The sequence below is a fragment of the Sus scrofa genome, chromosome 13 (assembly GCF_054392235.1).
Source record: "Sus scrofa isolate SSC_HxYL_T2T_F1_AM1 chromosome 13, Sscrofa_HxYL_maternal_Yorkshire_Landrace_v2.0, whole genome shotgun sequence".
Classification (NCBI taxonomy): Eukaryota; Metazoa; Chordata; class Mammalia; order Artiodactyla; family Suidae; genus Sus; species Sus scrofa.
In genome coordinates, this window is record NC_139395.1 from 204456235 (window position 1) to 204528323 (window position 72089).

General features: G+C 38.7%; 1 long non-coding RNA gene and 1 pseudogene across 3 annotated transcripts; both read right to left on the reverse strand.

Annotated features, from left to right (window-relative positions):
* Positions 1-17297: 17297 nt before the first annotated feature.
* Positions 17298-18864, reverse strand: LOC110256468 (large ribosomal subunit protein uL30 pseudogene; annotated as a pseudogene).
* A 2015-nt stretch (positions 18865-20879) lies between these two features.
* On the reverse strand, positions 20880-47927 carry LOC106505840 (uncharacterized). Of its 3 annotated transcripts, none has more exons than XR_014822536.1 (3): positions 47684-47880; positions 41551-41752; positions 20880-23126 (listed from the first exon to the last, which is right to left on the reverse strand). It is a non-coding gene; the product is annotated as an uncharacterized LOC106505840 (long non-coding RNA). The 3 variants fall into 3 exon arrangements; XR_002338016.2 differs by lacking the exon at positions 20880-23126 and adding an exon at positions 27759-30168 and having other exon boundaries at positions 41551-41643; positions 47684-47927; XR_014822535.1 differs by lacking the exon at positions 20880-23126 and adding an exon at positions 40372-40572.
* Positions 47928-72089: the final 24162 nt, after the last annotated feature.

A 72089-nucleotide genomic window follows, 5' to 3' on the forward strand; every position in this document is an offset into this window, starting at 1 on the left:
CCCAAAAGAAAGACAATTCTTCTGATTTCAGATGTTTCTCCTATAAGCTCAGCTCAATTTTTGAGAGATACATTAGGAGGGAAAAGAAAGACACAGTCACTTTCGGACTTCGGAGTACTTATGATCTTGTCGGGGACAGAGACAATAATAAAAGGATCACCTGAATAAAGCCTAATGAAGGTAAACTCACTGCAGGAGAATAATGCTCTGAGAACATTAGGAGGCAGGTACAGGCAGCAGGAAAACGTCCTATGGCCAGAAGGCGCATGATTGGAACAAGGAGATGCCAAAAGATCTGTGTGGCCACACGAAGAGAAGCCTGATGTGAAATGCGGTTGCAGTGGTACTTCAGTTCCAGAAGTTACAACCTTAACTTATGCAATGAACATAAGAAATTGGTAAATACTTTTCGAAGAGTAATGATATGAGATTTGAAATTCAAAAACACTGGCATGGCTACAATTTGGATAAGAAATGAGAAGTAGATCAAAAAGAATGTAAGGATCTAATCCAGTTACCCAGGTGAAAAACTTTGGCAGCTTTGGATTCAGAGTAGAACTGGTAAGTTGTGACCTTGGGTTGGATTTGGAGAATAAAGGAGAGGGATAAGGGATAACTCTTGAGTTTCTGGCTTTGGAAGGTACAAGTTGAGAACACTGAAAAGGAACAAGGTGTGTATGATGGGAGGCGCAGGTGAACACATTTCAGGACATGCTGACTATGCGATGACTCTGAGACACTAAGACATACAGTGGAGGGAATCAGTCAGGCATTTAACTATTCAGATCTGGAGCTCAGTGGAAAAGTCTGGAATATATACACAAATTTGTGAGTCATGCGCACTCTCTGTGGTAATGAAGGCCTTGCACGAGTGTACGTGGAATTTTCTAGGAAGAGAGCATAAATTGAGAAGAATATAGAGACCAGGATTAAACTTGACCCATTAGAGGACTGTTTGTGCAAAGGGGCCAAAGTTGGAACACCCAGGGAGACCAGAGAAAACCAGGTGACATTCATGGTAAAAATTCAGTGGCTATGGTCAGCATGGCTGAATGCTGCTGAGATCAGGTAGAATGAGGACCAAAGAGGTACCAAGCACAGCGCCAAGTGCATACCAGCCATTCACTGAATGATGCAGGAAGTCAATGCGAGTTGGCTGAACCCTAATGTACTAACTGAGAACCCATTGCTGATTTTCCTGTGGAAAGACAGACAGTGAAGCCCAGAGAAGAGGATCTTATGTTCCCTTCACTGGAAATTCATCCCTTTTCAGTAAGTCCTTCAGGATCTGTCCAGCTCCTCATTCATCCAGATTCTGCTCAAGCACAACCTTATTTAACCACTGTTTACTGAGATTCACTGTCTCAGGCACTTTTGTAAATGCCTAAATGTATAGTATTATTTAAACTTCACAACAACTCCATGCAGAAGAAGGCTTAATTACTACCCTGACTTTACAGATGACAAAAACAAGACAGAGAGAGGGTGAATTTTTTGTGCTGGGTCATCCATCCAGTGAAGCGGCAGAGCAGAGATTCAAACCCAAGCATTCTGGCTACAGAGTTTGTGCTTTAATCATCTCACTATCTCTGCAAATTCTTCCTTAAACACTCCAATCAGACATCAATATCTTCTATGCTCCTGTGGAACCTTATTCATATATCTTTCTTGAAACTTTCTATTTTCATAAATGTCTATATCAGTACTGTCCAATAGAAATCTGATACGAGAAACAAATTTGAGCTACAATTAAAATTTTCTAGTAACCACATTTTAAACAAAAAAAAAGGAAATAATTTTAGTGATATATTTTACTAAGCCCAAGTGTGATGGCTAATTTTATGTGTCCATGTAGATGGGCTATGATGCCCAGTCATTTGCTCAAGCATCAGTCCAGATATTTCTGTGAAATGTTTTTTAGATGTGATTAACATTTTCATCAATAGATTTTAAGTAAAGCAGATTACTCTCCATAACATGGATGGGCCTCATTCAATCAGCTGAAGGTTTTTAAAAGCAAAGACTGAGATTTCCCAAAGAAGAGGAAATTCAACCTCCAGACTGCAACATAGAAACTCTGCTTGGGAGTTCCCTTGTGGCTCAGCAGAAGCGAACCTGACCAGTATCCTTGAGGATGCAGCTTCGATCCATGGCCCTACTCAGTAGGTTAAGGATCAGGCATTGCTGTGAGCTGTGGTGTAGGTCGCCGATGTGGCTCTGATCCCACGTTGCTGTGGCTGTGGTATAGGCCAGCAGCTGCAGCTCCAATTCGCCTGGGAACTTCCTTATGCCACAGATATGGCCTGAAAGAAAGAAAGAGAGAGAGGAAGAAAGAAAGAAAGAGAGAGAGAGAGGAAGAAAGAAAGAAAGAAAGAAAAAAGAAAGAAAGAAAGAAAGAAAGAAAGAAAGAAAGAAAGAAAGAAAGAAAGAAAGAAAGAAAGGAAAGAAAGAAAGAAAGGAAAGAAAGAAAGGAAGGAAGGAAGGAAGGAAGGAAGGAAGGAAGGAAGGAAGGAAGGAGGGAAGGAAGGAAGGAAGGAAGGAAGAAAGAAAGAAAGAAAGAAAACTTTTCCTGTAGTAGTTTTGTAAGGCTTTCATAACAAATACCATCAACTTGGTGTCTTAAACAATAGAAATTAATTTTTTCACAGTTCCACAGGAGGCTGGGAGTCCAAGATCATAGTTGACAGTTTGATTTTTCCTGAAGTTTCTCTCCTTGGCTTGCAGGGAGATTTTTCTCACTGTGTCTTCACATGAACTTTTCTATGAGCTCATGAATTCCTGGTGTCTCTTCCTCTTCTTATAAAGACACAAGTCTGATTAAGGCCCTGCCCATATGACCTCATTTAGCCTTAATTAGCTCTTAAAGGCCATATCTGCATATATGGTTATGTTGTGGGTTGGGCTTCAACATAAAAGTTGTAAGAGGATGGGGAAGGGATGGGAACAATTCAGTCTATTACACTACCTGAGTTTTCAGCCTACCTGAGAGCAGATTTTTAAGATTTTAGATTCACAATTGCAATATCAACTCTTACCCCTGAATCTCCAGACTGCCAGCCTACTGTGCAGATTTCTGGGTTGCCAGCCCCTACAAGCACATGAGCCAATTCCTTAAAATAAATCCCCTCTCTCTCCTGTCTCTCTGTCTCTGTCTCTTTATCTCTGTCTCTCTCTGCTAGAGCAATAGATAGATGGTAGATAGATAATAGAGAGAAAGAGTAGATAAAAGATAGACAAATAAGTATTATGGGTTCCCTTTCTCTGGAAAACCATGACAGATAGGTCACTAGAGTCAAGACATCGTTTCTACAAGTAATCAATATAAAAATTATTAAGATATTTTACATACTTAGTCTTTGAAATCTAGTCTGTATTCCATGCTTATAGTACATCTCCATTTGGACTGTCCACATTTCAAGTGCCCAATAGCCACTTGTAACTATCACACAGTGTTGGTCTAGAACAAAGCAACAAGATGAAGTAGAAAGCAGGATATGTGTGAAGCCACAGACTCTGGTTTGAACTCCACTCTGACCCTGAGGCTCAGTGAACACTTCTAGAATTTCTACTCTCCCAACAGGAGGACCTCTCTGAGCTTAGGTGTTCTCATACATAAATGAGCTATAATAGCTGATGGGTTATAATATAACCTTAGAGAGCTGCTATGAAGGTCCACTGTGAACAGAGTGCCTGGCAAAGCATAGAAGCTCCATAAACATCAGGTACTTTCCTTCCTCTGTTAGCCTTCATATCTATTTTCTTACCTTTCCTCTTTAAGGAAACGGTCTATGTTTGATTCATATTTGTTTCTCCATTCTTGTACATTGGTATATGCTCAATAGATGCTTGTGGAATTAATGCTTGGTCTTTTTTTTTTCTTTTGTCACTTTGGGGCCATACCTGTGGCATATGGAGGTTCCCAGGCTAGGGGCTGAATCGGAGCTGTAGCTGCCAGTCTACACCACAGCCACAGCAGCACCAGATCCGAGCCACATCTGCAGCTTATACCACAGCTCATGGCAATGCCAGATCCTTAACCTACTGAACAGAGCCAGGGATCGAACCTGCAACCTCATGGTTCCTAGTCGGATTTGTTAACCACTGAGCCATGACAAGAACTCCAATGCTTGGTCTTTTGTTACCATGCTTATGTATATCAAATTTTTGATGTGTATTTTCTTTTAATATATGATTCTTAAAAACGCTTTCACAGGACTTGGAAATTGTGGAGCTGTTGACATTGAAACAGAGAGATAATTCAAGTTTGAGTCTGGGATTTGAGGTAAGAACTTATTGAGCTAAAGGAAATGTAGCAGCCTCACAAATAAAACCAAGCAGGTGACACAGACATCTCTGACATAAAAGGAGACCAATTTTTTATGTTCATAACTGCATATAATTTTCCATTACTGAAGATGGATTTGACAAGTGTTAATGAGATGGGATGTATTCTCATTTAAGGAAAAAAAAATAGGAAACACAGTCACACTGAGTCACAGATACATCCAGTCTAGATGAAAACATTTTTCCCCTGCCAGTGAGTACATTAAAGACCTGATTCATTTGCAAAAGTAAAATTTTCTGTTAACTGCCATTTCATGAAGACAGACACCTGATACATTTAGCCAGGGTTCTCTAGAGAAACAGAACAAGTAGGAGGTATATAGATGGAAAAAAGAAATGTATTATAATGAAAAAGCTCACATGATTATGAAGGCTGACAAGCCCCAAGAGCTTCAATTAGCACACTGCAAACCCAGGAGAGTTGATGCTTTAAGAGTCTGAAAGCAGAGGAAAAAACTGATGTCTCAGCTCAAAGGCAATCAGGCAGAAGTTTCCTCTTGTGCAGGAGGTTCAGACTTCCCTTCTATCCAGGCTTTCAACTGATTGGATAAGACCCACCCACATTGTGAAGGGCAGGCTACTTTACTCAGTCTACCAATCAAAGTTAATCTCATCCATAAACACCCTCACTGACATCACCATCATCACCATCATCATCATCATCTCATCATAACAATAAACAATGTTTGACCAAATGTCTGGACACCCCACAACCTAGTTAAGTTGACACATGAAATTAACCCTCACAGCTGGCATAGGTAAAATATGTCATCAAACACGCTGGAATTTAATACGTCACTAAAGCATTCCTTCAGCAAACTGCCCTCCTTCCTCCTGTTCTTCTTCTTCTCAGTACACCATCAACTTTTCCTCATCTTCATGTGAGTAGTGCACCACTCTAGGCCCTGCATTTTACCAGGTCATCTTTCCTACTGTCCCCACAAGAAGTGAGGAAGTCAGGAGAACTCATCAATGTGGTGACAGCCTTGGGGAAGCCATTGCAGCCCAAACTGGCTCAGCCTTGTCAGTTGGAAAACTCAATTTCATCAGTGTCCCAGGCTTGGCATTGTAACTTATACAAACTATATTCAAGAGACTTCTATACAAACAAGGAAGGTGGGGACCCGTTAATTATAATGAAAGGTACAACTGCCAAAGGGCTAACCAACCAAAGCATTCCTTCCCTGTAAAGTTATATCAGAAATCAAATTATAATCCAAATACCACTCAGTGGGTATGACTCCAGAGTAAGTGGGGGTTGATTTAAACAAGATGCTCAATGGCATCAAGCAAAGACTATGTTAATGTTATGATTTCAACAGTCAACGCCAGAAAGGACAAATTTTGGGAATGAATTTTTCTAGCATTTTCTCCCAAAGTGTACATTATAAATTCTTTGTTTTCTACTCTCAGAGACCAGACTGACCAACTCCCTTTATTTTTTAACATATTGCTTTTTTAAAAATAGTCAACAGGTTACAAGTCAAGTCTTACTGGCTTGTAAGCTATTCTGTCTCAGTAAGATGACTTCCATTTTTCTGCTCTTACTATTCTTAAAGTTTTCAAACAGAAGATCACTGTTTGACTTCCTTTTCATGAATATCCATTTAATCCTTATAGAAATTCTGCTGATTTATCTTTTGCCACAAAACGTAAAAATCTATTGCTTTCACGAAATGTAATGGCTTAAAGCAAGAACCCTTTGGCTACTATCACCACTATTCTCAACATATTCTCAATGTTATTTCCAGCTCCGGTTATTACTATAACTGGCATCGGGATGTTGTAATATTTTTTAATGATATTTTGGGACTCCCTTTGGAAGAAATAACTTTTTTTCTTTTTACGGCCGCACCAGTGGCATATAGAATTTCCCAGGCTAGAGGTAAAATCAGATCTGCAGCTGCCAGCCCATACCACAGCCACAGCAAAACAGATCCAAGCCATATCTGCAACCTATGCCACTGCTTGCAGCAATGCCAGATCCTTAACCCAGTGAGTGAGGCCAGGGATCGAACCCACATCCTCATGGAGACTCTGTCATGTTCTAACACATGGAGCCACAACAGGAACTCTGAAAGGAGTAACTTTTATATTTCCTACTAATCAGTATTACATAAGCATATCCCTCCTGTGTTCTAATACCTTAAAAATGTAAAGTATGAATAACTGGTCTGTTAGAGTACTCCTACTTTAATTAAGATGTTAATGATGGTTAAAAACAGGAGGCGACATCCTCTCTTAGATAAAATCATTCTTCAATTCCTTAAGTTAAAAGAGTCAGTAAATCTGAAATGCAAAGATCACAGCAGTATACGTACAAAAGTATTGTTGGTCTAGAAAGAAAAGATTTGAAATTGAGGAATTAATTCATTGACAGGAAAGCACATATTGACCCACGAGACATAATTTTTGGTAGGAAATTCCCTGGGGTGACAGGCAGCCCAGGAAGATTAAGTTTATGCTTAATATAAAGATTTTGTAATCACCTTCACCATATAAAGTGTTTATAATCTTTGGCAAAATTCTCATTCTACAAATAATGTTAAATGAAGAATCCCAAGGCATGGATGCATCTAGCTTTCAACTGATACTAAGCATTGCTACTTTCAGAATCTCTTAAGAGCAGGATCTCTTTAGATCCTGATACTTCTCAGTTACTAGAATGCTGAGACCTCAGGGGACAATTTTTTGTGGTATTCCGCAGAAAATCATGAAATGCTCAACATTGCTTTTAACCTGCTGTGTTTATTCAACAAATATTTGTTGAGTGTTGCTATGTGCCAGGAATGGACAAAGGTTCTAGAGACACAGCAATGAGCAGCAATGACACCTGCCCTAAGGAAACTTGAAGTATGAATAAAGGCTCTCAAGCCTGGAACTGTGTTGAAACTTTCCATGTGGTTCACTCTTCCTTCCTTCCTCTCTCTCTCTCTAGCTAGACTAGCTATCATTATTTTTCTACCATAGCGTAATGGTTAAGAGAACAAATTCTAGAGGTAGAAGTCCTAGAAGAAAAACTGTTTTGAAAGAATGGTAGATACTTGATATATACATAGATGACAGATAGACAGATGTCAGGAGAAACTATAAGCAGTGATCCCATGTAATGCAGAACTTCCACAATTATCATGGTTAAGACACAGATTCATTCTCTATGAGCAATTCTTTAGTTACAACTGCATTGGTTTTTTCCTTAAGAAATGGCTTTCACTATAGTCTTAGACAATAAACCTTAAAACGTTCTATAAGCCATTACATTCAACTATATATTTTTCTTCTCCCTAGTGAACTGTTTGCTGATGAAACACAGTTTCATTTTCACTTTTTCAAAATGATAGTATAAAAAAAAAGAAGTGAAAGTATGAATCATAATATAATCGAGGTTCATAGTGAGCTATCCATTTATAACTCAGAAACCACGGGGTATTTCCAAACTGATGTCATTCACAGAAAGAATGCCATGTGTTGTGGAAGAGTAAGAAAAATTACCTAGGGCAACTGGGGGATTTAGAATGCATGTGGGATATTCCCAGCTAATTTTTAAAATTTTTATTACAAAGATCAAGCTGTATTTCAAATTCTTAAATTGACACTCATGTTGGAAACTACACACTAGATTCTGGGTTATATTTTTTGTTGTTGTTGTTGTGTCTTATTTTTAATTTAATTTTTTTTAAGTTTTATCAAAGTATAGTTGATTTACAATGTTGTGGTAATTTCTGCTCTACAACAAAATCATTCAGTTATACACATACATATATCTATCTTTTTTTCTGATTCTTTTCCTATGTAGATTATCACAAAATATTGGGTAAATTTCCCTGTGGTATACAGCAGTTCCCAATTGGCACTAACTTTTTTTAAATTTTATGGCTTCCTCTGTGGCATATGGAAGATCAAAGGCTAGGGATCAAACTCGTAGTCAGATTCTTAACCCCCTAAGCCACAGCAGGAAACCTGGCACTAATATTTTATTTTAAAATTAATTTTATTATATTTATAATTGTACGACCATCATCATAACCTAATTTTAGAACATTTCCATCACAAAACCCCAAGTACACCCCTCCCCCCCCAAACTATTCACTATTGTAACCATAAGTTTTTCAAAATCTGTGAATCTATTTCTATTCTGCAAATAAGTTCATTTCCATCCTTTTTTTTAGATTCCACATAAAAGTGAATCCACATATAAGTTTGTCTCTCACTGTCAAACTTCAATTAGCAATGATAATTTCTAAGTCCATCTGTGTTTCCACAAATGGCACTATTTCATTCTTTTTTATGGCTGAGTAAAATTCCATCGTATACATGTGCCACACCTTCTTTATCCATTCCTCTGTCAGTGGACATTTAGGTTGCTTCCATGACTTGGCTGTTGTATACAGTGCTGCAATGAACACTGGGGCATATCTTTTCAAGTCATAGTTTTTTCCAGATAGATGCCCAGGAGTGGGATTGCTGAATCATACAATTCTATTTTTAGTTTTTTTAGGGAACCTCCATACTGTTTTCCATAGTAGTTGTACCAATTTACATTCCTACCAACAGTGCAGGAGGATTCCCTTTTCTCTTCACCCTCTCCAGCATTTAGTGTTTGTAGATTTTTTGATGATGGCCATTCTGGATGGTGTAAAGTGGTACCTTATAGTAGTTTTGATTTGTATTTCTCTAATAATTAGTGATGTTGAACATCTTTTCATGTATTTTTTGGCCATCTATATGTCTTCTTTGGAGAAATGTCTATTCAGATCTTCTGCTCATTTTTTGGTGAAGTTGTTTGGTTTTTTGATACTGAGATGCTGGAGGTGTTTTTATATTTTGGAGATTCATCCTTTGTCGGTCACTTCATTTGCAAATATATTCTCCCATTCTGTGAACTGTCTTTTCATTTTGTTTATAGTTTCCTTTGCTGTGCAAGAACTGTTAAGTTTAATTTAGCCCCTTTTGTTTATTTTTGTTTTTATCGTCATTACTCTAGGAGATAGATCTGAGAAGATATTGCTACAGTTTATGTCAGAGAGTGTTGGGCCTATATTTTCCTCTAAGAGTTTATAATATCTGGTCTTACATTTAGGTATTCAATCCATTTTGAGTTTATTTTTGTGTGTGGTATTGGAGAGTATTCTTATTTCATTTTTTTAAATGTAGCAGTCCAGTTTTTCCAGCACTACTTATTAAAGAGACTGTCTTTTCTCCATTGCATAATCTTGCCTTCTTTATCACAGATTTAGTTGACCACAGGTATGCAGGTTTATTTCTGGGCTTTCTATCCTCTGCCAGTGATCTATATTTCTGTTTTCTGCCAATATCACGTTGTTTTCATGACTGCAGCTTTGTAGTATAGTCTGAAGTCAGGGAACCTGAGTCCTCCAGTTCCATTTTTCTGTCTTGGAATTGTTTAATGTTTCCATACAAATTTAAAAAAATTTTGTTCTAGTTCTGTGAAAAATGTCCTTGGTAATTTGATCAGGATTGTGCAGAATCTGTAGATTGCCTTGGGTAGTACAGTCATTTTGATAATACTGATTCTTCCAATCCAAGAGCATGGTATGTCTTTCCATATGTTTGTGTCATCTTTGATTTCTCTTTTTTTTTTTTCTTTCTTTTTTTTTTTTTTTTTGTCTTTTTGCCATTTCTTGGGCTGCTCCAGCAGCATATGGAGGTTCCCAGGCTAGGGGTCAAATTGGAACTGTAGCCGCCGGCCTACACCAGAGCAACAGCAACGCAGGATCCAAGCCACGTCTGCGAACTACACCACAGCTCACTGTAATGCTGGATCCTTAACCTGCTGAGCAAGGCCAGGGATCAAACCCGCAACCTCATGGTTCCTAATCAGATTCATTAACCACTGAGCCACGACAGGAACTCCTCATCTTTGTTTCTTTCATCAGCATCTTATATTTTTCAGAGTACAGGTCTTTTGTCTCTTTAGGTAGGTTTATTCCTAGGTATTTTATTATTTTTGGCATGATGGTAAATAGGATTGTTTCCCAATTTTTTTTCTGGCCTTTCATTGTTAGTATATAGAAATGCAATACATTGCTGTGTATTAATTCTGTATCCTACAACTTTACCAAATTCATTGATGAGCTCTAACAGTTTTATGGTAGTGTCTTTAGGATTTTCTGTGTATAGTATCGTCATCTGCAAACAGTGATAGTTTTACTTCTTCCTGTCCATTTTGGATTCCTTTTATTTCTTTTTCTTCTCTGATTACCATGGCTAGAACTTCCAAAGCTAAGTTGAATAAAAATGGCAACAGCAGACATCCTTGTCTTCTCCTGATCTTAGTGGGAATCTGCCAGCTTTTCACCATTGAAAATGATGTTATCTGTGGCTTTAACAATTATGGCCTTTATTATGCTAAGGTAGATTCCCTCTACGCCCACTTTCTGGAGGGTTTTTATGAGAAATGGATGTGGGATTTTGTCAAAGGCTTGTTCTGCATCTATTGAAAGGATCATATGGTTTTTACTCTTCCGTTTGTTAATGTGGTGTATCACACTGATTGATTTGCAGATGTTGAAAAATCTTTGCATCCCTGGGATAAATCCCACTTGATCATGGTGTATGATCTCTTTAATGTATTGCTGGATTTGGTTTGCTGGTACTTTGTTAAGGATTTGTGCACCTATATTCTTCAGTGATATTGGCCTTTAATTTTCTTTTTTCGTGTGTGGAATTTTTGTCTGGTTTTTGTATCAGGGTGATGGTAGCCTCATAGAGTGAATTTGGGAGTGTTCCTTCCTCTGCCATTTTTTTGGAATAGTTTCAGAAGGATAGGTGTTAACTCTTTACATTTTTAATAGAATTCACCTGTGAACCCATCTGGTCCCAGACTTTTGTTTGTTGGGAGTTTTCAACCACAGTTTCAAGTTTAGTATTTGTGATTCGTTCATCTCTTTGATTTCTGCCTTATTTAGTCTTGGAAAATTGTACCTTTTTAAGAATTTGTTCATTTCTCATAAGTTGTCCATTTTATTGGTATATAGTTGCTTGTAGTAGTCTCTTATGATCCTTTGTATTTCTGTGATGTCCTATGTAATTTCTCCTTTTTCATTTCTGATTTTATTTGAGTACTTTCTTTTTTTATTGATGAGTCTGGCTAAGGGTTTATCAATTTTGTTCATTTTTTTTCAAAGAACCAGCTTTTAGTTTCATTGATATTTTCTATTGTTTTCTTCGTTTCTATTTCATTTTCTTCTGCTCTGATCTTTATTATTTCTTTCCTTCTGCTAACCTGGGGTTTTGTTTGTTCTTCTTTCTCTAGTTGCCTCAGGTGTAAAGTTAGGTTGTTTGAAATTTTTCTTATTTCCTGAGGTAGGCCTGTATTGATGTAACCTTCCCTCTTAGAAATGCTTTTGGAAATGGGATTAAGATGGCAGAGAAGAAGGACAGAAGCTCAACTTCTCTCATGAAAACAACAAAATTACAACCAACTGCTGAATAGCCTTCAACAAAATAGACTGGAAACTATTAAAAAAAAGATATCCTACTCCAAAAGACAAAGAGGAGGTTGCATCAAGATGGTAGGATGGGTGATTATGCAATATAAACAACCCCATACCTGCCAGGTGAGTGGCCCACAGACTGGAAAATAACTCACCCATGGGTGTGAAAGTCAGAGTTCTGAGCCCAATATCAGGTTCCCACACCTGGGAATCTGGCATTGGAAGGAGAAATCCATAGAGCATTTGGTGCTGAGGGCCAGTGAAGCTTGTGCACAGGAGCTCCACAGGACAGGGGGAAATGAAGACTCCACTCCTGAAAGGTGCAAACTGTCTTCTATGTGTACCAAGTCCCAGGACAAAGCAGAGACTCCATGGGAATCTGGGTCAGACTGGCTGCAGTTCTTAGAGGATCTCCTGAGAGAACAGGTGACTGTGCCTCATTGAGGGGGAAGGACATTGAAGGCAACGGTCTCAGGAATAACCATCAGCATAAACTCCTCTAGAGGTGGCTATTTTGGAAAAGTCTGGCCCTTCCTCTCTCTTCTCCTGGAACCCCCATATTGGGGATGTGGGTTCATTTAAAATTCTCCCAGAGTTCTCTTAGACTGTCTTCATTTCTTTTCATTTTTTTTTCCTTTATTCTGTTCCACATCAGTGATTTCAACTAGTCTGTCTTCACCTTGCTTATTTCTTCTTCTGCCTCATCATTCTGCTATTGGTTCCTTGTGAATTTTTTATTTCAGTTATTGTATTTTACATCTCTGCTTGTTTGATCTTTAAATCTTCAATTTCTTTTTTTAATGTTTCTTGTAATTTGTCAATCTTTGCCTCTTGTTTTTTTCTGCAAGATCTTGGATCATCTTTACTATCATTACCTTAAAGTCTTTTTCATAGGAGTTCCCGTCTTGGCTCAGTGGTTAACGAATCCAACTAGGAACCATGAGATTATGGGTTCAATCCCTGGCCTTGCTCATGGGGTTAAGGATCCGGCATTGCTGTGAGCTGTGGTGTAGATTGCAGATGTGGCTCAGATCTCGTGTTGCTGTGTCTGTGGCATAGGCCGGCAGCTACAGCTCCGATTAGACCCCTAGCCTGGAACCTGCATATGCTGTGGGAGCAGCCCTAGAAAAGGCAAAAAGACCAAAAAAAAATAAAAAATTAAAAAATAAAGTCTTTTTCATGGAGATTGGTAATCTCCAGATTACTTAGCTATTTTTCTGAGGCGTTTTGAGTTTTCATCTGGGTCATATTTCTCTGTCTTTTAATTTTGTATAGTCTCCTTTTTGCAGACAATGGGCTTGTAGGCTCTCTTGCTTCTGATCTCTGCCCCCTTGTGGATGAAGTTGGTACAGGGGCTTGTTGCAGTCTTCCTGGTAGGGGGGACTGGTGCCTGCCCACTGATAGGTGGAGCTGATTCTTGTCCCTCTGATAGGTGGGGCTTTGTCTCTGGGTGTGATTAGAGGAACTGTGTGCTTAGGACTTTAGACAGCCTCTTTGCTGATGGGTACGACTGTGTTCCCACCTAGTGTGTTTTTTGGCCTGGAGCTTCTTAGCTCTGGTGGGTGGGGACAGATTTTTCCAAATGATTCATGCCAGTGATCATTCCTGAAACCTCTGCCTCCAATGTCCTTCCCCCACAGCAAGTCACAGCTGCCCCCCTGCTTTCCCAGGAAATACTCTGATACTTGCAGGTAGATCTGACTCAGATTCACATGGAGTCTCTGCTTTGCCCTGGGACCCAGTGCACATGAAACCTGTGTATACCCTCCAAGACCAGAGTCTCTGTTTCCCCCAGTTTTATGGAGCTTCTGTACACAAACCCTGCTGGCCTTCAAAGCCAAATGTTTTAGGGGCTCCTCCTCCTAATGCCAGATCCCCAGGCATGGGAACCTGGCAGGGGCTCAGAATTCTCATTCATGCTGGAGAGCCTCTGCAATATAGTTATCTGTAGGTTGCCCACCCCATGGGTCTGGGATTGCTTATATCCTGAAAGTGCCCCCCCCACGACCATCTCGATATGGCTTCTTCTTTGTCTTTGGGTGTAGGATGTGTTTTTTGGTAGTTTCCAGTCTATTTTGTTGATGGTTATTCAGCAGTTAGTTGTAATTTTGGTGTTTTCATGAGAGAAGGTAGCTTAAGTCCTTCTACTCTGCCATCTTTATTCCCTTTCCTATATGTTTTAGATGTACTCTGAGATTTTACTTCAGAAATTATAATACCAGTATAAATATTTTTTTATTGAAGTATGGGTCATATATATTGTTGCATTACTTTCAGGTTTACAACAAAGTAAATCAGATATATATACATATATATCATATATATATATATCATATATATGTGTATGTATATATATGTTTTTCATATTCTTTTCCATTATAGGTATTACAAGATATTGAATATAGTTCTATGTGCTCCAGTATAATTCCTTTTTATAATTTTAAGTTTTTTCTTTAAAAAGCTGTATAAATACTAAAATGATCATAAAATTCCTTATAGTTCTTTTACTTTAGAAAAAAATGTTATCTCTATAATTATTTGATTTTATTTTATTCCTTTGCAGCAGGAGATAAGTACTAATTTTATTTCTTCCAATTAAACAATTAAAATGCTTTTTTTTTTGCTTTCTACTGCGTTGAATTTTTTAAGAACTTAAATAAGACTAAGGTATGTGTTATATAAATTAGTGATATTCCAGATGGGAAACATTATCCAAAACATACTTTCCTCTGGGTTGTTGACATTTAGCTAGGAAATGTTAAACATTTTGGCTGTTTTAGTTTTGCCATTTTTGCTATGTTGGTTGGTTGGTTGGTTGGTTGGTTATTTTGACCCAGATCCTCATATCCAGTGTGAGGCCAGGCCAGTTGTATCCTTCTTCAATCATTTGAATGGCCCTGGTTCCCCATTAGTTAAATCCATGACATGCGTGATTCCACAGAAGTCATCCCACTCACTTGTCTAAGTAACAGCACTAGTTTGATCCTTGGTTTGGGAGGCTTATCCATGAGCCCAGTGGTTTACCCACAATGTTCAGTCCTGATGCCTGCTGTGAAGTGCTTTACTATCCTTGATCTTTCAGTAGGGCTGCGGGTGAATCTGCCATAGGATGGGTTGACCTCATGTGACTAAGGAACAAGTTTTAAAATGTATCAGAAAATTAAATTCCTCCTCTTTCTAGATGCAGATAAGAAGTCCACATGCATTAAAGACTTGAAGGCTGAAAGCATTCCTCAAAAGTTTTAGAAGAAAATGTAGGAGACCATCTCATAACATTGAAGTGAGGAAAGAGTTCTTAAAATACAAAAATGTTCATCAAGTAGAACACATGTACCACCCTGATCAGGAATTTTTTTTTTTTTTTTTTGTCCATGCCCACAGCATACAGAAGCTCCTGGATCAGGAATCAAAACTGTGCCACAGCAGAGACAATGATGGATCCTTAACCTGCTGAGCCATCAGGGAACTCCTGATGGGGATATTGATAATGGAGGAGGCTATGCATGTGTGCGGGCAGAGACTATACGAGAAATTTATGCAACTTTGCTCACTATTGCTATGAAGCTAAAATTGCTCTTAAAAAAAATAAGTCCATTAAGGAAAAAAAAAAAAGACCAAATCATTAAGTACAAACTAAAAGATGAATAAATTTGATAACATAAACATTTTGAATTTCATTCTTTAGACATCATAAACAAAGGCAAAAGCTAAGCTAGAAACAGAGAAAATATTTACAAGGCACTTGAGAAATAATTATAATCAAGAATACATAAAAATAGCCTATAAGTAAGAAAAAGACAAAAAGCCCAGTAAAGAAATGAATATAAGTCTTCATTTCACAGACAAGAAGCTCTATATGACCAATAAAGATATTTTTAAAATGTTGTAACTTGCTGGTAACAGAAACATGCAAATTAAAACAAGATACCCCTTCATGTCGTCACACTGGAAAAAATTCAAAAGTTTGTTGATGACAAGTAGTGGTAAGGAAGTAGGGGAAACAGGAACTTTCAAATGCTTAATGTTAGTTATCGATGATTAATGAGCTCTGAAGTTTTACAATTCGGAGGGTAGTTTCAATTTGAGAAGAAAAAGATTTAAGAAGTTGAGAGAGCAAATCGTTATCATGTTGAAAGCTTTTTGCAATATCTAGAAAAGTTTGAAGCGTTAGGACCCAGAAAACCAACCTCTAAAATAAAAATTAAAAAAAAAAACCCTCTTTACAGGGACACAAGGATAATTCATTGCTATATTTTTTATAATTCCAAAATGTCTGCCATTGAAGGAATGGATCCTCTTTGTTTCATTGGTCTCAATACCTAGCATCCATTTCCTCATAGAGTCTTACTACTCCCTATTAGTGTAGCTGGAAATCAGGCACTGACCCTAACTTTTTGCTCCCAAAATTCCTCCCTTATCCTCTTCCCTACACTTTCCCATTCCCATGGGAATATCTTTCCAGCTTGGAAAATTCCCATCCCATCATATCTCTGACCCAGACACTTACTTGGTCGATGCCGATAAATTCTCCTTCATTTTGCCTTTTCTGGCAATCTTGCCTGACTTCTCCTTCAGCTACTGGCAATTAATAGCCAGAAACATTATCGTGCCTCACACTTCCTTAGGGTCTACATGAATGAAGAGGAATGGTGAGAGGAAATAATATATATACAGGGAGAAGAAAAAGTACAGATAAATAATTTCAAATATTATCCTACTATATTCTTCTAGCAAATCCTTGGACAGTCAAACCCACACACAAACAGGTGCCTAGGTCTGTGGGTAGAGTGAGAAGGGAAGCATGGATATCTGGAAAATATCTTGACTCATCTGGAAGTTTCTACTCAGACCTGGAATGGATGTACCTTCATCCATCAATAACCTTATGCTGCCCTCATCCTCCTTGCCCTTGGAGCTTGAGCCTGTCCCTGGTAAGGGCAGAACTTCTCCTGAGGCAGGGTATTACTGCATGGTTGCAAATGACTGCCAAGAGGGTTGCCCTCAGCAACTTAAAAAAACAACTGTACAGGAGAAAGGGGTTGTCACTAACTGCAAGCAACTTGGGTGGTCCTGACATTCTTTTCCTCCTCGGTCAACATCTTTCTTCAAATTTCCATGCTTAAAAAGTAAGAGGAAGCCTCCTGCTCCCATTTAGGGAGGATATATGAGGTAGACCGCCATATTGGTGTCCAGCCCTCTTCCCACCCCACATTCATCACCAGGATGGTGTTCTACCTTTTATCTTCTGTTTGCATCTTCCCTTTTCTAATACAATGAATAAATGAATGAATGACAAGGAAGTAATCAGTCCCTCTTATCTCTCTTAGGTAACAGATATGAAGAATTGGGTATTTATCTGGCTCATTTTCCCTTTTATCAATCACATAACCTGGGGTGTTTTTTTTGGGGGGGCGAGGGAGTTGTTCTGCTTTTCAATTTGAAAGCAGTCACTATTCATTAACTGACCAGATTACAAAACTAATCAAGGTAGGCAACTTAGTTCATCCTTCTAATAAGCCCGCTGTCTTGGTCTTTTCTGTTACCAGCATGCCTACCTTCAACAATATGGATGATCTTTTTCTTCATTCTAACTCAGGAGAAGATAATTTGAAGGGCCAGGAGAAGATAATTTGAAGGGCCAGCAGAAGTTGTCAGTTTCTCGGAAGCACTGTTCAACAGTATCGACTTCGTGAATTAGATCCTCCATGCAGATGATTCCAGCTTTAATGAGGGAGTCAGCAATCAATGTGTTAGGGCAATTTTCGTGCAATATGTGGTTCCACAATCCTCAGCATGTTAATTGAAGCTTTATTGATCTTCACCAAGGTACCACTGAAGACAGGACAAGGTGAAAAAGCTGCAACACTTTTCAGAATTTGGGGGTCACACCATGGATACTGATCCTGATGACAATGCCAATATGGGTTCCACAGATACATAGAACATGCCAGCTTTAGGGAGTTCCCATTGAGGCTCAGTGGGCTAAGAACCTGACTAGTATCCATGAGGGAGTATTCAATCCCTCATGCTTAGTGGGTTAAGGATCCAGCGTTGCTGCAAGCTGTGGTGTAGGTCATAGATACAGTTTGGATCTGTTATTGCTATGGCTGTGTCATTGCCAGCCGCTGCAGCTCTGATTCAACCCCTAGTCTGGGAACTTCCATATGCCATAGTTGTGGCCCTTAAAAAAAGAGGAAAAAAGTTGCTGTATATTCTTGCCATCCTAGCCATTGTTGTGTTAATTCTGTACATCTGCCTATGTTCCTTGTAATCATCCTTACCTTAATAAATAAGTTTCTTCCTTGCCTTTCAAAACATCTTTAGGGCAAACTTCTTTTTCAAGCCCCTGATCTTTAGCTCTGCAAAATTCCTTAGCTTTTTCTTAAGAATCTCTGGTATAGCAGGAACCATCATTTTCTTTTGTTCTGAACCCTGCCTTGTTCTAGCTGGGGAAAAAAAAAAAAAAGGACCACATAACCTGTTTTTAGGTTTGATTTTTTTTTACAGCTGATATTATTCACTTTGCTTTATTTAATCTCACTGTATATTGTGAAATAACAATATATCCCCAAATAATATTTTCCAGTGTGATTGTGTGTGCTCACACATGCTCACATGCATGCACATGTGCCATGATTTATTCAATTGCCTACTCATGGACATTCAGATTGCTTATGGTTTTTTGACACTGCAAACCATGCTACAAATAGCATTATGTTCGAAAATATCCCTCATCAGATGCGATTTTCATAACATGAGGTAGAATTCAAGAACTGGAATTGCAGTATAGCATACATTAGTTTTAATTCAAATAATTGCCAGGTTTACTAGACGAAACAGTTGAGAAATTCACAGTCCTACCACCAACGTAAGGGAATGTTCACATCCAGAGGACTAGTCAGCAATGGTCATTATTGCATGTTTAAAATATTTGCGGATCCAACAGGTGAAAAATATGATATCTCATTATTGCTCTAATTCAGCATCCTATGATGGGGCAAAGATGTAAAGCCCAAGCAAAAAGAATTATACCTGAGAATGTGAAATTCTTTGTTACACCCATTGGTTGCTCTGTCTCCACCTGACCCTGGTTTGACACCTGCAGTCCTCCTTACAGAGGTCTGAGAAAGTTGGAAATAGCCAGTGTTTTCCTTAGTAGTGTTTTCTTTCAGCTCAACAGGATTATGTCAACTGTTATTACAAGGAAAAGCCATCGACATACCAGTTTAAAAAGGAAAAGGTGTGTCCAGCAGCTAAAATAAATAAAAGGGCAAAACACACATAGAAACAGTTTAAAAACCCAACTGTTACAATAGCCCTGAGGAAGCTGGTAGGACAAAGCCAGCCTCAAGGCTTATAAATGCAGGGTGCCTCCTGACCCTTTTATGACTTAATTTGGCCACTTAACCATAGAAGAGCCTTGAAAAGTTCTGATAGGGTCATCGATATTAAAGAGGGTTTCAAAAGTGTCTCAACTGTGGTCTTCCTTTGACCCCCCACCCCTTGATACGAATGATTTCAGAACTCTCAGTGACTAACGGAGGAGTGATCAAGCATGAATCACATAACACACTGATGTATCCCGATTTCATTTTACATTGAAACAGAAATTGACGCAATTGTAAAACCCTAATAACGCTTGCTTAACTTTAAAGTCTGCAAGAAAGTATTCTTCAGCCGTAGCAAGTGATTCAACTCCAGTTAAAAACAGTCTTGTCAGTTGATAGGAGCAATAAATAGACTTTACGAGGAGGTGAAAATCATCAAATTCCAAGTCATAGTGACGACAGGGAGAGTACAAAACTGAAGAGAAATGATGCCACAAGGAGAAACCTTGTCACAGTCGCTTAAACAAGAAAAATTCTGGCACAAGATCCTAAGGCAGCTCAGAAATTAAATGTTCTACCTAAAACATATTGTAGTTTCTCGTGGCTCCATGACCAATACTTGCTATATCAGAGATCAGAGCAGAAAATAATGAGCTGCTCCTATGCAAAAATATATATGTGTATATATATATATATATGTGTGTGTGTGTATATATATATATAATACATACAATGAATAATATATATGTAATGGATCAAGATATCCTAATGGGAAATACAGTGTAGAAAGACATTTTTGCTGAATTAACATAAACACATTTCTATTTGCTCCTCACACAGTATTAGACATTTTTGCACATACACCTCAATCTCACCCTAATATTAGACACTTTTAAGTTTACAGGCAGAAGACACTTTTACTCATCTTTATAACACCCCAAATCTAGCACAGTGTCAGTTACAGAGTACTAGCTCTGTAGAGGTTGACTGTAGAAATTGAAATATCATGCAAGATACTTAACCCCTGGAATTTTTTTTTTTTTTTAGGACGGCACCTGGGGCCTATGGAATTTCCTGGGCCAGGGGTTGAATCAGAGCTACAGCTGAGGTCTACCCCACAGCCCCAGCAACACTGGATCCCAGCCGCATCTGCGACCTATGCCTCAGCTTGCAGCAATGTAAGATCCTTAAAGCACTGAGTAAGGCCAGGGATTGAACCTACATCCTCACAGACAATGTATCAGCTTCTTAATCTACTGAGCCACTACAGGAACTCCTGGAAATATTGATATAGTTAATGTCTGGTGCCATATCTGGCTAGGGACTGAATTGTAAACCCCCCCCCAAAAAAAATTCTTATGTTGAAATCCTAACCCCCAATGTGACTGAATTTGGAGGTGAGGTTTTAGGAGGTGATTAAGGTTAGGAGAGATCAGAAGAGGGGAGTCCTGATCCAATAGGATTGGTGGCATTATAAAAAGAGGTGGGGTGGGGGCGGGGAGAGAGCTCCAAGGAAAGGCACTGAGGAAGCTAGGTAAGCACAAATCTTCAAGTCAGGGAAAGAGCTTTCTTGCCAGAACAGAATTGACCACATTTTTATCCTTGACTTCCAGTTTTCACACTGTAAGATAATAAGTTTCGGTCATTTAACTCACTCAGTCTACTGCATTTTGTTCACACAACCAACAACCCAAACTTATGATGCTTTTCATGGGTTTTATGACACTGAAGAAAACCAAACAAAAATGGCTTTTTTTTAAGTCACTGTAATTAGCATCCAAAGAAGAATTTTAACACAGTGTTTAACGTGGATGAATTTAAGAGTGAGCCAAAAGCTTGATAATCCTTTGTAACACAGTAGAAAAGAGGAGAAAATGGAGGTTTGGGATGGAAATGCTATAAAATTCAGTTGTGATGATTGTTGTACAACTGTAAATGTAATAAAATTCATCAAGTAATTTAAAAAAAAGAAGAGAGGGAAGAATTAAAATATGAGCTGTAAATTAATTTTAACACAAAAAGATTTTGTTTATGTGGAAACTTCTATTCAGCCTGCATCTTGTTTGACAGAAAATTCTTTGATTAAGTTTGAGAAGCTTTGATAAGGCCTGAAAATCATTTTGACCTAATGCAAATGATCTATTCATTTCTTAGATTTCATCAAGGATTGGGAACAAATTTCTGAGTGTTACTTTTAAACTGTAACCCCAATGCATTTTCTCAATTACAGAAAGGAAACCCTTCAGTGTTTGGGGGGAAGCATAAGATCTCACAGAAAAGAGCTATTTATTTCTCTTGATATGACATATTTTATGTAGAGTTGGTCATCAGAAATTTGCAAACCAAGACTAGTAAGATAACATTTTGCAACTTCACCCTCACTGTAAATTCTTTGAATGAAAGTTGCCTTGGAGTTCCCATCGTGGCTCAGTGGTTAATGAATCTGACTAGGAACCATGAGGTTGTGGGTTCAATCCCTGGCCTTGCTCTGGGGGTTAAGGATCCAGCGTTGTGGTGAGCTGTGGTGTAGGTTGCAAACGTGGCTTGGATCCTGTGTTGCTGTGGCTGTGGTGTAGGCTCTGATTCGACCCCTAGCCTGGGCACCTCCATGTACCAGGGGATCGGCCAAAGAAATGGCAAAAAGACCAAAAAAAAAAAAAAAAAAAGTTGCCTTTATGAAGTAAAGCAATTAACTGAGAAATGTGACAAATGTGAAATTGTTACATTTACCACTGTGATGCCCCAAATGAATGAATTAGCATAGACTGAGAAATCCAGATCTAAGTTACTTTCTCACTTTACCAGCTTTTAAAGCAGCAAATGGAAGGATGTTTCAAGCCATAAGCACAAGGATGATTGGCAGCAGAACAATGCAAGCAATTGAAGAAGGAGAGTGGTTTAGTTCTTCTGAAGATAACAACTTTTTCCTTTATTTTCTTTTTTCTTTTCCCTCAAAATCTGGATATGCCCCAGGCAGTTGCTGGCCTGAATATGCTGCTAACTTCTAGGGCATCCTGACATATTTGTCATCACCATCTCTCCAACAGCCTTAAGAATATCACCGTGGTATGTGAACTTTTGAAAACTAAAGCTCAAAAAAAAAATGTATTCTCTCATACTTTATATGGCTTTGTATTGAAATATAAGCCTCATGTATTGAATTTATTTGTTCCTGGGGCAAAAGCTCTGAAAATAAAATTCTGAGTTGAGTTTTCATTAATATCATTTTACTCTAAAATATAGGTTCAAATAGACTTTTTCCATACTGTGTAGTATTACTTCAGGCAGAGAGCATTTGTAACCAGGTCAACATCCACTGTTTCTAGGCACCACCAAGGAAATCACTTTGTTATACCTGTATTAGAATAGCACCAGAGTAACAGGACTAAAATGACTCATTGGTTTGGCTGGAGCGCTTGGTGACGCAAGTTATGCCAAACTGAGGACTCAGAAGAGTGATGCTGTTGTGGATATCTCCTTGAGAGACAAAACACAAAAGCATCACCTAGAATGACGTGTTGGACCAAGAGAAAAGAAAATGTGCAAACTTAGGAGGAAAAACCAAAGCCCCTTTTCCCTCTTTGAGAATGCACATGTAAGCTAGTTATCTCCCATAAGACTTAGAAGAAGCAAGAAAGCTGGTCCCCACAATACCGTGTCCTGCGTGATGTAAGTGGATAAAGATAAAATAATTACAAACTGCTGTCTTTCAAGGCTGGAGCCACCAGTGTGAGAATAACAGGAGGACATTTGGAAGAGATACATGGATGGGAAAAGGAAGACTTCCTCCCTACTCTCTGCTTCATCTACAAGCTATTGATATAATGTCGCACCTTTACCCCACCCCCCCACCCCCCCAGCAGCATGTGGAGTTCCCGGGCTGAGGATCGAAACTGCATCCCAGAGTTCCAGAGACACATCCAATTCTGTCGTGCCACAGCAGAAATTCCATGTCCCACCTTCTTTTATTCATTCGGTCATTGCTTATTATTGCTTCCTGTGAATGAGATATTAGAAAAGGATACACCACTGAATAAGCACATAGGATTCCCATCCTCACACAGCTTAAAATTTAATGAGGAGCTAGATTCCACACTCTCTTGCCTTTTCTCCTTTTTTTCCTGCCTCCCTGGTCAGTTCTTCCTTACCTCCTGACACCTAGATTCTGGAGTGTTCTAGAGCTCAGCCTCTGATTGTTTCTCTTTCATCTGCATGTTTCCTTTAGTCTGTCTCATCCAGTGTCATGGCTGGAAGTACTAGCCATGCACTAATGACTCCTAAATTTAAATCCCCCATCGGCATCTCCCTTCTAAATTTCAAGTGCCTGACCAACAAATCCACTTGGAAAACAGTTCAAACAAAAGAACCAAAACCCAACTCCTGATAACCACCCATCTTCCTCCCTCCCTCAAGCTCTACACCTGTCCCTCTCCAGTCCCCCATCAAATACAGTGGCAACTCCATCCTTTCAGTTATCATCCAAGAACTTCAGGCATCTTCCTTAATGTCTTTCCTTCTTTTAAACTCCACACAAAATTTGCCAGCAAATTCTATTTACTCTATCTTCAGAACACATCCAGAATTTGGCTATTTATCAACCCAACCCAAGACACGATTATTTTTAACTGTATTATTGCAATCACCTCCTGTCTTCCCTGTTTTATGTGTTTGTCCAGCTTCCGGGTACTCCCCAAAGTGCAGAAATAGAGATTCTATTAAAATATGATAGAATTCCTCAACCCACCAATCTTTCAGTGGGTCCCCAGGTCACTCAGAATAAAAGCTGAAAGTCTTTACTATGGTATATGGGGACCTATGTGATCTGGCCCACATTACTTCTCTAACCATGGCTCTTCCTACTGTTTCATTCCACCTTAACTCAGTTGGCTTCATCGCTATTCTTTCAACAGAACATGCAAGCCCCTTATTCGGAATATTTTACCTAAATTTCCCTTTGCCTGAAATGTTCTTTCCTCCTAAATCCAAATGATCTCAAGAAGCAGATGAGCACACAATTAAAGATTTAAAATTTGCATTTCTTTTAAAATGTTAGAACTCAGACTACTCATTATTTCGTACTGACCTCAAGTCCAATTTAGTTGTATTAGCAAGAGTCTCTCTATATAAATTCTTTACAGATACTTTAAGTCTTGCTTTAAGTATTTTTCGCCACTTGGATAACCCTAATTCTATCCATCAACACCGTATACTTTCATTTTTGTCAGATCCCAATTTTAACCTAAATCAGTTTAATGTAAATCATAGAAAATACAGCCTGACTAATGGCATCAATTATTCCACAAACGCCAAAGTGGAACTTGAAAAGTTGAACAAAACACAATTTTCTTGCCTTTAAAATTGTCAAGATGTTGGGCTTTGTAAACATATTTTTCTAATACTTCACAAACCCTGCTGATTAAAAAAAAGTATAAAAAGGAATAAAGTCATTATAGAGAAGATAATGTGGTAGAGAAATGGCTTGCCAACAAACAAGAAATATCAACATATTTCTGAACGATCAAAAATGACTGGCACTGGGTTGATGAATAAAATGAGCCAGGAAAGTCTTGAAAAAACTGCTCAGTATCTGCACAGAGAAAAGCCAATCTTATGGTTAAGACATCTTATATCATGGTTTTCTCAAGACAGTCTTTAACTCTAAAAATATTTTGCTAAGTGAAGGTCGTAACCAATTGTATGTTTGCATTCACATGAAACGTCCTGAATAGTAGAACATAGGCATGGAAAATATATCTGTGCTTGTCAGAGGCTTGGGGGAGGAACAAATGGAAAGACACTACTAATGGGTATGGGTTTCTTTTTTCTTTGGCTGCACCTGCAGCATGTGGGAGTTCCTCAGCCAGGGATCAAACCCATCACCACAGCAGTGACTCAGGCCACTGCAGTGACAATGTCAGATCCTTAACCCCTGTGCCACAGGGGAACTCCAGTTATGGGTTTCTTTTGGGGGGTGATGAAATTGTTCTGGAATTGAATAGTGGTGAAGGCTGCAAAATTCTGTGAATATACTAAAAACCATTAAACTGTATATTTATAAGGGTGAATTTTATGGCATGTGAATTATGTCTCAATAAAGGTTTTTATTTAAACAAATGGAAATATTAGCAAGCTTTCAGGAGTTCCCATTGTGGTGTAGCAGAAATGAATCCAGCTAGTATCCATGAGGATATGGGTTCAATCCCAGGCCTCGCTCAGTGGGTTGGGGATGCAACATTACTGTGAGCTCTGGTGTAGGTCACAGACACGGTTTGGATCCCACATTGCTGTAGCTATGGCATAGGCTGGCAGCTGTAGCTCTGATTCGACCCCTAGCCTGGGAACTTCCATATGCCGCAGGTGTAGCCCTAAAAGCAAAAAAAAAAAAAAAAAAATTTTAATTAGTAAGTCTTAAAAGACATTTATATAAATGATTATTAAAAGGCAAGAATTGATAAGAGAGATATGAAAAAAATTATTATCGGAATTCAGAAAAAGGGTCATCACTTTCAACTGGGATTATTATGGGGTCCCATGAAAGATATGGCGATAAAGCTGAACACAGAGAAGGGGGGGTATTGAGGTTTTTTTTTTTTAATGAGAGGACAATGTAAGAAAAGAAAACATCAGTAGGAAAGAAAATGTACAAGCAAAGACCCAGAGGTGGAAAAGAAAGAACAATTATAAAAATCTCATGGGGTTATAAATGAAGTGTAGATGAGATAAGAATGTCAAATTAATTATTTGTAAATTATTCTCTAAAGTAGGGTTGTTCGACCCCAGTACAATTGACATTTTGGACCATTTTTTTTTTCTGTCGTGAGCCATCTTTGTATTGTGGGATGTTTAAGAGCATTCCAGGCACCCTTCTGCCCTATTATGAGCATGAAGTATGTCTTCAGATATTGCCAAATGACCCCCAGTGGGCAAAAGCACCCCCAGCTTACAACTACTCTTTTAACAAAAGAAAGTTATTGACAATTTGAAGTAGATGGTGACATCATAAAAACTAAATTCAGGAGAGATTAAACTGGCAAGATTTTGAATGCTAACCAGGTAGAGTAGACAGGAGAGAAAAGTTAACATGCTTTTTCTGTATTCCTAGTCAAAGATAATAGTGTCCCTAAATATAAAAGAGGTCATGGGCATTGGAAGTGAGAGATTAAATGTAGGTATTTATTTATTTATTTCATTTTTTTTAACCATATACCGCACCCATAGCATATGGAAGTTTCCAGGCTAGGGGTCTAATTGGAGCTGCAGCTGCTGGCCTATGCTGCAGCCACAGCAACACCAGAGCTGAGTCTGCAACCTACACCACAGCAAATGGCAACACCAGATCCTTAATCCACTTAGCAGGGCCAGGGATCAAACCGGCATATTCATGCATACTAGTCAGGTTCATTACCACTGAGCCACAGTGGGAACTCCATAAATGTATTTATTATGGAAGGAGACAGACACTCATTATGGGTATAGACGCAAACAGGCCTATCAACATTTGTTTTGACAAGAGAGAGGCACAACGAGAACAAAAACTAAACTCGAAATGTTGAGCCTAAATGGCAAAGTAGTAGTTGTAACAAAAATGGGAAACAATGACAGAAACAGATTGAAAAGGGAAGACAAGAAGCGCAATTTCTTTGAATAGATTAAATAGAATGTGCTAGAAGAATATTCAGACAGAAATGTCAAGCCAGAAACTGGAAAACTGAGACTGAACTTTAGGGGGAAATTCAAAAGCATAAACATCGATTTAGAAGCCATTTCCATGGAAAGGAGAGTTGAAGCCATGGAATTTGATTACCCAGGAGAAGAGCTCAAAACAGAAAGAAGGAAGCAAACAACCAGAAATAGATGCTCCTGGGACAATTACCTCTAAGTTGATATCACATGTGAAAAAAGAAAAGAGAGTAGTTGGAGGAGAAGTGTAAGAACAAGGTAATAAAATGTCTAAAGAGACACGAAAGTAAGATTTTGGCAAAGAAAGGGCAGGCAGGTGGGTGGGTTAATGGTGCTGATTGAAACAAAACCTTAAAAGAATATGACAACTGAGAAAATGGCCATCAGATTCAAGGAATTGCTGGGGGTTGTGAAGAATGCCACGTAAACATGATGGGGACAGAAAATAAATCTGAACAAATTTAAAAACACATTGGTGCAGATGATGTGGATATTTAAGTTAATTGGTAAAGGGAAAAAAAAGAAATGAGTGACTGTGTTTCTTGGTAGTTAGTCCTATGTGTGAGCAATGGTGAAATCAGAGTGATTGAAAAGGTAAGAAAGATGGATGGAGGCAAAAGAAGTGATACTTAATGGAGCTTGGTTCTGGAAGAGATGGGAAAGCTGGGAATTAAAAGCATAAGTGTTCAATTTTGTAGAGAAGAAATGTATCACTCGAAAACTGGAAACAAAAATAATAAGAGATAATACAGTCTGGTAACAAATGATAAATTGGAAGATGATTCTCTAAACAATGTTTCATATGTAGTTTAATCTAAAAAAAATGTTTGCATAGAGAGGAGCTCTTTTCAACAAAACAGTTGGGCATGATTTTCCACTTCATAGGAAAACACTTGGAAAGAGAAATCTCTTCCACCACTCTCAGAGCCAGGTGTCCACAGACTGAAGCCAGAGTTTATGCTGTACTTTATTATTCTGTTCCAACTAAATTCCCAGAACATCAGCACATGCTCAGTTAAATACGTTATGAAAACACATTGCAAATGCGGAAATGTTATTTTTGGATTATCCATGGATTTTTGTCTATTTATACCCCCAAATTGTCCAATGATGGCAATGATTCATGTTATTATAGTAAAATATCTTCTTAAATAAGTTCTATTATAACTTGCGCTGCAAATACCCAGTGCTTGGCATCAAGAGAAAAGCGAGGGGAGCAGAAATGTTGTGCAACCTGAGTTTTTATTTCTTAAATTCTCCGAGAAGAGCTACTACCTCTCCCATTCCCTTTCATTCAGCTTTCCCTTATGTAACAGACAAGAATGAAATAAGGGAATCCTATATTGTGAGACAATTAATAAAAAATGTCCATGAATCATAATGGTAATTATGTAAATTAGACAAGACTTTAATACTCCAAAGTTATTTTCCATCCACCAAATGAGAGGAAGGAACTAGTATTCTTCTTACTTTGTTAAAATATCAACATTTTCCTACCTCTTCCCCCATGAACCACAAGTCTGTTCTCTATGTCCTTGAGTCTGTTTCTCTCTTGTAAATAGATTCATTTGTGCCATACTTTTGGTAGAGCAAACGGTTTTCTTTTTAGGGCACATGGAAGTTCCCAAGCTAGGGGTCAAATCAGAGCTGCAGCTGTCAGCCTACCACAGCCATAGAAACACAGGATCTGAGCCACATCTGCCACCTACATCAGAGCTTGTGGCAATGCCAGATTCTTAACCCACTGAGCAAAACCAGGAATCAAACCTTCATCCTCATGGTTACTAGTAGGGTTCTTAACCCTCTGAGCCACAACAGAAAGTCCAGTAGATGCAAACTATTACATTTAGAATGGATAAGCAATGAGGTCCTACTGTACAGCACAGGGAACCATATCCAGTACCTTGGGGTAGAACATGATGGAAGATAGTATGAGAAAAAGAATGTACACATATATGTATGATTAGGTCACTATATTATACAGCAGAAATTGATACAACACTATAAATCAACTATATTCTAGTAAAAAAAAAAGGAAGAAAAATTAAATGTTTTCTGTTATTTGCATTATATAAAACTACTACAATCCCCCCACCCCCTGCCGCTGCCAAAATGAAGCTTAATTAGTCCTCACAAATAAGACATTTTCTTCCACCAAAGGATATATTGAAACAAAAAAGAAAAAATCACTGTCTGAGCAAATAGGTGTCTTACAACTGGCAAATATGGATTATTGTTGAAGTTGGATAATAGATAGATGGATTTCTTTGGGCTCTTCACTCTAATTTTGCTATGATTGAATATGTTTATTTATAATTTAATAAGATAAGTGGTAAATAATTCTTACTACAGATGTTCCAAAAGACGAAAACATCATATTCCTACTCTAGAATTGAGGCAGGCACGAGGCAAACCAAATAGTGAAGCCTTTGTATGGTGTGGTAGGCAGAATGGACCTCCAAAGTTTCACACCCTAGCCCCTGGAACCAATAAATACATTACCTCATGATGGTTATTTCACCTTGACTGGCCATGGTGTGTCCAAATTAAACAATATTTCTGTGTCTGTGAGGGTATTCCTGGATGATATTAGCATTTGAATGGATGAGCTCAATAAGGTAGATTCCCCTCTCCAATATGGGTGTGCATCATCCAATCCATTGAGGGCAGGAATGAAACAAAAGGCAGAGGAAAGAGGAATTTGCTCCTTTTTTCTGTCTCACTGATTGAGGCCATAGAACTGGAATTTATACCATCTGCTTCCCTGGTTCTAAGGACTTTGGCAAATGTTAGATACATACATTCATACATACATATATAAATACATACACAGAGATATACATCAATAGAGATAGACATAGATGTATATCTCATTGCTTATTTATCCAGAGAATACTAACTAATATACTTTACCTGGCAAAAGGGACTTTGTAGATATAATTAAGTTTACAGACCTAAGACAGAAAGATTAGCCTGGATTGTCCTATCCGGTTGGATTTAATCACATCACACAAGCCCTTAAGAGCAGAGAAATTTCTCCAGATGGAGGCAGAAGAGAGGCAACAGAACTCAGAGAGATTCAAAGCATGAAGAAGACTCAACTGGAAGTTGCTGGCTTGAAAATGGAGGGTCCACGTGGTGAGGAATTCAGGCTGAGAGAGGCTCCTGGCTGACAGCCAGCAAGGAAACAGAGACCTCAGCCCTGAGCCCAAATAACTGAATTCTGTCAGCAGCCTGGATGAGCTTGGAAACAGCCTCCCTCTCAGAGCCTCCAGATAAGAGTCCAGCTTGCCAACAACTTGATCTCAGCCTGTGAAACCTGGGCCAGAGGAACCAGCTGAGCTCACCAGACGCCTGACCTGCAGAATTGAGATCATAAATTTGTGTTAAGTGGCTAAGTGTGTGATAATTTTAAGGTTGTAATAGGTAACAAATACATCCTACTTAATACAAAAAAAGACCTAACAGCTAATAACATTTTAAAAGACTTGTTTCTAACACAAAAAGGAAGACAATGAGAAATAATTTTATATTTTACTTGTTATATTGGGAAAATATGTAAAAAGAAACTCTTGTAGATAAGTACATTGCATCATGTGTGATGAGCTCCTGATGGATATATAAACTGGTCAAAGCTTTGGGACAGTAATTGGTGATATGTTTAAGAAGTCAAGATAATACATTTAAACTTTGACCTAAAATTCCAAATCTACATTTTAGGAAATAATTCCAATATTTCTTAACATTGATCCAGTAATTCTACCTCTATAAAATAAGAAAATAATTTTAGATGTATTTTATCTAAGAAATATAAAAATGTGAAGGAAAATTAATATATAAAGATGGTGATCATGTACATATGACAGTATATAAGGGAAAATTGGTAACAATATAAAGATCCAGCAAAAGGGGTTGGTTAAGTTAGGGTACACTCACATCATAAAATGTAGATTCAGTTAAAATCATATGGTAATGTGTACTTGTTGACATGGAAAAGTATTTTAAGTGGGAAAAAAATCAGGTAACAAAATAGTAACACATTAAAGTGTCTGAAAGTATATGCATCAGTATTGGGTTCTTTCTGCTGGTCTGCATTTTTTTTTTTTTTTTTTTGACCATGCCCACAAAATGCAGAAGTTCCTGGGCCGGTCATGGGACAATGCCATAGCAGTGACCTGAGCCACAGCAGTGGCAACAACAGATCCTTAACTGCTAGGCCACCAGAGACCTCCCTGGTCTCGTCTTTTGATTTTTCTTTAATGATAACAGATTTTGCAGTAACCTAACAAAGGAAATGTTATTTTTAATAAAGTTTCTATTTCTGTGCGTGTATATCAATTTCCAGAAAGTTATTTACTCAATTAGGACAAAAAGATGATATATATTTCAAGAAAATGACAAAATATTTCTTCCTTTTTTGGAGCAAAAAATGAAGACAAGGAATGTCCTATTCCCCAAATGTTTGTGGCTGTAATATAAAAAATTTATCAGTAGTTTTTATGATTTCAAAAATATACCTATTACTCCTCTACTGTCATTACAGCTTTCCCTCTGTTTAAATTATGCACCAAATTTCATAAGCAGACCTATTCATCTAAATCTAAATGTTACACAGTTTAAGAGTTTTCATTGAACATAGACCAAAACAAAAAATGTTCCCCTGCACCCAATCCCCATTTCTTTCTGTGCTACTAAAAAAAACAAAAAACAAAAACAAAAAAAAACTATATCTGAAAGTTTTGTACCCAAACCTTGGCTAGAGGACAAAAACTAATTCTATTAATTCTGAACATATCAAAAATTGTGGTAAAAAATTGGCTTCAATAGAGAAAGGAAGTGAAAAATTAGTTTTTGGAGATAAGCGCCTATCTGAGACAAATCAGAAATACACTTTTAAAGAGATTTTTCTCAATTTCAACCTTCATTTCTTGTATTGACTGGCATAGGATGACATTTTATTTGAAATATATCGTGTACTGTTGCTAAGTCCCTAGTTTCTATTAAAGCATAAGAAGCAAAAATCGGGGTTGATTCTTAATTTTTTTTGAAATCCATGTCTGTTTAGCCCAGCAGCATGCTGGTGAGTCAATTGGGCACATTTCCAAGGTGATGACTTGAAACCAGTACATGCTACAAATTGGGACTTTTCTTTTTTTTTCCCCCTTGGAGATCTGGGTAAGGCACAGCACTGCACTGCTTCACCTCCTCCCAAATCATTAGGAAGACCTGAAGTAGCTGAGAAAGTATCACAGTTTATGCAGTCACCTGGACCTCTGACTTTTAGTCTGCATAATAGCCTTGGTTGGCTAAGAATCACAGATGTCAGCAACATCCATTGCATCCCATCGAATCTGTAGCACCAAGGAGAATGCAAAACCACTCCTTGACCAGTACTTCTTTTATCCTACACAGACAAGGCGAAGGATGAAAAGATACATCGGGTGGCATGAAGCATCACCTGATCACAGAAATCGGTGGTGCAGACCACGTCCACAGGAATATACTTCAATAGATACAAAAATGTTAAAATACACTTCAGCAACAGACAAAATTGTTATTTGGATACACCAGGGTCTGTCTATATTTATTGCTAATGGGACAAAATTCTTAATATTATCTTATCAAATAACACTGAAAGTTATGAATAGACTGGAAAGCAGGAAAACAGGAAGCAAATAAAAAATAATAGCACTGTCAGACATATCTTTATTTACTTGATCCTAAGCCAATTCAGAATACGGCAATGCTCAATTATTCCAAAAATAATTATATATCTCTCAGCTTTCTTTCTTCATCTCTCCTATTCCCTCATGCTGTGCATGTAAAACTGCCACATGTTATCCTTCAATTTAATATCACATTTAGGAATTATCTATGGATTTTACTATAAGTGGGATGCACCTTGCTATTGCAAGCTGGCAATTATTCAAAATAAATATATATATCAGAGCAAAAAGGCAAAAAGTGTTAGGTTTCTTGAGGGTGGTGTTGATGATCACAAAGTATTCTGGCATAATGAACTGAGCAAAATTTTCTGTTAATAGCAACCCATTAAAAAAAAAAATGTCATGGCCTTATTCACAATATATGAAAGTTCCCCAGCCACAGACTGAATCTGAACCAAAGCTGCAACCTAGACTACAGCTGTGGTTATGCTGGATCCTTTAGCCCACTTTGCCAGGCCAGGGATCAAACTCACACCTCTGCAGCAACACAAGTCACTGCAGTTGCATTCTTAGCCCACTGCCCCACAGCGGGAACTCCTAGAAACCCATTTATTGATCCAACAAGTGTTTATTGAGCAAGTAGTATACATGAGACACTGCTTATTGCTGTGCTAAATCAAAATGATGAAGGAAAAAAAAGATCTTTATGGAGGAGGTGGGATTTGAACTGAATCTTGGATGATGTGGAGGTTTTTCATTTGGTGATTTTGAGCCACAGGTGCATGACTGTCTTAACATTACAACACAATGGATGAATCTTGTTCACATTACCATAAAACCAGTATTAACCCGCAAACAACCTAATCCTCTAAGAAGTCATCGATTATCTATAATTTCCTTTCTCACACTTGGAGCAGTGATTCTCTAGTTAAGCATGCATTAGAATGTCCTAGAAAGCCTACTGAGCACAAGTTGCCAGGACCCCCACAATGCTTCTGATCTAGTATATCAGAGGTAAGACTCAACCATGTGATTTCCAGTGTGATGCTGATACTGCCTGTCCAGTAACCACAAGTGGAGACACAAGACCCTGATTCAAAGCACCTACTCTGGTGCTTTCCAGCACCTGGGATGGAACCCTGGCTTCATAGCAAGATAGCTGACCTTCAGAACAGTCTCCACCACTCAAGACTTAATTTAACCATTTATAAAGGTAATGACAATACCTATCTTGTAAGCCTGTGTTGAAAATGAAATTGAGTTATAATATAATCCAGAGCCTGAACTGATATTATTTCTACTAGGGGAAGCTAATGGGTAAGTGGATGCCAAGCGTTACGTACTGAATGTTTGCCTCCCCTCAAAATTCATATGAAGGCCCCCAAACCCAGTGTGATAGTATTTGGAGGCAGGGCCTTTGGGAGGTAATTAGGTTTAGATGAGATCATGAGGGTGGTGCCCTCATGATGGGACTAGTGCTTTTATCATAAAGAGACACCAGGACTCTCTGCCCCTCCCTCTCCTCCTCTTCTCCCCACCTCCCCTCTCCTCACTAGCACACATCAAGGAAAGACCATGTGAGCACACAGCTAGAATGTCGCTGTCTTCAGTCCAGAAAGCAGGTGTTCACCAGACCCTGAATCTGCAAGCAACTCAATCTTAGACTTCTCTGTAACTGTGAGAAATAAATTTCTGTCATTTAAGCCCCCCCCCCCCGCCCCCGTTCATGGACTTGCTACAGTAGCCTGAATAGTCTAAGACACCAAGAAAACAGTGTAAGATATGGTACAGAGGTAGGAATGGATCACTGGTGTTCATAAAATGGCAAGTAGTTAAGACCAGCTAGGATGTAGTATTCATGTTGGAGAGAAGAGGAAAATATCAAAGGACCTGAGTGTGGATGGGGAAGACCAGAATTCCTTGAGTGCCTCTTTTCTTCCTAGCTGTCTAATGTTTCTGGCAATTATTGGCCTCTGCTTTTGCTTGAAATCCTCCCAGTTTCTAGAAAGGCCACCCGAGTACTAGCAAGCAATCATGAAAGTGGAAATGACTTTAGCTGTCATTCAGAGTATGTCCCAAATATAATTAAGCAAAGAAGATTCTGATATTCCCAAGGCAGAAGATCAATGAAAATTCAACATCCAAGAATCTAATTAATGTCCCAAGAGGACCTCACAACGTGGCTTTGCAAAGAACTTTAAGAGGCACTTAAGCATCCTTGTCATTAACTTCAGACTACAAGCTTCTTATCTTTTGGCTTTGAAATTGACCTCTAGTGATTTGCAGTTCTTTCAGAAATGCCTATATTTTGGTATATAGATCTACTCTTCCAGCTCTTTTTTGCTTTGTGTTACTATGATTGTGTTAGAATGATGCAGTAAACAGAGCAAGGATTGCCATTAAGTTTCGGGTAGTTGAGGTAAAAGAAATTAGTGTAAATTGGTAATTAGGATGTCAATACCACTTGTTGGTACAATGAACACTATAATGGTGTTCTAGATCTTTGCTATTCAACGTGCGCCAGTGAAAGGGCAGTAGCAACAGAGTCACCTGAGGATTATCAAAAGTGTAGGCTCTCCAGTGCCACCCCACACCTATTCCAGCTTATTCCAGCCTTATGCTCAGCAGTCCTTAGCATGTGTGTGTCTCTTTATGGTCTTAAGAAGAAAGAACAACTCTGTGTCTGGGGTCCAGGCAGAAGAGAGAAGTGGGAAATCAGAGAGCCTGACTCTATTTGCCATTGTAGAGGCTGCCTGGGAAACCCTACCAGGAACGTTGGCTTTCATCTCATGAGTCACAATCAGACCTCAGGGGTTCAATGCCACCTCAGATGAATTTGTGTTTAGTCAGTAATAAAGACAAGAAAGATTCAATGAGTAACAAATAGTACCTGTTATCCCTGGACCCTCTCCTCAGGTTTCTACTTTGGACAGATATAATGCAATCATTGACCCCACAATGTGTTTCCTGTTGCTTTGTACAGGACGCTTTAAAAATAGGGATAAGAGAGTTCCTGTTGTGGCCCAGTGGGTTAAGAACCCAACATAGTGTCCGTGAGGATGCAGGTTCAATCCCTGCCATCATTCAGTGGGTTAAGGATCTGGCATTGCCACAGCTACAACTCTGATTCGACCACTAACCTGGGAACTGCCATATGCCGTTGGTGCGGCTATAAAAATAAATAAATAATTTTTAAAAATAAAAAAAAACATATGTACAAGATTCTGGGATAATCATGGCATTCATTGAGCACTTTCTCTATCAAGTCCCAGACTAAGTATTTTACATATGTTATCATATAACAAGGGTTACATAAGGCTTAGTAGCTCTTACATCTTATGATGTATATCTTACTATATCCCATATTTAGGTGTTATATGTCACACTTGTTCCCCAGTCAATATGGTTATTGTAGGGACTACATTTCCCCAAATTATCTTTCATATCTCATTCCAGGTTAGAGTTGGCCAAAAGGGGAACATGTGAGAGATTCTGGAGTAGAAGTGAAAATAACAAACCTTGCTCTTTGAAAGTTCTTTTGTGGTCAGATGCAAGGTTCCCACCAGATCTCGTCTTGACCTCACGCTCATCTACTTCCCATTATATAGCTTCCCACCTGCTGGCCTTGCTAACGGGTAGCAGCCCCATAGCCACTGACTTTGGCTGAAACTCACACAGGTGATAGCTATAGAGAGGAAAGCTTCCCATTGACTTCTCCACAGCTTCAAGCTTCCACAGTGGCTGGACATGTCTTTTCAGCATCACCCCCTCCCCTGCACATTCTTACTTGTCCACTGGCACCAGAATTTCAGGAACGCTAATTAGTGACCGTGACTTTCATCCTCCATTTTCTTCTGTTCACTTGCTTAGCTTCTCCCACAACTAAGATCCTTTAAACGACCCCTTATTTCCTCATGGCTCTGCCTCCCTGACTGAGCTCTGACTGTTGTCATCCAGATAGTGATGTCTTTCCCAGCCCGCTAAAAAAACAGATCAACTTGATTGAAGTTAGATAAACAACAAAAATGTTTGTGTATTCCACTGTAAAAAGAACAAAAGTACTAAATTTTTAGTTCTCCTATAACTTTAGTGAGACAAACTATTCCTTGATATTTGTATAAAGTAATTTTCATTATGTTTCATTGTGCTTTCACCATCTGCTTTTATCTTCCTCCAGTCGCTCCCAACTCAAATACATCTTCTGTTGCCAAAGTCACTGTTACCGGATGGCTCTAATTAGGTCAGTCCACTGGTTAAAATCCTTCAGTGGCTGTAGGCTGCCTAATGAATAGAATTCAACTTATTTTATGGCAAAGTATGGTCCTTCCCAAAGGTTCAGATCTTTCTTTAGAACAACAGCTCTTACTACTACCCCTCAAATACTCTATTCCCCTTGGACACCAAGCTTATGCTATCAGCTAGGCCTTTGCATAAAACATATCATCTCCCAATTTAAAAAAAAAAAAGCTTTATATCAAAAAATGCTCAGAAGATCTAAACAGGCATTTCTCCAAAGAAGACAGACAGATGGCCAAAAAGCACATGAAAAGATGCTCAACATCACTGATTATTAGAGAAATGCAAATCAAAACTACAGTGAGGTATCTCCTCACACCAGTCAGAATGGCCATCATTAACAAGTCTACAAATAACAACAAATGCTGAAGAGGGTGTGGAGAAAAGGGAACTCTCCTACACTTTTGGTGGGAATGAAAGCTGTTGCAACCACTATGGAAAACAGTATGAAGGTTTCTTAAAAAACTAAATATAGAACTAGCATATAATCCAGCAATCCCACTCCTGGGCATCTATCCGGGGAAAACCACAATACAAAAATGTACATCCACCCCAATGTTCATTGCAGCACTATTCACAATAGCCAAGACATGGGAGGGACCTAAATGCCCATCAACAGAAGATTGGATAAAGAAGATGTGGTACATATGTACCATGGAGTATTTCTCAGCCATAAAAAAGAATGAAATAGGAGTTCCCGTCGTGGCACAGTGGTTAACGAATCCGACTAGGAACCATGAGGTTGCGGGTTCGGTCCCTGCCCTTGCTCAGTGGGTTAACGATCCAGCGTTGCTGTGAGCTGTGGTGTAGGTTGCAGACGCGGCTCGGATCCTGCGTTGCTGTGGCTCTGGTGTAGGCCAGTGGCTACAGCTCCGATTGGACCCTTAGCCTGGGAACCTCCATATGCCGCGGGAGCAGCCCAAGAAATAGCAAAAAAAAAAAAAAAAAAAAAGAATGAAATAATGCCATTTGCAGCAACATGGGTGGACATGGAAATTATCATACTAAGTGAAGCAAGTCAGACAAAGAAAGACAAATATCATGGGAGATCACTAATATGTGGAAGCTAATAGAAATGATACAGTAGAACTTACAAAACAGAAACAGACTCAAAAATTTCAAAACCAAACTTGTTTACCAAAGGTAAAACACAGGGTGGAGGATGGATAAATTAAAGAGTTGGGATTGATATATACACACTACTACATAGAATAGATGGATAACAGGGACCTACTGTGCAGCACAGGGTAATTTACTCAGTCCTATGTGGTAACCTACATTGAAAAAGAATCTGAAAAGGAATGGATATATGCATATGTATCACAGATTCACCTTGCTGAATGCTTGAAATCAACACAACATTGTAAGACAACTATAACCCAATTTAAAAACAAAACAAAACAAAAACACCTTACTAGTCCTTCCTCTCTTCTCTAGCTGGTAAAATCCTATTTGTCGTTCAAGGTCCAGCCCAAATACTAACTCCTCTGTGATGTCTTCCCAGTCCTGCAGGGTTAATAGATGTCTCCTTTGTGTGCCTGTGTGCGATGATGTCTCATAATTTATTTGCTTAACTACCTGCGGGCTTCACTCTATTTTGAGCGCCTGGTAGTACCACTGACTAGCATAATTCCTGATACATAGTAGGCTTACAATAAGCATTGGTTTAATTAATTAATCTACTCAGACATTCTGAGAAAATGTTTCTTTTTCTAAGCAAGGTTACTTTGGCTCTTTGAAGGCCATTCAGTACATGATAGAAGTCAGTTCAGATATAAATGTGAGATTTTGAATATATAACGATACATGAAAAGTTTAAGGAAAAGGTGTGAAAATGCAAATATATGCTTTGTGACCATAAAGAAGCTTTATATATAATTGAGCTTGATTAGACTTAATTCATAATTTAAAACTTTCTCACAAAGAAAACTCTAGGCCCAGAAGAATTCTTACCAAAATTTAAGGAAGAAATAGTATCAAACTCTCAAAACTCTCTCAGATATTAAAAAATAATTATCTCCCAACATATTTTATGAAGTTGGCATAATAATGATACATTAAAAAAAAAGTATAGGCCAGTATCTCTCATGAATATAGATACAAAAATCCTTAACAAAATATTAGCAAAGAGGGTCCAATAACATATAAAAAGAGGAAGTGGTATTTATTCCAGTAATACAAGTTTAGCTTTTGACCACCTATCAATATCATTTAACACATTAACTGAATAAAGGGGGGAAAATGATTATACCAAAGAAGAGCAAAAAAGGCATTTGATTAAAAAAAAATTTCACTCATGATAAATACTCATGATAAAAACAGCAAAAAAAAGAATAAAAAGGAAATCCTTAATCAGATAATTAGAAGTTCCTTAACCTGATAATCTGATAAAACCAGCATCTACCAATTACCTAGAGCTAACATTATTAGTTTCATTCAACATGGTATAAAAATTCTAATGAATACCATAACGTAAAAAGGGTGAGAGAGTGTGCATAAAGATCTAGAAAGATCAGAATGAAAGAAGTGAAACTGTCATTATTGGCAGAAGACATGGAAGTGTACTTAGAAAATTCAAGAGAATCTATCTTACCAATCATTAGAATTAGTAAGTGAATATAGCAAAAATTCTGGATACAAGAATAATATATAAAGATCAGCTATACACTGGCAACACTAGCAACAATTTGAAAATACAATTTTTTTAATTTCTTATAGCATCAGAAATAAAATGTCTAGGAATAAAGCTAACAAAAGTTAAAGAAGACCTCTAAAATGCAAACTATAAAACATTAGCTAGACCTTCTAAATAGCTTGCTGCCATTTCTCCATTAGCGCTTGAGGCTTCACCTTGAATAGGTTTTCTTAAACCTCTTGAGCCAACATCTACTAGCTTCAGACTTTTCTTATGCATCTTTCTCACCTCTTTCAGCTTTCATTGAATGAAGGGGGTTAGGGCTTTGCTCTGGATGAGGCGTTAGCTAAAGGGTATGTTGTGGCTGGTTTGATCTTCTATCCAGACCATTAAAGCTTTCTCCATATCAGCCATGAGGCTGTTTCGCTTTCTTATAATTCACGTATTCACTGGAGTAGTACTTTTCATCTCCTTCGAGAACTTTTTCTTTGCATTCACAACTTGGCTAACTGTTTGACACAAAAGGCCCATCTACATCAGCTTTTGACACACCTTCCTTACTAAACTTAATCATTTCTAGCTTTTGATTTAAGGTGAGAGATGTGTGAATCTTTCTTTTACTTGAACATCTAGGGGCCACTGTAGGGTTATTAAGTGGCCTGATTTCAATATTACTGTACCTCAGGGAATAGGAAGGACCATGGAGAGAGAAAGAGAAGGGGCAATAGCTGGTCGATGGAGCAGCCAGAACAGGCAATATTTATTGGCTAAGTTCTCCGTCTTATGTGGGCACTGTTTGTGGTGCCCCAAAATAACTGCCATAGAACCATCAAAGATCACTGATCACAGATCACCATAACAAATACAATAATAATGAAAAATTTGAAATATTGCAAGAATTACTAAAATGTGACAGAGAGACACAAAGTGAGACAATGTTGGAAAAATGGCGCCAATAGACTTGCTCAGTTCAGGGCTGCCATAAGCCTCCAATTTATTAAAAAAATACAATTATCTATTAAAGGCAATAAAAACAAGGTATGCCTGTATGTCAAAGCATCCTGATCCTCCTTTTCTTTAACTGGACTCCAAAGTGTTTCTTCTTCAGCTTTCTAAGGCCCAGGATTCCTCTGAAGTGGAAGATAGTTCAAAACCAGACATCTTACCTGAAAATGAAAAAAATCTCCAAAAGAGGTCATATTAAAAAAAAAAAAAAAAAGGAAAATGATCTGGTTTAGAAGTGGGAGAGAGACATAGAGATCAAAATTAAAAGAAAACTTGGGAGTTCCTGTTGTGCCTCAGTGGGTTATGAACCCAATGAGTATCCATGATGATGCAGGTTCGATCCCTGGCCTCACTCAGTGGGTTAAGGATCCAGCACTGCTGTGAGCTGTGCTGTATGTTGCAGATGCAGCTTAGATCCCATATTGCTATAGATGTGGTGTAGACTGGCAGCTGTAGCTCCAATTCGACTTCTAGCCTGCGAACATACATATGATGCAGGTGCAGCCCTAAAAAGCAGAAAGAAAGAAAGAAAGAAAGAAAGAAAGAGAGAGAGAGAGAGAGAGAGAGAGAGAGAGAGAGAGAGAGAAAGAAAGAAAGAAAGAAAGAAAGAAAGAAAGAAAGAAAGAAAGAAAGAAAGAAAGAAAGAAAGAAAGAAAGAAAGAAAGAAAGGAAGAAAGAAAGAAAGAGAAAGAAAGAAGGAAAGAGGGAGGGGGGAGGGAGGGAGGAAGGAAGGAAGGAAGGAAGGAGATGGAGGGAAGGAAGGAAGAGAGGCTCCATGTGGAAGGTAAACCCTCATTCTTTTATTTCTACTTTCTTCTTCATTACCGAAGCCCAATTATGTGACCTTGTCCCCTGCTCTGTATCACATGTTTTTCTCCTTGAAGAAGGATGGGGGATGGAAGAAGGGTTCCCTTCTAGAGGTGTTGACTTTTCTCTAAAGATGAGAATGTTTGATCAACAGGAGCTACTTTAAAAGTCCTTCGGGAAAGCAAGCTAGCAAGTGACAGAGTCAACCTCTCAACTCTCATCTCTACTTTTACAACGTTTCCTATTTTAAATAAGATCCAAAAATATTGACCAAAGTTATAAAAAGTTGCCTAAAAAGTAAGCCAGTTACATATTTCCAAGACACAACCTACCTTTTCAACCTTATCACTCCTTCTGTATAAAAAGAGAACTGAAGTATAATGGTCCTTGGCTTCCATCTGGCAGTCAATCCTCCTCATTTCCCTCTGTGGGTAAATTTCTAAATAAATGTTGAGTCTATGCGCTTATTTTCACCATAATCTGGTGTTGCTGATGGGATCTGGTGCAACACAGACCCTGATGATGGGAAGTGAGCTATGGGATGAGAACAAAGTAAGCCCATGTGAATGGAAGTGTGTACATGTATAACTGAATCACTTTGTTGAACAGCAGAAACGATCACAATGCTGTAAATCAATTATATACTTCAATAAACCTTTAAAAAATGGGGAGAAAAAGAGGAAGAAATCAAATCAGCCCCTTCCTGGTCTAGAATTGGGAAAAACAAAAACAAAAACAAAAACAAAACAAAACCTGTTGTTCTACTTTCACAGGCTCCTCCCTCCACCACCAAGGGGTTCCAGCCATCGCTCCATCCCTGAGCTGCCTTCAATTCAGGATGGCTTTTGTCTTTTCAGGTAGGGATTGTAGACCACAGCCATCTGTTTGTCTAAGATCTGCATCACCCCTTTTCACTTCTTTTTTTTTTTTTTTTTTTTTTTTGTCTTTTTAGGGCTGCACCTGTGGCATATGGAGGTTCCCAGGCTAGGAATCTAATCAGAGCTGTAGCTGCCGGTTTATGCCACAGCCACAGCAACTCAGGATCCAAGCCATGTCTGGAATCTAAACCACAGTTCATGGCAATGCCAGATCCTTAACCCACTGAGCGAGGCCAGGGATTGAAGGAAAGGGAGTCAAAATTTTAGAATGAATCTTTTTTTAATATTTGAAAAGTTTGAGCATATTTATAGTCATAATAATAGAGAAGCACCAATAGCAAGAGAACATTTAAAGAAAGAGCAAAGAGAGAAAAACAGCCATGTGCCCTTGGAGAATCTACAAAGACCCAGAATTGAGGGACCCCCCCCCAATGCCTCTACTTTTATATCTGTATTGACTGTCTCCAGAAGAACGGGGGGGGGGGGCCTCTCTGTCTTGCTAATTATAATATTGCCAGTACTTACCACAGTGGGGGTACATAGTCAGTGTTCAAAGGAAAGGAAGGAAGAGAGAAAAAGGGAGGGAGGGAGAGGGGGATGAAAGTGTAATTTCACCCTCATTCTATATTGCGAGCAATCTTTTCCTTTTGAGTAACAACCACAATCTACCCTACAGCAAGAGATTGATCTTGGGGAGTTCCCATAGTGGCGCAACAGAAAGGAATCCGACTAGTATCCATGAGGATGCAGGTTAGACCTCTGGCCTCACTCAGTGGGTTAAGGATCTGGCATTGCCATGAGCTGTGGTGTAGGTTGCAGATGCGGCTCAGAACCCGAGTTGCTGTGGCTGTGGTGTAAGCTGGCAGCTGTACCTCTGATTCGACTCCTAGCCTGGGAAACTCCATATGCCACAGGTGCAGCCCTAAAAAGCAAAAAAAAAAAAAAAAAAAAGAAAAGCAAGAAAGAGAGATTGGTCTTAGATAACCATTATATAGATTATAAATATCTTTTTTTGTATCACATTTTATATTTATATTGACTTAACCAACTTCAATACAGTTTCCCTCTATTTCATATTTTTCCCCCATAAAAATCTTCACTTCTTTGAACTTTTCAACATGGTTGGTAATATTTATTGATAGTATTTCTAGGGTAACTTCTATATATTATAGGGCCTTTCAGGCACCCTCTTAAAAAGTCTCTGCTTCTCACTAAAAGGTTGACAGGAAAAGGTGAGAGAATGTTCACAAATTCTCCCAATATGTCTGGACTCTTCTTCTTTTTTGGAGGGTAGGGGTGGTAGTCTCATGCCTGAAATTTATTTTCAAATATTTCAGAATATATGATGAGAGAGAGAAAAATAAAGCAAATACACTAAAATGCTAATATTTGGGGAATCTGGGCAAAGAACATTCAGGAATTCTTTGTAATAATCTTGCAAGTTTTCTGTAAGACAGAAATTCTATCAAAACGAAAAAAAATTAATTTTTTATTATAGTTGATTTACAATGTTCTATTAATTCCTGCTGCAAAGTGACCCAGTTGTTTTAGTCCTCTTTGGACTTAATAGAAACACTTGGTTTTCACCACCTCTTAAGCCCATGCTATTACAGCTTAGGAATGTATGCATTTAGATATTACAACTTAAAATGATACTAATTGGAAAAATTCTTTGACATAAAAATTACATCAATCATCAGAATATAATTAGTGTTGCTAAATGGTTATCTATTGTCTGGAGTGCAAAAAAAATTCTTCTACCTAGTTTATAATTTTAAATTTAGTAACTGCCAGTGATAAGTGCCTTTATACATGTAGTTTTCACGCAATGTAAAATTTAAATTTAAAACGATTTGGAAGAGGCTTGGAACTCAGTGAGGCAATTTATTTGAAACAATCTAAACCTTAAGGTCAATTTTTTTACGGTTCAACCACGTCAACTCGTAAATTTGTTTTTGATGCGGTCTTGAATCAGCCCAGGAAGATTTTGAATAACAACATGGACCGAGACTTATCCTGAAGCGCATAAATCACTTTTGACATGTATGTTCATAACAACAGCCTTCAGAAGAAAAGGGAACAGTGAAAGTTCTAAGAAACTGGGCAGGAATACTTCCTAACGTTCAGTGGTTTAGATGAGTTGCTAAATTCTAAGTTGCAAAAGTATATGTAGTTTGCATGAAAAAAAAAATTTAATTCACTATGCAGACAAAAAGTCCCTTTGAACATGCTCTATTTGGGGGTAATTTTGTGACTCAAAGAGTTCTTCTTATTTCCCCAGGGATGCTTTCATCGTTTCTCTCTTTCGCCCTTTAAAGACCTCAAAAAGTCCAGTTATGTGTCATAAATGTACATATGCACCAGAGATATTCAGAACATGTATTTACTGTCAAATCATTAGGAGTGGAAGAGCAGGTCTCTATGATCGAAAGGATAAATTTCCCATATAGTTGAAGCCAGACCCTTAAAACTCAGTATTTCACAATAACTCCTTAATATCCATTAAGGGATCAATGTCCAAACCATTGTGGTTCTGAGAATTTTCTACATCACATGGTTCAGCCAAAGGACACATTTTGGAGCACTATCTGAGGTCTAGGGAAATTCAATGGAAAAAAAATATATAGATATATTTTTTTAAATCAACTAGGCTCAAATCGTCACAACTAAGCCAAGCCAGGAAATGTCTGGATTTAGATACAGTGACTATAACCCAAAGGGGTATTTTTTGGAGAGTGAAAGTAATTTCTGTGTCATCTTACACCAGAATTAACTACAATATCCCATATAGATCATTCCCGGGTAGGGCAACAATATTTTTCTTCTGTACTTGCCATTTGTTCTGATACTTCCTTCTCTCATTCTCCATATTTCAGAGAAACTGACAAATCTCTCCATTATCAAAATGTTTAATTATTTCATTAACTTAAGTGTGTTTTTAGTCTAGAAGCATAAATGTATGTGACATTACATTCATCTCTCTTGATCTTTATTCCTTGCACTTGCTCCTGCTTATATTTCCACTCTGAAAATTTTGCCTGCTTTCTGTCCGCTATTATATTACGCTAACTTCTGTAAGCAGAGGGACTGCCTGGTTTATATTTCTATTATCTATGGAGGGTCTGAAAGTCCTCTGGGGCTATGAGAATTTTTCTAAGCCACAACTGTTTCTGGCGTTACACAATCCCTAAGTTTCATCTCCCTCATTCCACTTCTCCAAGAGCATTGAGACGTGTCTGTATTCTGTTTATTTTTCTATTAAAAAATAAATACATCCAAGAGCCTCTTAGATGTTCCTCCTTTCTTGTTAGAGATTTATAGTTATTCTTTGGAAAGATTCTTCTAATTCTTCTTGAGTAGAATGTCTATGCAATAGGACCCCTAATATGGAAGCACACCACTTTTTTGTCTTAATTGTATTTGAAATCTGTGTCATGAAAAACCAGAATGTCATTTCTGAGTGCCTGGAGTTGCACCCCCTTCCTTGTTTTGATTTCCAAGAACAGGCTCTTCACATACTGTTACTTATACCCAGAATGTCCTTCTTCCCCTTCTTTTTCTGGCCAACTTTCTATCATCCCCATAGAGGATCTACTTAGTAATCACTTTTTCTCTGAAGCCTTCCAGCCCCCAATCTCTGTTCTTCCCCAACATTTTACATGTACCCTAGTTAACACTTAGCACATTTTACTAAAACAAGTTACCTGGACCATGAGTTCTTACAGGAAACCCTGATGACCTTGTCATCTCTGGTGCTTAGACATTGTATTCATTCATTCATTTACTCATTTAATCATGCATTTTAAAACACTATTCAAGATACATAGCACAGGGAACTCTACCCAATATTCTGTGATAATCTATGTAGAGAGAAAGACTCTGAAAGAGAATGGATGTGTGTACATGTATAACTTTGTTGTTGTACAGCATAAATTATACAAACTTGTAAATCAACTATGTGTCAATAAAATTTTTAAAAATTAAAAAACCACTATTCAAGAGCCTTCTGTATGCCTGCAGTTCTGGGGGGCTCCAAAGATCAACAGTGAATGGCACAAGCAAGATTTTTATCCTCTGGATGCTTTTATTTTAGTAAGATGAAGACTGACAATGACAGAGCAAACAAATAAATGAACAAGATAATTTCAGTTGTTAATTGCTATCAATAAAATATATAAAACAGTCCAGTATAGTGTGATAGGAAGGGTACCATAGACAGAGTGGTGAGACAAAACCTCTTTGAGTGGTGATATTTGAGCTGCAATTTGAATGGAATGAAAAAAACATTAAGAAGATCCAGTCAGGGAAATGCAAATCAAAACCACAATGAGATATCACCTCATGCCTGTTAGAATGTCTATTATCAAATAAATGTGTATACGTATGAGACAAGTGTCAGCAAGGCTGTGGAGAAAAGGAAACTCATGTGCGCTCTTGCTGGGAATGTAAATTGGTGCAACCACTGTGGAAAACAATATGAAGTTTCCTTTCCTCAAAAAATTAAAAATAGAACTATCATATGATCCAGCCATTCCACATCTGAGTATTTAAAGAAAACAAAATTGCTGTCTAAAATAGATATATGAGCCCCCATTTATTTCAGCATCATTCATAACAGCCAAGATGTGGAAACAACATAAGTGTCCACTAAGAGATAAATGAATAAAGAAAATGAGATAGACTAGATAGATAGATAGCAGAAAAAAAAGAAAAATGTATACACATACAATGAGATATTATTCAGCCATTAAAAGAAGGAAAATCTGCTTTTTGCAACAATGTGGACGAAGCTTGAGGGCACTATGCTGAGTGAAATACGTTAGAGAAAGACAAATACTATCTGTCCTCATTTACGAGGACTCTGAAAAAAGTGAACTTAAAGAAATAGAGAATAAAAATGGAAGTTGTTAGATCCTGAGGGGTGAGGAAAATGGGAGATGTTGATTAAAGGGTACAAAATTCCAGCTGTAGAATGAAGAAGTTCTAGGGATGTGATGTACAGCACGATGACTATTAATAATGATATGGTATTCTATACTTGAGAATTGTTAAGAGAATAGACCTTAAATGTTGTCACCCCCCCCACACACACACACAGAGTAATTATGTGAAAGGATGGACGTGTTAACTGACCTTATTGTAGTCATCATTTTGTGATATATACATGTAATAAATCATCATATCGTATACCCTAAACTTATACATGTTATGTGTCAGTAATATCTCAATAAACTGTGGGGAACCATTCTGAAACATTTTTTTTTAAAGAAGAAGAGGATATAGACACAGAACGTACAGACCTAACAGCTGGAGCATATCCAAGGAACAGAAAGAGACCTAAATGGATGGATTATAGCAAGTAAGAGAGAAAGAGAGGGAGGCAGGGGACAGATCAGGTAAGACCTTGAAAGCCATGGTAGGGAATCTGGATTTGGTTCTAGTGCAACTGCAAGCCACAGGAGGGTTTTAAAAATAGTGATACCATCTAGCTTGCATCCAAAAATATAGTTGTTATATAACTGTTGATTAAATGAATACATTATGTTCCCTTCCTTTCTATATCATCTACAAGCATTCATTTTCAAACCTTGAATTGTGGTTTCAGTACTGGAAGAAGCTGAAGAAGAATGTTGATGGCTGCTCATCCTGGCTGCTGGCTTCCCTCCTCCCAGAGTCTGCACTCACTTCATCATCTTGATCTCCAAGAAGAGTTCATTCACACTCTGTTCCCTCTGCCCAGAATGTTCTTTCTCCCCTTCTTCTCCTGACTTGGTCATCTCCCAAAGGGACCTACTAAGTCATCCACTTCTTAGGGTAGAGTATACTCTCTTGCTGGTGGATGACAGTTAATGATCTATGTATATTGACTGAATAGAGTTAACATTGCAAAATTTCTACACAAGAAGAATTTGGGACTTTGTTTTCTCCTTCTCTCTCTCTCATACTCCAGCAAGGCAGCAATCTTACCTGACAATAAACTTTCCTTTGGATTTGTTCTACCAAAGTTTGGATTGGGACACGTAGCTAGGCAAGGGAATAGGGCAGGAATCTGACTGTTGTCCTACATCTAAGTCATAACCTGCAATCCAGCTTTTATGAGTGAGAAAATTGATTATTTTAGTCTCATTTGCCCGACTCTTCTGTCTGCCCTAAAACTGGTTCTGAGAGTTCCCTGGTAGCTCAGGGGATTAAGGATCCAGGGTTGTCACTGCTGTGGCTCTGGTTACAGCAGTGGCATGGGTTTGATCCCTAGCCCGGGAACTTCCATACTCCACTGGCTTGGCCAAAAAAATTAAAAGTTTAAAATAAATTTTAAAAATTAAAAAAAAAACTGGTCCTGAATTCAAGAGCAAAGTAAAAGGGTTTCTGAAACTCCATTAAGATACAATATGATATGGCTGGATTAGAGTAAATTGGAAATTTGTGAACCAGCTGGACTTGGGATGGAGATGCAACTCCAGTGCTACCTTACTGTGAAACTGTAGGTCATCCCTCAAAACCAATAACTAGCTCTGTGGCAGGCACTCCTCAACCACTCCACAGGTTATGTCATTAATCTTCAAAACAACTGAGATGGAGATAATTATCATCCCATTTTTCACATGAGGAATTGAGCTGCACTGTGAACCTAGAGAACCTGATGTGAGAGCCCAACTCAGCCTCTGCAAGTTTCATTTTATTTATTTAAGAAACACAAGCATTGGGCCAGACCATCTCTAAGATGTATGGCAAGCCTAAATTTCTCTGACACTTATTTCCATTGCCCCATCTACCTTCCCAAAGATGAAATGTCCATCTTCGATGCTTTTATTTTCAGCAAATTAGCCGCATTTCTGTTTTATTGTGGAAGATGGGGATCCTCCTTTACGTTGGTATTTATTTCTGAGTCATTTGTGGATGATGCGCTATTTAGCTTGACAATTATAACTGAATATTTGTTTACATGCCCCACTTTAAATGAATGTAAAGCTAACTTGATCAGGTCCACAAATCTGACCTTCCTATTATCTCCAATATTTATCATTTTAACTCTGCCAAAACCTGATGACTAAAAATCAAATCCTATTATCTTGGCATTTTCTGTATCTCTTAACTAGTCTCTCTCCATATCTTCTTTCTCTTCCAAGTTGCAACCTTCAACTGGAAATATCCATGCGTGCCCAAAACTTAGTTTCCTGCCCAGATTTTAAAATCACCAGATGCACACTGCACCTTACTTCCCATACGCTGTTTATCTCCATGTGACATACATACTGACTGTATCCAGCTGTGATTATTTGGAACCATAATCACACTCTTCTTACCAATTACTCTTGTTTAAAATGACTCAACCTCTTCCCCACTCAACTCTTTATTATATGAGGAATGAGTTGATGAATCTTAGCAGATTCTTCATCCTTCATCAGCACATCTCCTGAATGATCACTTATGATAACTAGGGTTATCATAGCTAGGGTTAACCCTCAGCTCAGAGCTACCATCATACCCAGTTGTCCTCCTGGAAACTGTAGCAGAATGCTCCCATGGCCTGTGTCCACTGGTCACTCTTCTTTCTGTGAGTTATAGAGTGCATCTTATTTTTTGAAGGTACAGTTTCATCCAACATGAGATGAACCAGAGGACTGATGGCTAGCTCTACTGGATTTTAATTTTTTTTTTTCATTTGTTTCTGTTGTGTCACATTTTCTCACTCTTGGCATTAGTATTTTTGGGTTTTGTTTGTTTGTTTGTTTGTTTCCTTTTGTCTTTTTAGGGCTGATGCAGCTTATGGAAAGTTCCCAGGCTAGGGGTCAAATCGGAGCAGTAGCTGCTGGCCTAAGCCACAGCCAAAGCAATTCGGATCTGAGCCGCATCTGTGACCTACACCACAGCTCATGGCAATGCCAGATCCTTAACCTACCGAGTGAGGCCAGGGATAGAATTCAAATCCTTATGGATACTAACCCGGTTGTTACCTCTGAGCCATGACAGGACCTCCTTGACATTAGTTTTTAATACCTGCTAATAACTTAGAATCTTTTTCTTGGCTTCTTTCTGACTAAACCATCAGGCTGCAGTGTCTTTAGTGTACATAATGCTTAATAAAATAGGTAGCAGATGCTCACCAAAAGACATGTAACATTTAAGATAGCACTATCCACAAGTGTCCCAAACTGGAAATTAACCAAATGCCTGTTAACAGTAGAACAGGTAAATAGACTATGGCATGTTTCCACTATGTAATACAATAAGAATGAGCACTCTTAACTACATGCAACAATATGGATGAATCTCACAAACCTAATTTGAGTGAAAGAAGCCTGTCATAAACAAATAAAACTACATGCTTCCATTTATACAAAGAACAGAAGTAAGTGAAAGCAAATTGATGTTGTCATAAGTCAGGATAGTGCCTACCCCGGGGGGCTGGGGAAATAGTGCCTGGAAGCAGGTAGAATGGTCTCTGAGTGTGAACCATATTCTGGGATTACATGGGAGTGTTGAGTTGGTAAAAACTCAATGAGTTCTACACTTTAGGATATGTGCCCTTTCTTTACGAAGACTTAAATTTTTTCAAAGTTTTATGAAATAAACAAAAAAAGACATAAAAGTTGAAAACAAGCTGAAAAAATAGATATCCTTTATTAAGCACTTGTTTTTGTTCCAGTTGTTTAACTATGTTATTTTTACATGCTAACTCATGGCAGCTAATGTAATAGAGTCAAATCCAAGACTCTAATGCAGACAGTCTGAAGGCTGATTTAAATCTGGGCTCTGCTACTTTCTAGGTGTTTTGTCTTGTTTTTGCTTTATTTTTTTTTTCATCTTTTGTTTTTACTTCCTCAGTCCTCAGTTTTCTTATTTACTAATGGAGTCCATATTAGTGGCTATGTCATAGGTTTGTGGTAAGTATTAAATGAGCAAATCCTTGTAATATACTGAAAATAGCATGTCTAACATGTACTAAGTGTCCCATAAATTTTTATTCAATTAGAGTTTCTAATTTATCTTGCCTAGAAATACTCAACTTTTTTTAAAATTCAAGAATTGCAAGAGAGCCCATAAGCCCTTCCACTTTTAAATATTAGAAACTAAAAAGAGAGCAGTATGCCATGCTTTGCACAGGAATGAATGAATGAGGGAAGGAATACAGGAAGAAAGGAAGGAAAAAGGGAGAAGGGAAGGAAGGAAGGAACTGGAGAAGATGCCATCCTAGGACGTGAAGATGGTTATTCAATAACGATAACAACGTGAGCAGACAGACTGAAAACCATCAAGATACATCATTGTCATCATCGGATTTTTCTTAAAGAAAAATTAAGGCAAAGGAATAAGTATAATTTTGTTTCTCTCTGAATGCTTATATTCATTACAACCTTGTCTTGATTATGCATGGAAGGCAGGACGTATGGTGATGAGACCACCAACTCACAAGCAGAACACCCAGATTGAAGTCTTGGCTACATGTATCATTTGGGCAAATAACTTGCCCCTTCCTCGGTTTCCTCATCTGTATGATAAGGATAATGTTAATAGTAACCACCTTATAGTTTGAGGTTTAAAGCAGTTTGTAAACAACTTTGAATCACTGGCACACAGAAAGCGCTGATAACTGCTTGTGAAATATGTTCAATTAATTAAATGTTCAAGACTTACTCTGGGAAAAATTGTAAAGTCAAATCTTTGTTCTGTCCTCTCTCGGTTGTCTTCCAGGAGCTTCCAACCTGGCCCCCCTCTAGGCCCCCAACACACACAGGTCAGCCCTCCCTGAAAAATACCCACGCTGACCTGACCTGCCTTCTCCCCATCCCAGATTTCTCCTTAGAATCTTTATAAAGTTTACTCATGCTTTCTATGCTTTATTCCACTCAGTCTGAAAAAGCATGCTTTCCTTTCTAAGAGATATTTTTCTCAGATGGGCTTTCTGATTTTAACAGAGCTTCCTGAAATCTGCTTCGTAACCCTGAGAACTTCCATCTCCATTTCTTGCCACCTGGGAGATATTTTCAATCAGCAAACCCTTTTGGAGTTCCCACTGTGTCACAATGGGGTTGGTGGCTTCTCAACAGCACCAGGATGCAGGTTAGATCCCTGGCCTGGCACAGTGGGATCTGGTGTTGCCGCAGCTGTAGGTTGCAACATCAGCTCAGATCTGATCCCTGACACAGGAACTCCATATGCTGTGGGGAGGCCAAAAATGAAAAACAAACAAACAAAAAAACTTGTCTTTCTAGATCACAGCAAATATATGACTACTTTTTATAACCTTGATTACTTCAGAGTTATAAATTGCAAAATAAAAAATTGTTTTCTCTTTTCTACACTTTGATACCCAAACAAAGGGGAAAAGTGGAGAACTAAGAAGAAGGAATCTATTCTGATTCTTCTGCTGAGTTTTAATTTCCCCAGAGAATGGCCAGAAAGCTGATTTGTGCAACCCATTCTCTCCCATGTTAAAAAAAAAATCTATTTCCCAATGTTCTGGAAGCCTGAGAGATAGTTCTTCCCTCAACCTCACCCTGAACTTCCCTGATTGATTCCAGGAGCAACCACATGGTACACACACACATACCCACACGTGTGTGCATATTCACTTGAACACATGTATGCAAAGAACTGTATTGTCAACCCTATTCCAGCCCTACAGTAAATTTGCATAAATGAAAAGCAAAACTAACTCTGATGACTCAGTATGCACAACCTGGACCTCAGTGGCACCTTGAAATCATAAAAGAATTTCAGTAAAAACAGAGTTCTCTTGCGGTCCAGTGGGTTGTGTCCAGAATTGTCACTGCAGCTTCTCGGGTTGCTGTTGTGGCTCGGATTCCACCTCTGACCCAAGAGAGATCCACATGCCGCAGGAGTGGCGAAATAAACAAAAAAAACAAAAACTACTTTTCAAATGCTGGAGAGGGTGTGGTGAAAAGGGAATCCTTCTACACTGTTGGTAGGAATGTAAAATTGGCATAACCACTCCAGAACAGTATAGAGTGTCCTCAGAAAACTGAACATAGAACTACCATATGATCCAGCAATCCCAACCCTGTGCCTATATCCAAACAAAACTACAGTTGAAAAAGATACGTGGAAGTTCTCATTGTGGTACAGCAGAAATGAATCACACTAGTATCCATAAGGATGTAGATTCGATCCCTGGCCTTGCACAGTGGGTTAAGGATCAGGTGTTGCCATGAGCTGTGGTATAGGTCACAGATGCAGCTCAGATCCCACGTTGCTGTGGCTGTGGCACAGCTGTAGCTCCGATTCAACCTCTAGCCTGGGAACCTCCATGTGCCTCAGGTGCAGCCCTCAAAAGTAAACACACACACACACACACACACACACACACACACACACACACACACACATACCCATATGTTCATAGCAGTGCTATCCACAATATCCAAGCCATGGAAACAACATAAATGCCCATGGACAGATGAATGGATCAAAAAGATGCAGTACATATATACAATGGAATAATACTCAGCCATGAAAAAGATTGAAATAATGCCCTTTGCAACAATATGGATGCAACTAGAGATTCTCATACTAAGTGAAGTAGTCAGAAAGTGAGAGACAAATACCGTATGATATCACATATGTGGAATCTAAACCATGGCACAAATGATCCTATCTGCAAAAGAAAAACAGACTCACAGACATGGAGAACAGACTTGTGGTTGCCAAGGGGGTGGGGGGAGGGAGTGGGATGAACTGGGAGTTGGAGTTAGTAGATGAAAACTCTTATATTTAGAATGGATAAGCAATGAGGTCCTGCTGTCAGGGAACTACATCCAGTCTATTGGGATAAAACTTGATGGAAGATAATAAAAGAAAGAATGTACATATATTATGACTGGGTCACTTTGCTGTACAGCAGGAAATGGCACAACTTTGTAAACCAACTATACTTCAATAAAACTTTAAAAATGAAAGAAAAAGGAGTTTCCTTCGTTGCTCAGCAGAAACGAATCTGACTAGGAATCATAAGGTTGTGGGTTCAATCCCAGACCTCGCTCAGTGGGTTAAGGATATGGCATTGCTGTGATATGTGGTGTAGGTCGCAGATGATGTCTCGGATCCTGCGTTGCTGTGGCTGTAGTGTAGGCTGGCAGGTGTAGTTCCAATTCGACCCTTAGCCTGGGAACCTCCATATGCCACAAGTATGACCCTAAAAAAAAAAAAAAAAAAAAAGGAAAGAAAAAAGAATGTTGTTAAAAACAGAGACCTGTTTTAGTTGCAAAAGCTCAGCTTTTATTTAATACCACAGTGCATTACGGAAATAAGGTGACAACCCAAGCTCAGGTGAGAAGACCAGCCGCCCATGTCATATGCTATTGCAACCTTCAGAATGGCTTATTTAACCTGTTCTTGTACATTAGTCCAAAATGGCATTGAGAATGTTACCAGTAGGCAAAAAGGAGTCCCTGGCTTAAAGTAATGATGGAGGGGCAGTTAACCTCAGAGACCCAAACCCTTGATCCTTCTCATTCTCCATGGGCATCTGGCCTGGCAGGCACTGATTATAACATGAGCCCATCCAAGTTTGAAGGCCCTATATGGGTCAAGGTGTCCCAGACACGTCCTGACACTCAGGATATTGCTCAAAGAGTGACCATCCATACAACAAGGTAGAACTGACGCCAACTTTTCCTAGAGCACAGACACCAATCATGGGCAGGGGAAGAATGTAAATCCTCACCACGATAGAATCACAGAAAATGACTTGTAAACATTCCAAATATTGGTTTAAAATGTGTATCCCGTGATGCAAACCTGCTCTAACCAATGACTCAGAAAATACCAGATATAAACAATCACCCATGTGCAGAAAGGTCTTAGGTCAAGGTTAAAGGATGGTTCAGGACATCCAGTACAAAACTTTCTCCTTCATTGAAGCTCTGGGCACAAAAGACTGCTTGAAAAGCTTTTAAAACCCCTTCAATATTTTTGGATTTCTCACGTACAGTTTACACATCAATATTCTGTAATCACTAGGATGTTCCAAAAATCCGAACATTTAAAGTCCCATCAGGTAATGTAGCATCTCCCCTAAGGTAGCCTCCCTGGATGAGAACCCTGGATTACGGTATCACGATGGTGTCCTGCACCCTCCACTGACCCAGCCCCCTCATTCCCTCCTGGCAGAAGTCCACAGTCAGCCTCGGCTCCATTCACTCTCTCACTCTCTTCAGTGTTTTCTACTCATTCACACTCTGATCCATCCCCCAACACCTCACCCTTTTATGGGCATCTGCAATAGGAAGAATAGTGCAGGTTAGGACTCTGGCTGCTGTACTCGAGGAGAAAAAAAAGTTTGAATTTTTGTAATCATAGCTAAAGACAGATTGCTTTTGACCTGAATGAGTCCCCAGCCCTGAGCCTTGGGCTTTAAAGGGCTCTCTCTGGCCCCCCCTCACCATGCCCCTCCCAAAGCAGGAAGCTTATGGAGCTAAACTTGCTCATGTGGAGCTTTTGCTCTCCTTACAGACCAGGCTCTGGGTACCCGGGACCCTGGGATTCCCCACCCAGACATCACTGAGCCTGCTTCCAAGGCCAGAATGGAACTCTTTACTGGGTTTGCCTCCTGAAAGCAGTGGCACTGGCCCTTTGCTCCTCCCAGGACAAAGGAGTGGCAAAGGGATGGAGAATTCTGGACATGGCTTTGAAGTGCAGCTTGGATTGTCCATACACGTGTGGTGAAGCCTTTCCTGGCATAAGAGAGTGCTAGTGGGGTCAGGGCCAGCTCTCCCCAAGATGCTACATTTTAGATCAGAATTCTAAGACATCTGCAAATCCTAAGTTTGCACCTGGCCTTCCAGGTCAATACAAAGGTAGATTTGTCAAGAGAATAAGACAGAACAAATTTTATTTAACAGATTTTCAAGTGAGTTACAATTGTTTAATGTGAGATGTGTAACAGATATATAACTATATAGCTTCAATTGGCACTCTTGTTCCAGTGACAACAGTAGGGACAGACTCACTGAAAGATGTATTGGCTTAAAGTTCATCTTCAGAAACTAACTTCTGGAGTTCCCATCATGGCTCAGTGGTAAAGAACACAACTAATATCCATGAGGACATGGGTTCAATCCCTGGCCTCACTCAGTGGGTTAAGGATCTGGCATTGCCATGAGCTGTTGTGTAGGTCGCAGACATGGCTCAGATCCTGTGTTGCTGTGGCTGTGGCATAGGCCGGCAGCTACAGCTCCAATTCCACCCCTAGCCTGGGAAATTCCATATGAAATGGGTGCACCCCTAAAAAAAGAAAAAAGAAACTAACTTCTACATTGAATATACTCCTAAGAAGTCTCAAGTCACAACTAAACTCTAAGATTTTCCATAGAGCAGCACCATTGCTCTTCAAAATAACATGGTACCCAACAAGCATCATTCCCCTCTATCCTGAGGCATGATGTGCTTCAGGCAATCTCCAGGATTCAGTCCTAAGTCAGTCCCCTTCTCTGCTAGCCCTCCTCTTGTGTCCCATTTCTAAAAATTAACTGGTGTCATCTGCAATGAAAACCAAAGTCAATTCCTAGGATGATGTACTTCACCTAAACGTAGACATGACAAAAATAAAATTATTCCGGTTATCTCCAGTCTGCATGCTCCCATTAAGAAGCATTATGTAACCAACAATCCTAGAAAAATTAACAGTTTATTATGAAAATCAAGTAAATAAGTAAGGAAGAAATATAGGATACACTAAAATGACTAGCTGGGTTCACGCCAAAACGGCAGAGATAAATCAGGGATGAAAGGTATGGAATGGAAAAGAAGCATGCAGGAGATGAGAGAAGCAGTTTAAGAGAATTGGAGGCAGGGAAGTCTGGGCAGAAGTGGGAGTGAGAGAGAAGAGAGATTCAGGATGTGTGAGGGATATTGAGAAAGACAAGCTATAGAGAATTAAAGATGGCCACAAACTTTGCCCTATCAAAAGGAAGAGTTATCTTCAATCCCTTTGAATCCACATCTTGCTTTGGCCAATAGAATGGTACAGATGTGATACTGTGAAACTGTCAAGGCTGAGTCTAAAAAGATCTGCTGTGAGTGGCCTTTTACACACACCCAAACAAACTTCCAAATGACCGCAGCACCAGCCAACAGCATGAGAACAGAACTACTTCCCAGCCAACATCATCAACCCAGTTATTGATGTTCAGCCACTAAATTTGGGGGTGGTTTGCTGTACAGTAATAGACAGTGAAAAAACAGAGAGAAAATATTCTTAAGATATTTAACTGGACATTATGCATGTACACTCTCTGTGTTCTCAAGAGATTGCGCTAAAGAGCATCAGTTTGCTTTACAGTTATCTCTAGATGTCAGCTTTGAGTTGAGACGGAACAATGGGACATAGATGCCTTGATGGATACAATATAATGCCAACCAGAAGCTCTGAACAGTTAGCGCAAAGATCATGTCTTCCATACTCATGCAAAAGTACTGGATACTCATGCTCGCAACTCAAAAATAAAAACGAAAATATAACTTGAAAAAATCTCCCATGATCCATAAAATTTGTAGTAACTACATATTGTCAGAATTCCATGGTTATTTTCATACTCCTCCTCAAAGAACACTATCCACTGTCATTGTAAAGGATTAAAAATTACAGGCCCTCAAGCAGTACACTATATTGACCAGAGCACTCAGTCCTCAGCATCTAGACCCATGGCAATGTTACGGTCTGTTAAAGAAACCTGGGCTCTTCAGCATTTGGGTCGCTGTATGTCACGGGGCCTCATATGTTAGTGTATTTAAGAAAGGTTTCAGGCACTCAGGGAGTCATGCCATTCAATTTAGGTAATCATCACACACCATGGGATTCCTGTCCCTCCATCCAAACTTTTGGTGGCTTGGAAATGACCACAGCTGCTATGAGTCAGTGCTATTTAACAACTGTGTGCAGCAAAGCTGCCAAGTTTGGATGAGTGGAGTTGTTATTTTCTCTGGGTAATTCAGATCTTTGGCTCATTTGCATCCTAGACTGCCACACCCACACATTTAAAGATATTTAACTTGAGTCATAGCAGAGCTAGAGCTAGATAAGCAGTTAGCCATATCTGCTTTCAAGTAGGAATAATGAGTTCATGACTGATTCAATGTATTTGCCCACCCAACAGATAAACTACTTGATTGTGTCATTGAAAGCAATTTCTCTTCTCCATAAGCAGATTGGCCAGCATCCCCAGCCCCAGTAGTTCTGTATCGTGTAAGCAGGGCTGCTGCCTTCTGCTTCCTAAGCCAAACTCCAAGGCCCACAGGAATCAACAGGAGTCCTGGAAGATCCAGATACTGCTCCAAGTGCAGAGTTCTGCAAAAATAAACTGAGTCCCTGCCTTAGTCAGCATCAGAAAAGCACCAACAACCGCTGGATCACATGACATCCAACCACAAGACCGAACTGTCTCTTCAGACATTAGAAACACCTCAATCCATAAAGTAGGAATTAGCTAGAACCTGAGACCCAGAGTCTGAACTAAGGAGGACTAGTAATTTGGTTCCCCTTCAAATTAATGTTGATTGAATATTTGTTCAACATTCCTTTAGCAAGTTTACGGCGATACTAATTGTCTGTCTTCCTTTCTTTCATTCTTTCTCTCTCTCTCTCTCTCTTTTTTTTTTCTACAACTGCACTTGCAGCATATGGAAGTTTCCAGGCTAGGGATCAAATGAGAGCTGGAGCTGAGGCCTACAACACAACCACAGCAACACCAGATCCAAGCCACATCTGCGACCTATGCCAAAGTTTTCAGCCATGTCAAAGCTTTTGGCAATGCCATCTCCTTAACCCACAGAGTGAGGCCAGACGATAGTATCCTCAAAGAGAGAGCATCTGGTTCTTAACCCATTAAGCCACATTGGGAACCCTCTAGTTTTCCAGTCTCAAAAACCATCCATGGCCTTCTTTGTATTTTTTTTTTTTTTGTATTATTTCAATGAGAAACTGTATTGAGAAACACATGAAATCATTTCATATGTGAATAATAAAGCACACCACATATTTCTGGTAAACTGCACTGTAGTGCACCTTAACTGGGCAATACAAAGAAAGCCGTCATCCATGTGGTCCAATGTAAATTGTATCTCATCCAAGAAAACAAAGTCCAGCGACTAAAACAAACTCATTTGTCACCCTCTGTACTGTTAGGATTGCAATTGACTGGGCCGCTTAATCACTCTAGCTGGCTTTTTAAAATTCACTTAATGAAGTTAGTTTTGTAAATAAGGAGGTCATTATTTACAGATTCACAAAATGGCTTGAATTATTAAAGAGTGCGGGTGAGTCTCAGTCTCAATTACCTTCACCCGTCTTTGCCCCGTTCCAGGTCCCAGGAGGCTGACCGCCACAGACAGCGTGACCCAAGCTCTTCTGCCCTCTGGCTTAAGTGGGAAGAGAAAGGATCACATGTTTATTTCCCTTCATCTCCACCCCCACCCTTTACTTGGGTAGCTCTAGTTCTGGCAGAGTTACTTTCCCTTGCAGTCACAGGTCATATGAGGCAGCATCTCTTCTGACTCAAGTGCTTGCTGGCTCCAGTGAATACTGTGCCCTCTCTGAACCCATCAGAATTTCCACCATTTCTAGGGGTGTTGCACCATCTCTTGTTAATCCCTATAATGTTTTAATTTTAGACATCAACTGGACTGGGCCACAAGGTGCCCAGATATGTTGTCAAGCATTATTCTGAGTGTGTCTGCGGAAGTGTTTTGGGGATAAAATTAACATTTCAATGGTAGACTGAGTAAGCAGATTGTCCTCCTTAATGTGGGTGGGTCTCATCCAATTAGTTGAAGGCCTGAATAGTACAAAAAGGCTGAGTCCCCCTCAAGTAAAAGACAATTGTCCTGGAGTTCCCTTCATGGCTCAGCAGTGACAAACTCATATTCATGAGGACACGGGTTCGATCCCTGGTCTTGCTCAGTGGATTAAGGATCTGGCATTGCTGTGAGTGGTGCTGTAGGTCAGAGATATGGCTTGGATCCCATGGTCAGCAGCTGTAGCTCTGATTCGACCCCAAGCCTGGGAACTTCCATATACTGTGGGTGGAGCCCTAGAATAAAAGCAAAAAAAAAAAAAGAGAGAGGGAGAGAGAGAATTTTCCTGCCTCATGGCCTGTGAACTGGGACATCAGTTCTTGGCTCCACGGCAGCCTGCTGGCCTTCAGACTCAAACTTAGGTCTTGGCTCGGCAGACTGTGAGCTTGGCAAACTTCATAATCATCTAAGCCAATAAAACTAGAGAGAGAGAGAGAGAGAGAGAGAGATGAAAGGAATAAGGCAGGCAGGAAGAAAGGCCAGGAAGGAAGGAAGGAAGGAAGGGAGGAAGAAAAGGAGGGATAGAGGGAAGAAGAAAGAAAGAAAAGGAAAAGAGAAGAAGAGAAGGAAGGAGGAAATTCTGTTGATTCTATTTCTCTGAAGAAGGCTGACATGTTTCCTTTATTCTTCCTCATGTCTCTGTAAAAATCTCTTCGTTAAATCATTTTTTAAAGCCTTTGGTCCATCCCTTGTGTTTGCCAGGACCTCATCTGATACATAAGGTTTTCCTTTTTTCTTTTTCCTTTTTTTTTTTTCACTTCACAATGTCCAGAGGTAGGCAATCCAGTTTCAGTGCAAGAGATGTCTGTGGTTCCTTTCTCTCTGTCTTGCCATCCTTGGCAAATAACTTTCATCATTATATTTCTGAGACTCTATGTTTTAGGAGGAGAGATGAGAAAGGGATCAAGAGATTTCTCTCAGCAAGGCTTTTTTCAGAAATGTCATTTTCACCTCCACATACACATCTTACTGGCCAGAATCGTGTCCACAGCCATTCCTACTTGCATTGGGCACGTTGTTATTCAGTCTCTAAGCGAGAGAAAGGCAAGGGATCAGGGGCTAGAGGGTCAAATTGTTAAAGCAACCCTCAGTACCCACCATAAGTGGATTTTTTTTTCCCTTTTTGCTTTTTTTTTTTTTTTTTTTGCTTTTTAGGACTGCACACGGAAGTTCCCCAGGCAAGGGGTGGAACCAGAGATGCAGCTGACTGTGTAGACCACAGCCACAGCACACAGCAAAGCCAGATCCAAGCTGCGTCTGTGACCTACACGACAGATCACAGCAATGCTGGATCCTTAACCCATTGAGCGAGGCCAGGGATTGAACCCACATCCCCACGTATACTAATCAGGTTCATAATCCACTGAGCCACAAAGGAAACTCTTACAAGTGGATTTCTTTAACTTCAATTCCACTTTGGTCACATGCCACAGCTACTCTCATATTTCTTTTATACATAGTTCCCCAAAACAGAAAAAAGAAACTTTTCCTCCTGACACACCTGCAAGACTGTTGTTCTTTCTGCCACCATCTTTGCCTTCTGATTCTGCATAATAAGAGCCACAAAGTATTCTTCTATCAAAGCAACCCCCCTCAAAGGGTGCAGAGAGGGACCTGATAGACTCAAAGAAACCAGAATCCTCTTAGCAGGAAGAGGGAAATGAAAGTCTTGAAACATGAATAATACCTATGCCATCACATTTTGCTCCAGAATTTGAGCTATTGACAACTATCAGCTTCAGGTAACTATTAACTGGCTGGTCTTAGAACTGTGACACTGCCTGGAGTTACTTTGTATAATTTTCACTTACACAGCACCAAAATTCTAAGCAGATAAAATATATACGACAGAAATAAAAGGGGGGGGGTTCCCGTTGTGGCGCAGTGGAAACAATCCCACTACAAACCATGAGCTTGCAGGTTCGATCCCTGGCCTCACTCAGGGGGTTAAGGATTCAGTGTTGCCGTGAGCTGTGGTGCAGGTCTCAGATGTGGCTCAGATCTGTCATTGCTATGGCTCTGGCGTAGGCCGGCAGCTATAACACTGATTAGACGCCTAGCCTGGAAACCTCCATATGCCTCGGGTATGGCCCTAAAAAGACAAAAAAAAAGATCATGTGTGTGTGTGTGTGTGTGTGTAATTTTTTTCTCTCACAATTTCTAATATCACTATGGTCACAAAATGACTGCCTCATTCCCAAGCATCACATCTATGTTCCAGATAAGCTTCATTGAACAGGAGAAGCCCTCCTCCAGTTCCTGAGAAGGGAAACAAATCTATGTATTACCCATGATTACATATTAATAACTATTTAGGGTATGGTTTATAGAAAACTGAGTTACCTGGCACCAAATTTCCAATTTTCTCCCCCAGCCATTTAGTACTCGTTATAATCAGCTCTCTGGGTATTGTTTCCTACCACTCAAAGAATAAAGAAATACCCAGGCACAAAAATGCAGGATCCAGGAGAGGAATATAAGACAAGCAAGGAAGGCAGGAAGGTGGACCCTTGTCACTGAATCAGTTTCTGGCTTGTGGTGCCCTTCGCAGACATCTCAGCCTTACTCAAGTATTTCTCTCTTTGGAGCACCTCCAACATGTAGATCCCAGGGACGGGCAGTTCAGTAATACTAGCCTGAAATATTCTGATATCAACACTCCAGAAACACCTTGCATTTTCAAGGATCACTGCATAATTTTTAATATAATGACCTGGGAGATATTTGGAAATGAGTTTAGAGGATCAGAAACCTATGAAGAGGTGATGCTCTAATTTCAGTAAATGTATGTTGAGCTTCCCATTATAACACCTTCACATAGAATTGCCTTGGTATTCAAGAACTGTTCTTCAACTGGTAACAGAACATATTAAAAAATACTCAACCAAAATAAATACCTCTAATAATTTCTGTCAGTGTTTCACATTTTCTGTCACACTTCCTAAACTCGATCACCACGTTTGAATTCAAAGAATCATTATTATTCACCTACTTAGCATAATGCTTGTTGCTTATTACCTTTTAATAAACAATTAGTAATAACAATTGTTACGTGAGAGAAATTTGCATTATAAAGCAAACAGGAAAGAAGCCATGCAATGAGAATTCATAGACATTTCTCCAAACCTCTATCTCTGTTTACTGTTTTTATATCTACACACTTCAATCACTGCTAAAACCCAACCCTTTTCTATACATGCTACTTACTATGCCATTCCTCCTTAAATCAACCCCACAACTTCTCTTGATTAACCAAGAGTGGAATGACTCACTATGTCAATAAGTATTCTGAATCACAGACAAAGTATAGTGAATGTGGCAGGAGGCAGTGGAACATAGAGTATTTAAAAATCATGTGGTATTTGAAAGCCACATATCCTAAAAGTATGTGGCAGTCTCTGGACAGCAAAATTACAAATGTGTAGTTTATCTCCCTTGAAGTTTACTTTTTTTCTTTCTTTCTTTCTTTCTTTTTTTTTAGGGCTACACTCACAGCATATGGAAGTTCCCAGGGTAGGGGGTCAAATCAGAGCTACAGCTACCAGCCTACATCACAGCCTCAGCAACGCAAGATCAGAGCCACGTTCGTGAACTACACCAGTGTTCAAGGCAATCCCAGATCCCTGACCCACTGAGCAAGGCCAGGGATTGAAACCACATCCTCGTGGATACTAGTTGTATTCGTTTCTGCTGAGCCACGGGAACTCCCAAAATTTACATTTTAATGGAAACACTCTCTGGAATAGTAGGACAATCTTTTGAGACCACCACCAAGCTTCATTGCTTTGCAATTCCATGCTGCTTTAGAGACCCTAGTCCACCAGATTAAAGCGGTGCACATAAGTGATAAGCCTTAGTGGTATATTTTAAATAACCAGGGAGCATTTTCTGTTGAACAAAACTAGTTTCAAGTAGTTTATGAATCATTTGTAACTTACATGGGGGGGAGCACTAAGAGTGCCCAGAGAGGATTTCCTGTCATAGCTCAGTGGTAATGAATCCAACTAGCATCCATGAGGATGCGGGTTCAATCCCTGGCCTCGCTCAGTGGGTCAGGGATCCTGCATTGTCATAAACTGTGGTATAGGTCACAGATGCGGCTCCAATCCCATGTTGCTGTGGCTGTGATATAGACTGGCGGCTGCAGCTCTGATTCAAGCCCTAGCCTGGGAACTTCCTTATGCCTCTAGTGCAGCCCTAAAAAGATAAAAAAGATTTAAAAAAAAAATACCGAAAGAGATTTTCTTCCACTTAATGCACAGGGAAAACATTCCAGCCTCAAATTCAAGATGGCTATCTCTCTAAATTCTGGTAAGAATTGCTATACTCTTGGATCCACCATCGGATTGATTAGTACATCAAAAAAAGAGGACAATAATGAATTCCTATTTCCTAGAAAAAGTGTCTGTGAAACTTTCAGCATACATGCTAGATGCAAAATATTCCTCAGCTATGGCCAGGTCGACGAATGCTCCCAATGAAAAGAACCGTAGAGTATCATCCAAGACCAGTAAAATAAACACAGTAATATAGCTAGCACTTCCTTGGTGACAGGTATTATCATAAATTCATTACATAAAATAACCTGTTAATCTCCACAATAACCCTGTAAGGGAATAACTATTATTATCTCCATTTTAAAGAGGAAGGAACCAGGAAAGAGGAAGTTAAGTAATTTTGTCCATGGTTCAGAGCCAGGAATTAGTAGTCTGTCCACAGAGTCTGTGATCTCACATATTAGGCTAAGCTAAAGGTGTATATTCCACCATCAAGAAATTTATAATCCTATAAAAAAATTTTCAGACAGTACTCATAGGTAAGGGATTCGATTGAACAAAAGATAAAGGACTAGTGAGTGACACACTATGTGAATAAAAAGAGCATTTTCAATCTCACTAATTATTAGAAAAATGCAATTCAAAACTACAGTGAGGTATCATCTCACACCAGTCAGAATGGCCATCATTGAATTTGTAAGTCTACAAATGCTAGAGAGTGTGTGGCGAAGTGAAAAGTGAACCTCCTACATTGTTTGTTTGTGGGAATGCAAATTGGTGCAGCCACTATGGAGAACCATATGGAGGTTCCTTAAAAAACTAAAAATAGAGTTATCATTTGATCCTGCAATCCCACTCCTGAGCATTTATATGAAGAAAACTCTAATTCAAAAAGATACATGCACCCCTAATGTTCATTACAGCACTATCTACAATAGCCAAGACATGGAAGCAACCTAAACATCCATCAACAGATGAATTATCAAGATGTGGTACATATATACAATGGAATATTACTCAGCCATAAAAAAGAATAAAATAGTGCCATTTGTAGCAACATGGGTGGACCTAGAGATTATCATATTAAATGAAGTAAGTCAGACAAAGACAAATATCATATGAATCACTTATATGTGGAATCTTAAAAAATGATACAAATGAACTCATTTACAAAACAGAAGCAGATTCATAGGCTTAGAAAACAAATTTATGGTTACTAAAGGGGATGGGGCGGATCAGTGTGGGGGTGGGAAGGGATAAATGAAGAGTTTGGAATTAACATATACACACTACTATATATAAAATAGGTAAACAATAAGGACCTAATGTGTAGAACAGGGAACTATAGTCAATATATGGTAATAACCTACATGGAAAAGAATCTAAAAAAGAATATATATAATATAATATATATATGTACACTGAAGCACTTTGCTATACATTTGAAACTAAGACAACAACATAAATTAACTATACTTCAATAAAAATAAAAACAAAATAAATAAAAAGAGCATTCAGAGAACACCCCGATTCTGCTTGCATTAGACACGAAGGATAAAAATACATCTCTATCTCTCTCTCCTGTTGCTGTTATTGTTTTTGTTGTTTGCCTTGATGTTTGGTTAGTAACTGATCCTTTCAATGAACTGTGTTTTGAATGTATATACTAGAATTTCTTTTTAAATTCATAATTTTATGTTTCAATCTTTTTTCTTCTGTCCTACATTATATATTTATAATAAAATGTCTTGAATGCATTTTAGCTAAGAGTTCTGAAAATATGCTAAAGATTGGGATTGATTGATTTGATCAATAAAGAGCAGGCTCGATTTTCCCAATGGGTCAGGAGCTGGCCAGCACAGTTATCCTGCTATTCTGGGAGGCAACTCTCTGAGTTTTAAATTACTGGTTAGAGAAATGGCCTCACAGTGCAGATAATTTAACAGGAATAGGAAGCTTTTAATAAAGCAGTATGGCCTTGCTGACTATTCAGTGCACGCCTACAGTTAAAGTAACCAAGCCACCTGGGTTTGCCCAAGACTTTTTCAAGCTTAGTCTTCAAAGTTCCACATTCCAGGAATCCCTCTTTCCTGTGAAAACTGGTAGAGTTGGTCATCCTAAAGCCAGTGCTGTTTGAGGCCCGGGATGAGGCTGCTTAAGGTTGAGGCAAAAAACAGTGGTTTCAGAAAACGACACATTTCGACTCTGCACCTGCCACTTATAGTACAACCTATAGAGTCCACGGACTAGCCATTTAAACTGAGACCTCACTTTCTTTATCGGTAATAGACTAATGGCCATGATTTTTTGAGAACTTAATGAGAAATCATAAAAGGTTTCTGGAAAATTGTCTGGCATAAAGTAGTTGCCCAGTAAACAGTGGGTGTTATTACTGAATTCCAGGAATTCTAAAATCAAATAGTAACTATATAAGTGACTGCGTCTAGACAAGTGGGTTTTGGGGTATATGTGTGTGTTTTAAAGAGAAGTCTCTATGACCATGATTATTTCAATTTTAAAAAAGTCAGTTCATTTGATGGGATTTATCCACGTTGACTCATGTCCAATTGTTTTAAGATCAGGCACTTTCAAAACTCATTTATGAGTAACATCCGAATCATCTTTTCCAAAGTAAATATTTTAGTTAAAAATATAATTGCCTGCTACTCACAGAAGCATTTTCCTTTCAGTGATATTTTAGGAAGAAAGAGATATGCAGAAACAAAATTATCCAAAATATCTAGCTCTCTCACTTAAGCTATGACATTCTAACTAATGTAGGTTTTTATATAACAAAGCTCTGGTTTACACTAGGTCCAATTTTGGATGTTAATTAGAAAAGAGCAAATATATAATCCTATGCTTTAAATACCTTAAGTGGATAAATTCTTTAAATAGCTTTCCCAGAATAAGATCCATTACATTTTATGATTTTGATTTTTGAATTAATATTAATTTGATTCATTTGATTACTTTTGATTACTTTTGTGTCCTACGTTTTTCTCTCTAAACCAAATATAATTTTCTATACTTGAATTTTTAGTAACATAAATAGGAAGCACTTTGATTACTTAATTTTAAAATCCAATTTCTGATTACCCATCTTTTACTCTAAAAAAATTTTTTAATTCACACTCCCAAGTATGGATGGAACGTGATACACTAGAATCCATTTTATCCACTTAAGAGATCTTTTCTCTTCCATTGAGTAGAATATTAAATAAGAATTTTCAAAGCTTACCCAACATTTTTATTACCAAAACTATTTTCTGCTTTTTTTAAAAAAAAAAAAACCATTTTACATGTGAGCCCATCAATTTCTCAGTTTATGGCATGATATAATTCAAACTAAGCAGTTAAAAGATTCTGAGAAGGAAACTTGAATTGCTCAGAGAAAGTGTGAAATCCCATGTGTTACTAAAACTCAAAGAACTGTCTTTATCAAAATTTTCTGAATACGTGGCCAGTGGATAATTCATTTAAAAAATTCCCCACCCACATCATTCTCTGAAGCGTGTCTCAAAGTCCCATTCCTGAGCAGAGAAGACATGTTGGTTTCTTTTTCTCAACATGTGCTTTTTATAAAAGTCAAACATATAACATTCAATCTTGGGACATTACAGGAAATGTGATTTAGATTCTTCTCATTACAGCAACATAGCACATAGACACACACACACACAAAAATCCCCTGTCTGTACTGCTCTCGTTCTCTCTTAAATATTAACTCTTTAGGTAAATTCTGCCAATATTTTATGAAATAAAGGACTGCATTTTCCATTCAGTTTTTCAGTGTATTTCATATCAGGTCTTCTTGGTCCTCTGCTCCCAAATTTCTGGTGACTCTAGGATGACACGAGTCCATATGATGCACTCAATGACCACATTGTGTATTTTCAGCCTAGGGCTCAAAAACTTTGAGTAGGTTTAAAATTGGGTAGAGAAGTTTCTGAATAAAACTCTTTTACTTCCTAATATATTACATTTGAAAAAAAAAAATTGGACCTGTCAAAGAAGCAAATATTTACTAATCAAATCTGTTGCCAATGTTGCAAACAAACTACTTTACCAATGGCTGATCGGGAATTTTGGGAGCACTAAGGATTGCTCAAGTGACTTATTTACTCAAATGCTTTTAAACCATATTGAATTACTGCATTGCAATTCCATTCACAAAATTGAACCAGCCAAGCAAAACCAAATTCACCTGAATGCCTAAGAGAGCCCTTCATAAATCAGTAGCTCAGTGTTGATCCTTAGGAGAAAAACTGAAATGAATAACACAGATTGCTTTAACTATTCTCTAGTACCATCAGGATTTCAAACTTTTACCAACATCAAACACACACCACAACCACCAAACAAAATTCATTTATTGGACAGGCGGAAGTACATAGGTAGCTTTCTAAGAGGTCATACTGACATTTATTTTAGTTTTTGAAGGTTTAACTTAACTCCTTTCTAAATTGCTGTTTGTTGGCAAAATGAACTAAAGTCCACTAAAGACTTTGTAATCTTCCCCCTGAACTGGCTCTGAAACTTGGCCTTATTCTTAGAGGTGGATAATTCAGAGATATTTCAGCCTGAGAGTGAGAAACCAGCCCAGGTCCACATTTTTCATCTAGAACTGGTATGGAATATATATTGTTCCTACTGGTATCCTGACCTGCTTTTTAAAAAATGGAAAATTTTCAAAAACCACGAAAATACATGTTATGGTCTCATTTTTCATTATTGATCACTTTTCATTGAAATATTATTGTATATTTTAGAAAACCTTGAAACATTTATAGGAGTAATAAAATATAAACATTCTAGACAGGTTTAATTTATGTAAGGTTTCAAAACTTAATTTGTAAGGATAAACACTACTTTGCCTGTTGGATAAAAACTAAGGAAAAATGAGTAATATCTGTAATTAAAATAGAATATAACCAAACTGTTCAGATTGCAATTTTAGAAAATTGATATCATCGGTGTGCCTTTAAGTCATTTTCCCCATTTATTGTAAATCCAGATTTCTAATAGAACAGAATAAAATACTTAAATGGCATAACAAAATTACCAAAAAAAATTATTCAGCTGTGAACTCAATAGATTTTTGTAATTTCTTATGAAATTTTCACCTAATCCTTATGTTTATAAGTGTAAGCTAAAAGCTTCTTCACTGTTTTCACATGGTTAATGGCTTATGTGACTTATTTGGCTTTTTTTTTTTTTTTCTCTGCTAACCTTTCCTCTAAGTGCAAATAAAAATAATCTCCTTAATTCCAAGTACTTTGCACACCTTGTAAAAATTTCAAATAATGCCACTGCTTCTCATACTCTGGCTCTTCAAGTCCTTCTTCATAAGCCATTTCTAACATTATCCTTACTGTGGTAAAGCTAATTGAAAAATAAAGCTACGAATGAGCTGGCATTGAAATTTTAAGAACAGCAGCTATTATCACACAACGCCAAGCACAAGGGCAATAGCTGTCCTTTCTCACTGCTGGAAAATAGATGAGGGCTCATTATAATCACTCGCTATGATTAAGTGTCTATATTTTAATCATGTAACACACAATGTTAGGAAGAATAGAGGAGCTTGTCCAAAGACAAAGGATAAGATGTGCTTAGAATTCAAAAATGTAGTTGATAATAGATGATGGGAAAAGCCAGCCAGAAAATGTCAGGCCTGGGAGTCAGGTAGGCAGATAGGGATGGAAGTACGTGAGATGTACACAGAATGGGGTGGTGGAAAGAGACCACAGGCAAGAGATCAACTCTTCTAGAGAGAAGAGTGCCTGGAGGGAAAAAAATCAAGAAATCAGAGTTTTATGTCACCCAATGAGAAAAGACAAGAAACAGGGAGGTACCGTTGTGACTCAGTGGTAACGAACCTGACCAGTAGCTGTGAGGATGTGGGTTCGATCCCTGGTCCCACTTAGCAGGTTAAGGATCCAGCATTGCTGTGAGCTGTGGTGTAGGTCGCAGATGTGGCTTGGATCCCGCATTACTGTGGCTGTGGCATAGGACAGTGGCTACAGCTCTGATTTGACCCCTAGCCTGGAAAATTCCATATGCCACAGATGCAGCCCTGAAAAGCAAAAACAAACAAATGAACGAAGACAAGGAACAGAGAAATCATCTAGTAGACAAAACAAATGGAAAAAAGCACACACACACACACACACACACACACACACACACACACACAAAGAAAAACAAGAGAGTCCATAGCATCATGTCATAGACAGAATAATGGACCCCACAAAAATTTCCATGATCTAATGCCTAAAACCTATGCATATTTTATGTTCCACAGTAAAGGGAATTAATGTTGCTGATGGAATTAAGGTTGCTAACCATCTGACCTAAAAATAGGAAGATTTCTTGGATTATCTGTGTAGACCCAATGTCATCACAAGGGTTCCTAAAAATGGAAGAGGGAAACCGAAGGGCATCCGAAAAAGAGATATGACAATGCAACCAGAATCAGAGAGGTGCCTTGCTATTGGTTTTGAAAATAAAAACAGGGCTTCAAGCCAAGGAATGTGGGCAGCCTCTAGAAACTGGGAAAAGCAAGGAAATGGATTTTCCCTACAACTTCAAGGAAGGAATGCAGCCCTACCAACACCTTGATTTTAGCCCTGTGATTGGTGTCAGACTCTGACCTATAGAACTGGAAGGTAATACATTTGTGTTTTTTTAACCACTATGTTTGTGTCAGTTTGTTGGCAGTGATAGAAAAGTAAAGCAGATTTGTGCCCCATGATTGAGAACAAACTAAAGGGGACAAACAGGATTTTTTTTGGGGGGGGGGGAATGGAGAAATGAGTGAATAAAGGAATATGGGGAAGTTAGCAACCATATTCTGGGGCCCATCAAAGATAAGAGTGATCAGGGGTTCCCTCATGGTGCAGTGGGTTAAGGAGCTGACATTGTCACCGTTGTGGCTCTGGTTGCTGCTGTTGTATGGGTTCAAACACTGGCCCAGGAACTTCCAGATGCTGCAGACGTGGCCAAAAAAAAAAAAGAAGAAGTCACCAACCATACATAATAAGAACTTTCCCGTTCTATGGAGTGTGGAAAAAACATGTCTAGTGAAGATTATGTGTTAAAAATCAGGCTTAAACTATACACGAAGAGGTATTCCACATTACCAATCACCAGGGAAATGCATATCAAAACTGCATAAGATATGACCTCACATCTATTAGAATGGCTATCATCAAAAGGACAGCAAATAACAAGTATTGGTAAAGATGTGGAGGAAAAGCAACACTTGCGCACGGTTGGTGGGAATGTAAATTGGTGAAGTTACTGTGGAAAACAGTATGGAGATTGCTCAATTAAAATTAAAAATAGAACCACCTTTCGATCCAGCAATTTCACTTCTGAATATATAGCTGAAGGAAATGAAATCACTCTCTTGAAGAGATATCTGCACCCTTGTGATCATCACAGCATTATTTACAACGATCAACACATGGAAATAACCTAAATGTCTATCAGTGAATGACTGGATGAAGAAAATTGGGGATAGATAAAAAGATAGATAAATCCAATGGAACGTCATTCAGCCATAAAAGAAGCCCTGCCATTCGGAACAACATAAGTGAAGTTTGAAGGCATTATGGTAAGTGAAATAGGTCAAAGAAAGAAAGACAAATACTGCATGACCACAATTAATGTTGGAATCTTCTATGTTTCTCGTAGAAACAGAACAGATTGGTGGTTGCCTGGGGTAGAAGGTGGTAGGTAAGGCTTGGGGTGAAGGTGGTCAAAGAATATAAACTTCTAGTTATAACATAAATAAGTTCTGGGGATGTCATGTACAATCTGGTGACCAGAGTTAACAATACTTTATTGTACATCTGAAAGTCTGCACCACAAAAAAAAAAAGAAAAGAAAAGAAAATTG